Consider the following 72,089-nt stretch of genomic DNA (forward strand, 5'->3'; position numbering starts at 1 on the left):
AACATACAATGGGCCCACAACTTTACGAGCTGGATTACCCCTGGGCCCTTAGTACGAGTCTGGAATGCCTACCGGGCACTCAGCTCGTATCTGGAATGCCATCGAGCCCTCAGTACGAGTCTAGAATGCCTTGCCTGGCCCTCAGCTCATATCTGGAATACTCTAGGGTTTGTTGGCTACCGCACGGAGCAGTACAACCTCAACCCATCCCACATAACATGTAACATATAACATAACTACTGAGCATGCAATAATCATATAACATCATAGGTAGCCCTACAGATCTGGCTAACTAGGATAACCTCTAACATGCAACACTAACTCATACTCAACATCTCACAGCTAGGATAACATATCCAATGGGCCGGCCTTGGTGCCTTAGACCTCTTAGTAGAGTGAGGATAACTCACCTCGCAATTGTCGTCTGAAACTAGAAAGCTCAACTCCCGAATCACCAACACGAACTTCACCACCTATAGTTACCATAAAACCCCTTTTTTCATAAATCTCCAAATTACCAGAATACCCTCATAAGTCAACTGGTCAACTCTAGGTCAAAGTCAAAGTCCATAGTCAAAGTCAACAATCCATGTTGACTCGACTCGTCGAGTGTAGCTTACCAACTCGTCGAGTCCTCCCTGAACTTGAAAAGTCGTGAAATCCTTGATTGGCTCGTCGAGTTCCCCTTTAACTCGCCGAGTTCATACGTGTCCAGGGATTAGGAGAAACCCTAGCCGACTCGCCGAGTCTTCGAACGACTTGTCGAGTTGTTCATCCAACTCGTCGAGTACATGGCCATCTTCATGTGGCTCGCCGAGTCGACCCTGGGACTCGCCGAGTCCCTTCAGTCCATCATCCATACAGACAGTTTTTAAGCCATGCAGTGGCTCCATATTGTAGATCCAAGCTTCTAGGGCATGTTTATCACGTAAAGTTGCAAACTTTACGTGCATGTAAGGCCCTAGGGGCTCTAAATGTCCAATCTAAGTTTCTAATGGAGCTTTACACCTTAGGAGAGTTTCATCCTCGCAAGAGCTGGAAACTTTATGGACTTAGGACTCAAAAGAGGTTCAGATCTGAAGTTTCAGCTTCAGATCTAGTTCCCATAACAAAATTCGTTAATGAATAACCCAAGAAAGCCCTAGCCTCCACATATGAATGATTCTAAAAGAAAAGAGGTTAAGGTAACAACTTATTACCTCCAAAACGTGCCCAAGCTGGAGTGGACTCTGGATCCACACGAAATCCTTGATGCTAGCTTCTCGATCTACAAGTTTCCTTCACAAAAAATCACTTCTCAAAGCTCCAAACACTCTCGAAGCTCACACTCACGGAAATTAGGGTTTCTGGATCTCAAGGGGTGATAGAGGACAGTGGGAGGCGCTAACGGTCAAATATATAGGGTGCAAAAACCCTGAAATTTAAGGGTTTCCACTGCCAACTCCTACTCGTTGAGTCCCCCATGCCGACTCAACGAGTCACTCATTAAATGACATGTCATGGCCCGCTACTACTCAAAGAGTCACAACGTCAACTCATCGAGTAGACCTAAAAAAAGAATTCTAAATGGGATAATAATGATACCTGACGTTTGGGATGTTACATTGTTTATGTATGGTAAAAAGACCCAGGGGTTAGCCCTAGGCAATATGTATGAAAGACCAGGAGATGGCTCCTGGCACACTGTATGTTGTTATGTATGAAAGACCAGGAGGTGGCTCCTGACACACTGTATGCTGAGTAGCCTAGTAGAGTAGTATGTATAGTTGTCTTTGTGATGCTTGCATGGAAGACCAGGGGTGGCCCTTGGCACTTGTCTGTAAGACCCAGGGAGTGGCCCCAGTCTTGACAAGGAAGACCACGTGTGGCCCGTGGCATCACAGCAAGATTATGTTTGGCACATAGCACCTTACTTGATTATGGATATGTTTGTTATGTATGGCTCATGGTTACGTATGGCATGTATGGATCAGTTGATATGTATGGTATGTGGTATCTGGGGAACTCACTAAGCTTCGTGCTTACGGTTTTTAGCTATTTGTTTCAGGTATTAATGTTTTTCCAAGGAAGGAGCTCGGGGCGATCGCAACGCATCACACCATGTTTTCCGCACTAGATGATCTTTGGGATTTAAAACTCTGATAAATGTCTTATTGAGAATGTTATTAAATGATTGAGCAAAATTTATTTAGCGGTTTTTAGTTAATCAAAAACAAAATTTTTTGTCTTGAATTTTGGGATGTTACATTTCCAGTTTTGTAAATCTAAAATGAAGATAACAATTAATTACAACTAAATTTTTTTTCTTCAAGTAGATCAATTATAAAACCAAGAATTTCAGAGTGTATTCTAATTCCATAAAAGAAATTAGAAAGAAACGAAATTAACTTTTAGTAATTTTCAGCTGATCAATTTTTATGCATTATGGGTTTGTAACTTTGTACTGATTTTTGTCCATTATGTGTATGGTACAGGACATGCATAATACAATAGGTTTAGAATTTCAAGTACCTGAGGAGCCATTACAAACATATGCAACTTATGTTGATGCTGATGAGCCATTACAAACAAATGCATCTTATGTTGATATTGATGTTAACCTTTTACATGATGGAGATGAAAGTAATGATGAAGGTATCATGGGAAAGATTTTTGATACGCCTCATGATGCATATACATTTTATAATCAATATTCTTTTTTACATGGATTTGGTATACGTATTCATTAGGCCTATAAAAATAAGATAACAAATGAGGCTTACCGTAAGATGTATGTTTGCAACAAAGAAGGGTTCAAAATATTGAAGGCTAATAGCTCATGTGGATATGCAAAGAGACGCCGTAGAAATTTAAGGGTTGGATGTAAAGCAATGCTTCGGATTTCAAAATGGAAAGATGGAAAATGGTTTGTAGGCATGTTTAATGATACACACAATCATGAGTTGAGTGTTACACCAACAAAAGTAATGAAACATCGTTCTCACGGAAAGTCTCATCGTTCGTTGGCTTGTAAATCTCTTATGGTGGAACTTGGCCAATCATGGTTAAATCCTTCACAAATCAAAAAGGTCGTTAATGCAATGAAATCTCCATCTGTCACACCCTCGAAATAGACGGCGGAAACGTCCGGGGGCGGGTGACTTCATCTTGTAATATCATCACAATGTATATAATTGAATCATAGACAACATCATCACCATAAATGAAATATAACAACCATCATAGTTTTACATCAATGTGTTTGTTCACAATTTACATCACAAAATGTTAAATGTAAGATGAAAACAAAAATACAACAAAAGTCTGCATTTCTTTGACGACCGGCCTGATTAACGAGTCCCTGAGAATACAAGTTATTTTGAAAACGTCAACATATATAATGTTGGTGAGTTCATAAGCATGTTTGTATGAAAAGTTTTGCATCATTTTGTAAACACCAGAAATTCGATATTTCTGTAAAAATGGCTTGAAAGTTTTGTTTCAAATCTTGTATTAAAGCACGCGTGTTCTTATTTGGTACTGTAAAAAGAGTGTTTCCCAGAAAATACGATATTTTCTGTTTGTAAAAGTGAAGTGGTCTTAAAACCCTAAGACCCGAGTAATGAAGTAAATGTATAGTTCGTACAATGTATCATGAGTATAGTATGTGCATTTCGTAAATTTATTTGTTTGTTATTCCCTATGTGTGTCACTATAACCATACTTGATATGACTGATATGCATGTCGTGACATTCTTCAGGCGTCGGTTAGGTAAGACATTTGTCACCCTAGACTGGCCCGTTTAGCTGTAGCGAACAGCTCGGGTGCGGGGGTGTCAACCCCGTATATATCTATACACAAATTCTCGCTCTCCCTCCAGGAGACTCTGGTTATAACTACAGAACTTATGGTGTACACTAGGTAGGTACGAATGAAGGCGTGCCTCACAAGAGCCTTAACTAAGTTTACGCGAATATTGTATCTCATTGCTTAACACTTTAAATAATGTTTCAAGTATGTATTTTGTTTACAATTCATCGATGATAAAAATATATTTATTAATATCAAAATGTCAAATATTTAATTGAAATCGACCCGATAAGCATAAAAGGTGCCGTATAGGCCCATTAAGGAAAACAAATGGGCATTTAAGCCCCAATTAGGATAGAAATATCAAACATGGCCCAATAAGCATGTAGTTGAGTACGTAAAGACATAATAAACATGTAAATGGGTATATAAGGCCCAATTAATATGAACGACACAAATGGTCCGTTTGTCATCAAAATACTTGTTTTAACTCAATTATTACCAAAATGACATAAAATGTCCACTTTTATTAAAAATGACCACTTTGGCCCAACAAGACGAAATTTATAATAAAGGCCCACTTTTGTTAAGAATGACAATTTAAGCCCATTAAGGCCGATAATTTCAACAATGGCCCATTTTTATTACAAATAACATTTTAGACCCCCTTAAAGCCGAGCATTTACAATCAAGGCTCGTTTTTATTAAAAATGGCATTTTTGACCCATTAAGCCAAGAATTTACATTCAAGGTCCATTTATGTTAAAAATGAGATTTTAGACCCATTAAAACCGTGTTTTGTCAAATAAGGCCCATTTTTATAAAAAAAATACATTTTAAGCCCATTAAGGACGAAAATATCATTTTAAGCCCATAAAATCATGAATGACCAAATAAAGCCCATTTTTATGAAAAATTGCACATTTGGTCCATAAAAACCGAGGAGGCCCAATATGAAGCCCATTTTGACAAATGTAACATTTTTGAACCCCATAAAACTGTGAGTGTAACAAAAAGCCCCTTTGTATCCAAAAATGACTCTTTTGACCCCTTAAAACCATGAGTATCATAAAAAGGCTCACTTTTGCTTATTTAGCAAATATGGCCCCTCTTTAGACTTTCTTTAGTTTTATGGTATCCTTCAACATGTTTAATCTTTTCAACATCATAGTGAGTTACATAAAGTAACTTGTTTTCCTAATATCTTCAAGACTTGGAAGATATATCGAGTTTATGAGTGTTTAACATAGTTTCATAACATATTTACACAACATATCATGAAAATACACACAAGCATGCATAAATGCTAGATTTAACACAAAAGTAACTTGTATTCTCCCCTAAAAGTTAGTAAATCACAAAAAAGGAGGGGTATGAAGCTCACCTTGATGTTAGTTGGGTTTTGAAGAGAAGAATGAAGGAGATTTTGGCCTTGAATGCTTCTTAGGAAGAGTTTTCGAAACTTGGATGTTTCTAGGAAGCTAGAACAAGAAATGGAGTGTTTATGAGTGAGAATATTTACATGAAATGGAAACAAATCATTTAAGAGTGACAATAACTTACCTAGTGGTGATCTATGATGAAGAGTTCTTAAACACACCCACAAATCTTTGAAATTTGAAATTTGAAATGATGGATGAAGGAAATCTTCTTGTGTTTGAGAGGGAATAAAAATAAGTGAGAAAATTGAAATGAAGAGTGGTGAAAAAAGAGGTCTTCAACCGAGGGTTTAAGGAGGGAAGAGAGAGGAAATTAAATGGTCGATACATGATGGTTTGAACTTAGAAGTATGGAAAATAATTGCTTGGATTACCACTAAACAACAGTGAGGTGTCAAGTGTACATTTGCCCTTGATAAGTGTTTTTTATCAAAAATCGAAAATTAGGGGAAAGGAGAAAGAAAAAGATATTGGACTTGGAATTTGAATAACAACTGAACATATAAAGCCCAATAAGAAATCCTCTCAGCCCATTAGGGCCCATCAGGAGCTTACAACCCAAAATGGTAAAAGAAAGGGGTTTTCGGCCCAATGTGGTTAATTGAGTGGTTTTCAGCCCAATAAGGCCCATGAAGAGTCTTATGGCCCAAAATACTATTGATTAATGAATGTGGGTCCAACTACGGCCCAAATGAGGATTATTGGCCCAAGAGAACCAAATTGAGGGGTTACTGGCTCATTATAATAAGAGAATCCTGGTCCAATAAGAGTTTAAACCGGGAAGTTAGGGCTTCAAGCCCAAAGTTGAGTGAATGCAGCATATCGAATTAGGTTTAGAGCTTTCACGAGTGAGTTTTTTACTAGAATTGTCATTTGTGAATGTATAACTTGTATAACATCAAAGTTAGGGTTACAAGATACACTAGGAGTATTTATACATGACAAAATTTCCTAGCCCAAAAATGCTAGTTGTGACACCATCTGACATCGATGTTACTTCAAAGCAATGTGTGGATGTCTTATCTGAGCAATGAAGAAACAACAAAAGTAAGGAGTTTTATGGTCTCATCAAACATTTCCAAGATAAAGCATTGATTGATGTTAACTAGTATTTTGTTGTGGGTTTATTTACGGATGGGTCTCCTCAAAATATTTTTTGGGCTGATGGAAGATCAAGGGATTCCTATACCAAATTTGGAGATGTTGTTGTGTTTGATGTTACCTACATGACAAACAAATTTAAGATGTCATTTTCTCCTTTTGTTGGGGTGAACCTGTAACGTCGTGATTTTTACCATAATTTTTTTAAAACATTTATTTAACAGAATACGTTAGCGGAAGACTTAGTTTTTAATTCAAAACATTTTAAAAACCACAACGTTACTTCAAAAATTCAAACATAATTCCAAACCATTTAAATTGGAAACAAAAGTACTTTAAAGTAAATAATCAAAAACGTGTCCAAGAGTGGTATCGTTAATATAAATCTACTACCCATAAGAACCCCTCTCACTAAGGATTATCTTCTAAACTGCTTGCACCAATCATAAGGCACAAAAGAGAAAAGATATAAGTGTCATCCCATGCTGAGTGAGTTCATAAGTTGCACATAAAACATACAAACCCCAAATGGATCAATCATTCATTTTATGATAAAGCATAAAAATGATATACAATTAAAGATAGCAAAACAAACGCATAATATAGTTAACCAGTCATATATTTCACCGCATACATGCATAAACGTTCAACCGCAATTCTACCACATAACATATATGATCAACCAAATACCATATAAACAACCGAATAGCATGTAAACAATCACATTTCATATATAGATAACCTTTACATGTTCAACTTTTTATTAATAACCAACCTTTTTTTTTACATATTCAACCTATTAATATATTCAACCTTTTAATATGCAACCAACCTTTTGTTACATACTCAACCTTTTAATATACGACAAACCTTTGTTATATATTCAACCTTTTATTATATCTATCCAACTGATTGATAGAAAAGTGTCCCTTAGTGCTACCTAACCTAAGAGAAACACCATGTTCACTACTTGTGTGCACGACCAGCCGAATGCTCTAAGTGGCTCATGACTTCCACCGTAAACACCAACACTGTGACTCCACTTTCGCTGCTCCAACTTTAAAAAGTACTAATACCCCGCGGTGTCGTTCAGGATCAGTACAAACGATGTCAATTCTACCGATACACCTCCCGATTCTCACATGATGCTTGATCCGGCCACACCATAAAGCCAACACCACTCCAGTTCTCGTACACTAGGGTGCACGCGAACCATGTGTCACATAACCATCCAGAAAGACCATGTAACTAATCACTGTTATGGCTTAAGCTCTTTCAACCGATTAAACTTGCAAGTTTCTACCCATGACACCATTATACCCCTTAAACAAACAACCATACATCAACGTAGACATGTTACTCATACAACCTTCACGTGAAGCATGTAATAAAATTCATCATGGTATCACCACATTATAGTATATGTCTATCAATTCATCACAACCTTAATTCAAAATGGGTATGATATATGATCAACCATTCACGCAATATAACACATAACAAAATGACATACGAACAATCAAGCATAACATATGACTATTGATTTTATTAGGCATAATCACAGCAAGCAAATTCAACTAGCACATATCAATCATATCATCATATCAAAAAATACCAAGGCATAACCATACACGATGTGAAAACAATAGGATTTACCAAACAAGCATTAGTAATTCTAGCATGGTCTAAATTTACATCAATAATCCACTTATGCAAAGTAGTTTTCAGTTATGCACTAAAGTTAAGAATATTATCGACTCATACCAAAAAAATAATTTTTCATGTGCATCGAATTCACCAAAGTGAAAGCATCATAAATATCATATCAACATCATGCACAAGTAATGACTAGGTTACCCTAATGTGAATCAAATCACCATTTACGGAATGCATGTTTCAATTTTGCACCTTAGTGAGTTAAAACTATGAACTCACCTTTAGCCTTGATGAAATCCTCCTTCTATACCAAGTCTTGAACTTACTTGAAGTTCTCAAGGCCTTACCATCACACATAACATTCAATTAACAAATAAAGTATATGGTTCAAAAATACTACTTTATTCTAACTTTTATATTAATTTTTATAATTTCCCATCCCAACATCTATAGCTCTAATTGGGATGAAATCGGACTTTCTGGAAACTAGACTCGATTTTCTAGAACTTCATGAGAGTGGAGCGTCATCCAATTCTACCCAGATTAGCAGCTATAGCTCTTGCAAGATGGGAAAAAGTTGTTGTGCAGAATTCCAACATTCATCAAAAATCACCATATGCTTTAAGACTTTAGGTAAAGGATTAAATCACTCAATTTTACACACAAGAGGATTGAATGATAGTATTAGGACACCAATTGTGTACTTTATGAGAATATTGAACAGATGACACAAAAATGTTGAGAGTAGAATGCCTAAACATATAGACGAACCTTTAGAACAAAGTTCCAGATTTTGACCCATAATAGCCACTTGTTCAAAGCCATTTTAACACCACCAAGTCCTTTGAAATATACAATATTTTTGTATATTCCAATAGTTTATACTTTTATCTTTTCATAAAGTCCTTTTAAAGGTCCAAACAAGTTTTCTTCAAATTTATATGGATTTTACAAGACAGCTTATCCGTGCAGCTAAATTCTGACCAGCTGGTGAAAAAGGCGATTTTCACCTAAGTTGTAGGCAACAACAGGTCCTGGAAAAATTCATGGGCAAACTAAACTCAAAGTTCAAACTGTGTGACTTTATAGATCACTGATACGACTTCTGATGATTTTTCTATATTTTTTCAAAACAGGGGCAGAATGGGAAATTTTTCAGAATTTCCCAGCAATGCATTTTAAGGGTTATTTGACAACTTAACCCATTAAGCCTTAAATAAAATATACTATATAGGATGAAATTAAGTGCCTAACAATAGCAACATGTCAAGAAGTTAAAATAACATTTCCAACCTCAATCCATGATTCAAAGTACATTGCTTATATGTGAAAACAAAGTACTTTGCTAAAAGAGAAAACACCACTAGGGCTTGAGTTTTCTCCACCATTAAGCCTCACATTAAGACCTTTTAGAGAACTGTTTTGAAGACCTTTTGGATGGTTCAAAACATGATCTTATATAGGAAAATACTCACTAGAATTGAAGATAACAAAAGCATGAACTCCTTGCAACAAAAGAAAACATTTGACTCCAAGACTTGAAGCAATTTATGGACATGAACAATAAAGTTCTTTAGGGTGTTCATAACAAGATTTTGACAGCAATAAGCCATCAAAATACACCCAAATTGATTGGAGTTTGATCACACAAAAAGAACTAGAATTGAGAGTAAGAAGAAGAAGACTAATTAAGCCAAAGGGATGCACTACCACTTCATAATTCATAACAAAGCACCAACAATTGGAGTATAATCACGTAAGGAAGAGCGAAACAAGTCTTACTAGGTGTTATGGAAGATTTTCGCAGCCCTAATTACCCCCCACGAAATATGTCGATCTCACCTTCTTGCGTATGCTTCAAGATTGATGTTGCCTTCGTCCTTAATTCTCTTCACGATCGCTTCTTCTTCTTTTTTTTTTTTTTGATCGATGCTAGTATAGCCCAAGAAAGACTATGAACGTACGTATTAAGCCCCAAGGAAAGCAACGCACGTAGACACCAATCGATCGATGCCTCCCCATGGCTGTTACATTTGATTCTTACAATTAACCTCCTCACACATCTATCCTTGTATTCCACTCACCCTAACCCTAGATACTTGGCAAATTAAGTTTCTTTGTGTGACATTTTAGCCCCTCAACACCATTTTCACCACTTAAATGAACTATATTTACCAATATTAATTTTCTAAATCAATTTCATTAAATTACACACCTTTTAATTTTTATTAGAGTAAATTACACGAATAGTCCTTATGGTTTGCGGTAATTTGTGTACTTGGTCCCTAACTTATTTTTTTAACTCGTAAGGTCCCTACTGTTTGTTTTTGTTACGCGCTTGGTCCCTATTGTTTGTTTTTGTTATACGTTTGGTCTCTGTCTTACCTAAAAAAAAACTATTATTTAAATATGAAAAAATGGTGGGGTAGGTAAGGTAAGATGAGGGGGTAGGTTTGGGGGTGTATTTATTTAATATGAATTAAAAAATCAATGCCAAAATAGTCTTTTTAGGTAAGACAGTGACCAAGCATATAACAAAAACAAACAAAACAAACAATAGGGACCTTTCGAGTTAAAAAAAGAAGTTAGGGATCAAATGCGCAAATTACACTTAACCACAGGGACCATTCGTGTAATTTACTCTTATTAATTCTTTTAGATATTAAATAATATTATTTTTAGTTAATTTTTTCCATTTTAACCTTAATAAGATAAAATACTTTGCATAAATAGTTCTTCGAGTAACGGAACAACTAACGCCGTTTACGATAGGATTCTCGGGTCGTTACAGGACCATCATGGTCAATCCATACTTTTTGGTGGTGCATTGCTAGAGAATGAAAATGAAGAAACTTTTCAATTGTTATTTGAGCATTTTTTTTAAAGTGTATGTTCAACAAATATTCATCTACAATTATAATTGATCAAGATAAATCTATCGGTAATGCGGTAAAAAAGTGTTTCCAAACACTCGACATTGCTACTGTGCATGGCATATTAAAAAGCATGAGCTTGAACATCTTCGATCACTAGTAGCACGTTATAGTAATTTTCAGGAGTCTTATAGACAATGGGTAAAGAGTGATACAATTGAAGAATTTGAATCAGGGTGGGAATTTATGCTTGGTAAGTATAACCTTTAAAATAGTTGTTGGGTCACCAATATGTATAACCAACGAAAACATTAGGTTAAAGCCTACTTGAAAGATGTTTTTTTTTTGCTGGCATGACTACAAATGGATGAAGTGATAGCATCCATTTCTTTATTGATGGGTTTGTTAATTCACAAATTTATGGTCAGACCAAAGTTGGTGACAATCCCAAACAATGGGATCTCACTCTTCGACATGTAGAATTCGTTTACAATCTTTTAATTAACCGTTCTACAGGAAAGGCTCATTTGAGATTATATATGACAAGAACCCAATCACCCCACTTGACATAGCTCATATAACTATTATTGATCAATTTAGTTCATATAACTATTATTGATCAATTTAATGGTAAATGTAACAAGCAATAAAGTCATACTAAGTAGCTTTACCAATCAGTTCGCATGCGAATGGAGAAGTATAATAAAAAGTATGCATCGTGTCAATAAATATTGCAATCTATTTTCTTATCATGAAGGTGATCTTATGTGGATTCATTTGAGGCAAAAGAGGTTTCACAACATATGATTTAGCTCCAACCAAGAGTTGATTGTCCTTTTGGTGTTTTGAAGAAAATCAATGACAATGATTATAGGATTGAGTTGTTGGGTCCTTATAAAGTTTAATCTACGTTTATTGTTGCATATTTGTCACCTTTCATTGGGGATTTTGATGATGAAGAAGACTCAAGCACGAGTTTTCAAGAAGGAGAGGACGATGCAATTGGTACAAGTATTAATGAATGACTTTATAATGGTTGCACGACTAAGAATGGATGTGTGATTACATCAGCAACAAATTTGTCGAAGTGATTTGGCATCTTGGAATACAATGAAATTCGTACACAACATGTAAAATGGGTCGATTAACAAAACTCATAGCTTCATTAAGGTGTGGGGTTTTTGTCGGCCATTTAGGATCGTTTAGGGCCTTAAAACGCTATTATTCTTTTTTTTTTCGAAAACTTTATTTTTCTAAAGTTGATTTAATTAATTGATTAGTAATTTTATCCTAATTAATGCTGACATCTTAAGCTTAATTAAAGAATTTTATCTTTTCTCCATATATGGATTTCGTTTCTTTTGTTTTTGGGATAATTTTTCAATTATCAATTAAGAATCCATTTGAATTTATCTTTTTTATTCTATGAGATATTGTTTAAGGGCATGAAAGATAGCATAAACTTGAAATGCTTTGTAATCTTGGTCATTATTTGTTGCACTGATTTTTTAATTACAACTACAAGGCATCTCTCTGATTTTGAGGACTCTGTATAAAAAATAAAAATTGACACTTAAATATAAATTTTTCTATATATAGGAAAAACTCGTTAATATTACAATATGTCGAAAAAATGTTAAAATAATCAAAAACAAAATAACGATAATATGATATATAACTTACATAGTTACATAGACTGCAAGGCTCTCTTTACATTCTTAGAAGAATAGTTGGTCACCAACTCTTGGTAATCAATATTCTATAATATATCATTCTCAATGACTATCATGATGTAATTTTAACAACAATATGAAAATCATAAGCATTGTTTTGATCAAATAAGTAATTTCCGTAGAATTGTAAAGGAAGTACAACAACTAAAAGGAACTATAAATTAGGGGAATTAGTCAAATCATTCGAAACAGAAATCAAATTTCGCAATGCACTAATAATATAAAACAGAAATCAAATTCATAAATTAAGTCATTTAGAATACGTATATTATAATGTATGTTATGTTTGTTAATCAACGACAACAATCAAAATATAAAAACCAGAGGTAATTAGATTCAGATGTCAGGAAAAATGGAATACTTCTTTAATTATAGTCGACAATCAAAAGGAAAGTGGAAGTGTAATAAAAAATAATAGAGGTAGGCAGAGTTCAGGGGAATCAAAAAACCAAGAACAAAAAAAATCATTTGAGCTTTGCGGTTGTCGTAAATTTGGAGTTTTAGAATTGACACAAAACCTGAGCTCTTGCTTGCCACAAAATTACATTAGCCCATTATTAGCCCAAATGGAAATTTTAATTTTAAGCCAAACTTTTAAAATGCGAGTTATTGTAATTTTTAGTTTTTGGGTGAGCTTTTGGAATTTGAAAAAAACATGAGTTCTTGTCTTTGGATTACCGGAATATCTAGTGAATCATACATAAAATTGCCCCCCCCCCCCCCCCCCATGATATGGGCATGTGCGAGGGCTCACCTCGCAGATCCGGAAAGATACGGGTGACTACAAATACATATACATTCTATTCTACTTCTAAACTAGACTCCCCACACAAAAACTTGAATCCACAATCGTAGCCATTAATTCTCCATTGATGATCAGAGTTCCCGTAGTTTGACAATGTATTTTTCTTCAGTTTTAAAATCCTCCCACTATTCTATTGAAATATAGTTGAAAACTTGAAATAAATTATTAGCTTTTATTTAACAAAAAAGAAGGTAGCACGCATCAGAGTCGGGTGATAGAAATTTGAACATTAATGTCCTTAAACAACTATAAATTTAGCATTCTTGCGTTCCAAATTAAAACAAATACAACACAAACTTAGAATGCCTCAATCAGAAACCTCTTTAACATTTGTAGTCCGGAGACATGTACCGGAACTGATTGCTCCGGCAGTATCCACTCCTCGAGAACTGAAGCCTCTCTCAGACATTGATGATAAGGAAGGGATGCGTCATCAAGTGTCGTCGATTCACATGTATGAAAGGGATCCGAAAATGGGACATATAAATCCGGCGACTATTATCAGGGATGCGTTGGCGAAGGTGCTTGTGTTCTATTACCCATTTGCTGGCCGCCTAAAAGAAGGTCCGACAAGGAAGCTAATGGTAGACTGCACCGGTGAAGGTGTGTTGTTTATTGAGGCGGAGGCAGATGTTACTTTGAAGCAGTTTGGGGAGGCTCTTCATCCGCCATTCCCTTGTTTAGAAGAGCTCCTTTATGATGTTCCTGGCTCTAGTGGCATCATTGACTCGCCATTGCTACTGATTCAGGTGAAGCTTTAAACATATTGCTTGGTTTTTAGTTTCTGTATGAAAAGAAGAAAGTGAAAACAAAACAAATAATAATAATTAGCACTGTTCACTATTTGGATAAAACCGAATTGTCCAATTGGACAATTTGGATCGGACTATTTGGTTCGGATATTCGGATTTTTGGATTGGTTTTTAGCAAAACCGAATTATTATTTTGGATTTCGGATTGGTTTTGGTTTATAAAATAAAAACCGAATAGTCCAAAAAAACCGAATTACAATTTATTATTTTGTTCTTTTCAATATATATCTTTAATAAATTATAAATTTACTAAATTATTCTTTTAATATATTAAAATATTTCATCAATTATAATACTTTAATATGTACTTATTATCAAAAAAAATTGTCTATAAAGTAGTAAACTATAATATATTTTTCTTGATAGTTATTTATAAGTTTTAGTTCACAACTAATTAAACAATATTTTTTAGTTTATATTATAGAGTAAGTTAATACTAAAGTTATATATTTGTTGAAATGTCTTGATTCTTGAAAACCGAATTGTAAAAAACCGATCCAACCGAATTATAATTTGGTTGGATCGGATCGGATTTGAATTTAGTTTGGACTATTTGGATCTACGTTTTGAAAACCGAAAAAAATTTGGATTCACTTGATCGGATCGGATTAAACCGATCCATCCAAATGAACACTCCTAATAATAATAATAATAATAATAATAATAATAATAATAAGAATAATAATAAATGACTCTTGTAGGAAAAGTCCATAATGAACCACGTCTATTAATCAGGTTCTGCATAACCTATATATAAATATTAATTAATAGTGTATAAATATTTATAAATGAGTTTATATATATATATATATATATATATATATATATATATATATATATATATATATATATATCTTTACTAACTTATAAAAGAAATCCTACTATTTCTATAAATAGATCAAATAAAATAATATTATTTTTTTAAAACGTTCAACTCTCTAAGCGTAAAGTACAACTAATCATGAATAAAATAATATTAAATTTAAACTGATTACCTTTGAAATCTTATCTCTTCCAAAAATTTGACCCGATCTGGCGATCTCTTATCAAATTAAAATAAAACAAATAATCCATTATACAGGCCTTTTTATTTGTAATTTTTTTAAGCTTTATTTATTATTTATGCACTCTAATCGAAATTGACCAGTCAGTTGTAAAATCAAATACTTTGTTTAATATTAAGAAAAAATATCTATGTATGATTTATAACTAATAGAAAATTAGTATTCCATTTGTTATTCATGTTCCATGAAATATGGTTGTATTAATTTTATTATTTTTCGGTTTAAAACTTTAGATAGTAAAGTGGATAATAGGATATATATCCGTTTAGACTTATCTGTATCAAGCAAACCGAGTTGTTAAGATTAACTTTGATTCTCCTTTTTATTAACTTTATCAATACCAATAAAGGTATAAGCAAGTCACTTCGTATGGATGTGTCCTGATTTCTAAAATGAAGGACTATAAACGTACACTACACACCAAAATATTTATTTTCTTTTGTATTGCGAGGGTTACATTTATTTGTTGCCGTAAAACCGATCGATAACAATATGCATATGTTTTGTGTTACTTGAAATCTAACATGTTTCCGTATAGAACTTATTGCCGAATGAGAAACTATTTTTCGCCGCCGCTTTGCGCGGGTCTACGGCTAGTATATATATATATATATATATATATATATATATATATATATATATATATATATATATATATATATATATATATATATATATATATATATATTAATTTGTTTAATCTATATATCTTTTATTATAAAGTCGACATGTTTTATTTTAAAATATAAATATGAAAAAATGCTTACTCAATAGCTTGATTATAAACTCAAATAATTGTGCAAAGTAATTAACAATTAATTGATCAAAATACATTTAAAATGTCTAACTTGTTAGCAAATCGATGATAATTTGGGGGTCATGACAATTAAATTCATACAGGAGAATTCAACAACAATTCAAATTTTCTAGTTAAACATGTTAAAAAAAATTCACCCGTTTAATTAAAAAGAAACCTGAACTGTTAATTATGAGTTGAGATTGGGATGGATGGATGAATAGGATGATCTTTTGCTTACAAGAAATTGAACCTATAGCCAAGACAAATTGATATACTCAACAATGACAAGTCCTCTTCTAGATTTCCTCTTTCATATATATATTGTGATGAAGATAAAATGTTGATTAGTTGAGGTTTCAAATTCCATGTTGGGACAATGATGTATTTTACGAAACTGGGGAGGGAGTAGGGGGCTGCCGGGCTATAATGTTGATAAGATAAGCCCAGTGCCTGCTTAGCCCACATCTATTAATTGATAGTGATTTGAGCCCCTCCTATTATTTAAAAATAAATAAATAAATAAATAAAATAAAAAAAGACAATTATTGTTATATACATATAAATACATTGAGTCACTTATGAGAATTATGAAGCTCACTTCTATTCATAACCACCGCCTCCACCCTATCTATTTTCTTGTAATCGGCTGTTAATCAATATTCAGTCAATTTGAGTTTAGCAAGAATACCCCATTTGTTTCTAATTTTTTTTATTAATTGATGATAAGAGATGCGCAACTACGTTTATTCGTATTAGGTGTGAGACCCATGTATTACATGGGTTTATTTAAAATAAATTAAATATGAAATTTTAACAATTTGAGAAATTTGAATTTATAAGAAAAATGAGAAAAAAAAATAAATTATTGAAATTAATGAGATTATAATACATTGAATACATTACATATATAAATTAAATCATTTCTAATAAATACCTTATATATATATTACCTTACATATTAAATGTGAAATTTTAATTTAATAAAATGAAAATTACAATAAAATGACAAGTAGAAAATAGAAAATTCAAAAATTCTAGAAATTGTCATGTGTCCAAATGAAGGAGAAAATGACACGTAACAAAAAAAACTTCATTTATTAAAGGAGGATGTTACTTTTATTTGTATATTCGGTCAACTAGTTGTTAGACCCGTATAATATATGGGTTGATTAAAACAAAATGTTAAATAAATACGATTACATGGGAAGTTTATTTGAATTTGAAATCTAAAATAAGTGATAATTATGAGAAAAAAAACATGTGAAAAATAAATAAATTAAAATTATGTGTTTAGCTGTAAGACTCGTATACTAAACATGTTAATTATAATAATATGTTAAATATAAAGGTTTAAACTGTAAATTTATTGAAATTGAAATTTCAAATTTGAAATTAATAGTCATTATGATAAGTTTAATTTATAAAAACTAAATTAATGATATATTGAAAATAAAAAATTGAAGTAATTGACAAGTGGAAAATAAATATATTCCAAATTATGACAAAATGACATGTGGTCAATTGAATGAGAGAATGACATGTGACAAAATCATTCTTATTTATTATGATAGATTACCAAATTGTTTTCGGCAAGACTTTTACATCAACCAGATTTCAATTTCTCTCATTAAAAAGGTAAATTTTAATTTTTATTTCATACTTTATTTACTGTTAGTTATAATTAGTAATTTAATTATGGTATTATAATTTAGTTTATTTTAATTATAAATTCATAGGATAAATTATGAGTAAAAAAATATCATCAATTTGTGAGACACAATTACATTAGATTAGTGATAATACTAAAAAAGATGTTTATAATACACACCACAACCCGATAAAAACAATGACATTGAAATGTCCAATAATATTGAACATGAAAACAATGATATGTCTAATTTACGAGACATAATTAGATTACTTGTTATCCAGTATTATATATTTTTAATAATTATTTTAAGGGCTAGTTTTAAAATGAGATTTTGTAATAAAAATTATTTAAGCAAATTTTATCAGTTTTACTTCTACGATGATTTAATGTTTTTTTATGTTTAAAACCAAAAGGCTATCTTTGACTTCAAAACTAAATGTTTGCTAATTACATGAAGGTTTGACATATGCAAGACTAATTATGTTATTTTTTTGTTTTGTTTTGTTGGTGTTTTGATTGAAAAAAAAAATTTATTTCAAATTTTGTTTTTACAGATGAAATGGTTATTTTATAGATTTTTATATCTAACATAGTAAAAATCAGAAATTTTGGGTCCGTTTTCTGTTATTTTTCCATTTTTTTAATGTTTTTTGGTAAATTTTTTCTTTAAGCTTCAGTTATATAAGAAAATTATGTATGTTATATTTCCAATATCGATGTACTATGTCTCTTAAGAAAGTTATAAAAAGTTATATTTGCATTATTATTATTTTAGAAACACCATAACATTTATAAATTTCAATCAAACTTCTATAGATTTCGCTAAACTTATTTGAACCCGCGTAAACGACGTGGGAGGATTTTTACTAGATTATATAAATTCAAAAAATCCAAATATCTAGAGCTTTGTGTTTTGAATATATTAATAGTTTAATAGGCTCGTATCCGCTACGAACGAAGTATTATATTATTCCCTCCGTCCCAAATTAATAGTCTATGTTTTCTTTTTGGTTTGTCCCAAAATAATTATCAGCTTCTAAAAATAAATATCATTTTTACAAAAATACAATTCATTATTAGTTAAACAAGAATGGAAGTAAATGCAACTACCATAGAATTAAATGCAACAAAATGATATATAATTGTCATTTCATTTAATAAAGTTACTGGTGATTAATGTTTTCTTAATCTGTATATTTTTTTCCGTGGACAATAATTTTGGGACTGAGGGAGTAATAGTTTTATTGATCATATATAATAGTAATAAATAATTATATTTATCTAACAGATTTTAAAAGTTAAAAATAATTAAAGACGAAATCCATTTTATCTATACTTTAGGAAAATAAATATTCTATCCGTCTCAAAATTATAGTTCATATTTCTTTTTTGATTTGTCCCAAAATAATAGTATATTTCTAAAAATAAATAACATTTTTACCAAAATATCTCTCATTATTACTTAACCAAATAAGCATTTAATAGAATATTAAATGCAAAGTAAGAACAAAACTATCATTTTATTTTATAAACTTAGTGGTAATGAATGTTTTCTTAATGTGTGTTTTTTTGTCTGTGGACAATAATTTTCGGACATAGGGAGTATAGTGTAATGTTGTAAATAAAATCCATGTACAATGTAGAAAATGATTTAATAATATTTTTTACATATATAATATATTACGTCATTGTTCTATAAGATTTTTTCGAGTTTAGTTCTCCGGTGGGGATTTGATACGCGGGGAAGAGATGGGGGTGGAGGCGAGGGAGGGTTTGTCGTATTCTCTTTCCGATGGGGATTTGATAAAAAAAAAATTTTAACAACCGTTAAAAGACAGTAAAATTTGATTTTTTTTTTTTCTTTTTTTATTTCCAACGGCTATATGATTTAAAATGTAATTTTTTTACCCTCTACAACCTCTATAAATACCCATACTCATTTACCTTCAATCAAACCTCAACCTCTATTTTCTTACCCCAACCTCCAAAAGAAGGAAAAAAAAACTCATGTTTCGAGTTTAAGCACCCCTACTCGAAACATTTTTGCTATTGATTCATCATCACAAGGAGTTTATCGTCCCTAACTTGATGCTCTCATTGAATCTTCACTACAATTTCAATACCAAAATGTTAGACAATATTACTCGGTCCAAGTTCCAAATGTTACTTCGCAAATGTTTTCAAACTTTGTTGTTTTTTTCCAATCAACATTCGTCAAATCAACCTCAAACCCAAACTCATACCCAAACCCAACAACAATTCCAACTTGTCGATGAGTTAGATGACTCGGAAAAAGAAGAGATGGTTCCCGAAACTCAACCCACACCACCCCTACAACGACGCAAAGGAAAACAACAAGTGCGCGAGGGTATCGCACAACCGGGAAGACAAAAGTCGATATCATGCTTTCCACAAGAAGAGCTAGTTTTGGTCAAAGCTTGGGTTGACATTTCTGAGGATTCGAAGACGGAAAATGCACAACCGGGAGATCATTTTTGGTTTTGCATTTTAGAACAGTTTTGGGAGGAGCTAAAAAAAGATGGCGACTACCGTACGAAACACCAAATGAATTCGAAGTTTCGAGAAATAGAAAGGGGGTTCAAAAATAAACGGGTTGTACAACAACCTAAAAACCTAACAAAAAAAGCGGCCAAGGCGACGAAGAAATGATTCAAGAAGCTTTGCAATTTTACCTTGAGGAAGTCGGAAAATCATTCAAGTGGCACGATTGTTGGAAATTATTGGTTAAAAGTCCTAGGTGGAAAAAATATGAGCAAGATTTTATTTTTGGAGTACAACAATCAAAGCGAACGAAAACAGACTCTAGTGGTTACACAACTTCCTCTGATGTTCGGGTTGGTCTAGATTTAAATCAGGAGGACGAACTCAAGCTAGAAGAAATTTTCCAACCGATGTGTAGGGACAAAGCAAAGAGGAAGGGAAAAGGGACTTCTTCGGGTGCATCGGATTTCAACATGGACCTTGACGAAATGCAGAAAATAACAGTGTCGTTTGATCGATATAATTTTAATTTCGCTGAACGTTTGACGTTCGACAAAGAAAAAGAAGAAACAAAGAAGAAGGAGCGTGCGGAGAGACAAGAAATTGAGGATATGAAGTTATTGATGGAAAACACCGGCAATCTCTCAGGACCGGCTCTTAAACTCTTGATGAAGAAGAGAAAAAAAAATTATGAAAAAATATGTTTCATAGGTTGTTGTTTGTTTGATTGATTTTTTGTTTGTGTTTTTTTAATATTCTACTTTTTTTTAAATCTTAGGTTTATTGTAATTTTTATTTTAATTATTGAAATGCATTTTCTATTTAATTAAATTTTTTGTTTATTATTAATTTAAAAATTATAAATCATAAAAATGAATTAATTCTATTTAAAAAAGTAAAAAAAAAATAGTAAGGGAAGCTTCTCACCCATTCTTTGGGTTTATGTGAGGGAAAGGAAAGTGAGAGAAATGGTGTGTGACCCACAAAAAATAAGGGAGTTTCTCACTCATACCCTCCGGTCTTAATAAAACTTTTTGTATGTTTTTTTTTTTTTTATTATTAAAACATTGACAATAAATTTGGTCATTCTTTATAAACATATTGATTATAATCCAGAATTTTAAAACATATCATTTTTGTTATTCACTGAATTCTCATCATTAATATTTTGTTCTAGGTGTGAGACTCATGTATTATATGGGTTTATTTATAAGAAAAACTAAATACAAAATTTTAAACATTTGAGAAGTTTAATTTATAAGAAAAGTGAGAAAAGATTGAAATATAAAAATGAAAGTGTTTTTTTTCTTTTAAATTTAAACAAATAATTTAGATAAATAAATAAAGAAAATTAATGAATCTTTAATCTAGTAATTTGAAATTAAAAAGAAAGTTCATTAATGAAAGTGATATGCATTTATTATTGCATTTAAATACTATCTTGAATTTAATAAAATAAAAAGACCATAAAATGACATATGGAATAAAATTAATTTAAAATAACCACAAAATTACATGTGGCAAAATAAATAAAAATGTGACATGTAGCAAAAAGATCTTTATTTATTAGGAAGGAATCAATAAGTTTTGGGGTCTGTTATGCGTACCCCTGATTTTATATGCGTACGCCCTTAATCTTTACTTTATTGGTGCACATTGATCCATTATTTAATTTTTTGCAGCTTTTTTTATTAATTTAACCAATAAATAAAAATTGTTAGTTTCAATTTGTAGCGCTATTTCCAAGAACCAAAAAGTTGGCCAATAATAATAATAACTAGAAAAGGATCCCCATGCTATGCTACGCATGGGTCAAGAGTTTTCCTAAAGATGCTTTGAAAATGATGGTACCAGTTGGTGCAATTATGACCAAAATTACAATTTTTTCCCTTTTGTCCCTTTTGTTGAATTATGGGTATTGGAAAAGAAGATTTCTGCAACTATGAATAATGCTCCGCCAATGAGTCAATGGGATCACCCAACTATGGGGTTTCTTGGTGTATCCAAAGTTTTAAATAGCTAATATTTTTTTATAGAGTTGGTGAACCCACCAAAACTTATCTTGCTGAAGAAATTGAGAAGGCTTAACTATTCAGTTTCTTTCAATAGCTAAATCTTTCAAATCCCGCAATCTTGTTTCATCACCATCGTTTCTACAACTACCAACAACCTGGAGTTTAAGTCTAGGAGTGTCCACATTCAGTTTCTTGATGAAAAATGCAAAGGTCTGAAGCTAAACAACATGCGCCTGACATAAAGTTTTTATTTTAACAAAAAACCAAATATGAGGTATCAAAGATCTTGCAAGTTTTTAATGATTTTAACGCCTTTAATAAAAAAAACCAAGCCTTCTTGGGCCAAAAAAAAATCCAACATTTAAAGATCAAAGTAATTGCTAACCTTACCGTCACAGAATGAAAAAGGTATCAGGCTTTGAAATTTTGTGATAATCGTTTCCCAAGCTGCAAAAAATTAAGAAAAAGTTAGTAAAATATATGATTTTGATTATTTAGCTACTTTTTTTTAAAGAAAGCTAGTTAGTTACTTTTTTGTATTTAAATTATTTTGAATGCCTTAGTAGCTCGTGTTCTTGCTCTGGCCCAACATATAGAATTGGGTATGCTTAGGGTGAAAATGCTATTTCTTTAAATATCAATAAAGAGTATGATTTCACCATAATATATTTAATAGAAGGTAAAAACTATTTTTTACAAAATGAGATTGAATATTAGATCAAAAGCTATTCCTTTAAATATCAATCAACTTGTGAAATATAAGAAATAAATTGTTAGTCACCCCAATCAGGGGCTTCCTTCCGATTACAGGAAAAATGCTACCAGTAATCTTTTTCCCCTACAGACGTGTTTCCAAATATAAATTAAAAAGGACATTAATTGGAGAGTTTTTAGCAGTCAAACGATAAGTGAGATCCCGTAATATGGGGTCGACCTATAACCTACCAAATATACCTACAATATCAACACATATAGTTAGAGAGAGAATTCAACACACACATATCTGAAAATAGATTTATAGCTGATGAATTGTGTTTCACCAGATGATGTAAATAACTCATCCTCAAAAGCTATTGATATAGATTGGGTTAAAATTATATAGATCTTTTTTATATCTGAATTATAATATATGATGGTGCTAATTGCTAAATTAGAGAATAACATGCTCTCATTTGCATTTACATTAACCAAGCATGTCTTGTTATTGAAATTTCTGTCATATGCTTTACATAATTACATAACAGATGATTCAAATTTAAAAGTTAAAGTTGAAACATAAAATTTTCCAAAATATTAGATGTTTTACATAACTAACCATAAGATGTATTAAGTTAAACTCACCTTCTTCGACCGCATTCAAGTCCGTCTCTTGCAATGTCTTGAAATTCCAATAGCTTCAAGTTATCCATATCTTCGTCTGTGGTGATGCGGGAGCACATCACATATCTTCCACAAAATCTGAATTAAACTCACATATCAGTCAAGGGTCTGAAATTGGTAATTCGATTTTCAGTGATAGCAAAAAAGATGATAAAAATGTCAACCAAATGCTGAATAATCATTTTTTAAAGAATTAAGAAAGGAGATACATCGAGATTCCAATTCAACACTCCGAGAGCTGGAAAATGATGTATCAATTCCTAAATAGAAGTTACTGAAAAATAAAAAATAAAAATGTGTAAAGATTACCAATTAAACACAATCAATCTTCGATTAGATGTTTTTACGCATCTGAAGGCAAGAATTGAAATTGGAAGAGGTTACTCTTAAACAAGGTTTATTGGAGATAATCAAATGATGTGAACATTAGGTACAAATGCAACAAAATAATTTTGAAGGGGCCACAAGACTTAAATTTTTTTAATTGGGATGAAATCTGCTTATTTAACCAAACCACATGCTTGATTTTTCTAATTTACTTTATTTATATTGAATCACATGATATTTTACTTTTGTTTATTAAGAAAAATGTTAATTAACAAGGTGATAGAGAGAAAAGTTATATCATTCTAAATTTCCACCTTTAACATGAAAAGGGAGATCTCATTTGATAGAGCCATCATATATTGTTTCCTTTAATTAACTTTTCTAATGTTACCATGAAAAAGGTAAATCATTATTCGGTAATTACTGATATCTATCAATCTATGTGTAACTAACTTTTATTGATAGGTAACACGTCTATTATGTGGAGGTTTTATCATTGCTTCACGATTCAACCACACCATGTGCGATGGAGAAGGATTCCTGCAGTTCTTCACAGCATTGGGTGAAATGGCACAGGGTGAATTTATCCCGTCAACGTTTCCTTTGTGGCAAAGGGAGTTACTTTCTGCAAGGAATCCACCACGAGTCACGTTTACTCATCATGAATACGAAAAACCAAAAAACACCAAGGGCAACGTCTTGACCATGCATGACATGGATACAAAATCATTTTTCTTCGGGTCTACTGAGTTATCAGCCATTCGTGGGTTTGTTCCAGAAAACCTAAAAAACATCTCAACCTTTGAGATGATAGCAGCTACTATCTGGCGTTATCGTACTATCGCTTTACAGCCTGATCCTGAAGCGGAGATGCGTTTCATGTTCCCTGTTAATGCACGAACCAAATTCAACCCTGCTCTTCCTGTTGGATATTATGGAAATTGCTTCGTCCTAGCATGTGCAATTTCAACAGCCAAAGATCTTTCCCATAAGCCCTTATGCTATGCATTAGAGCTTGTGATGAAGGCCAAAGCTCTTGTTTCTGAAGAATATGTGAGATCAATGATCGACCTAATGGATTTGAGAGGACGACCTATGGTTAATCTTGATCATGCCTACATGATGTCTGGCGTAAGTAAGTCTAAATTCGACGATATAGATTTTGGGTGGGGGAAAGCATCCTATAGAGGGATTGCCAAAGAAGGACTTGATTTCTTACCAGGGGTCTTTAATTACTATATACCTTTCAAAAACAACAAAGGTGAATCTGAAATTATGGTTCCTATAAGCTTACCAAGCGCAGCAATGGATATATTTGTTAAAGATCTTAATGACATTTTGATGTCGAATAATGATAAGAAAACTCTTAAAAAACACAAGTTACTCGTTCCTGCTGGTTGCTCTTCTAAACTTTTAACATCCATGCTTTGATTACTCGAGTGACTTCGAAAATTATGTATAATTCATGTAGTTGTGTGACCATATATCTTGCTATTGTATCGTCTTTTGTATTATAATTAAACAATAATGTTTTTCCTTGAGTAACCTATTTTTTCTAAATAATGGCATATGCACATTACCAAGTCCATGAATTATAATTAGTAAGCTTAAGGCCATATGATTGCAGCACTTTTTATTTAGAAATTTTGATTTGGTTCAGTAAACAGCAAGTACTAAATTAGACAAAATTACATAAATAATCCATCTAGTTTACTAAAAGTTACAAAGTTATTATCTTGCTATTTTTTTTTTTTTTTTGACAAACATGATACATATGGTTTTTAAAACTTACAAGGTTGGTTCTTGACATAATAAAATGACTTTTTTGTCTTTTTCAATTTTTTTATATTCCTTTTAACTAATTTTAAACAAAAAAAAAAAGGTTGACCCACCAACCCCTCCCTATATAATATTAGGGATGTTAACGAGATCAAAAGGGCTGAAATAACTGCCTCTACACCTGCCGCCGAATTCATCCTTTTCCCCTGACCTCGATCCCGACCCCCAAATTCCCCCATTTCTCGGCTCCGGAATTTGAAGACCGCCCCGATCCCGCCCTGTTTCCTCGTTTCCCTGAATCCAGTGTTAACCCTGTTTGGCTCGAAATTCTCCTTTTAACCTTATTTACAATATATTTTAGTTTGTTTATTTCTTTTAGCTTTACATATTATACTAATTGTTTAAACACAAAGCATAAATTGTTTATTTCGTTACTACTCTATGTTTAATACTTATTTTTATAAATAAAATAGTTAAATATAGGACAATTATTTCAGGGCCTCGAGGGGTATTCGGAATGGAACTTCCTGCACTCACCCCCAACTCCGAAAACTAAACAAGGAAAAACCTGCCCTGATCCCACCTCCGAAATCTATGAAGTTGACTTGGGGTCCCACGGGATTTTTAACATCACTACTCCCTATACCAAAACCCTAGCCATCATTTTCTTTCTTTCTATCTCTCTTTAGTACTCACCATATTGACAGAGAAAAGATGATGGGTAGAACTAGAGAGATCAAGTTTAACACCTCCATGGGTTTGATCGCATTTCCTGAGTTGGATTCTCTCTCGGTAGTAACAACTAGAGCAGCATGATAAACCCATTATTATTGTCAGTTTATTACCACCACTTCTAATACTCTTTTCATCTGTGTTTAAAGCACCTAAAGATGTCACCCATCTATGTAAAATCAAGAAACCAGAACTAGTTTTTTAAAGATCTTCAAGAGAGATCTTATGGGATCGATGAGCAAGGGGTATGGTAAGTCATATCAGGGAAACCCAATTTTTGTGTTACATGTTTTTATCAAGAAATACAATTGGAAGGGAATCTAAAATCAGATATTGGAAACAAGAAATTTGAACTTGTTCAATCTATGAAGTTAAAGTCTGGAAATCAAAGTTGATCAGAACTTCAACTCAGATTTCAAGAAATGGGTAAATGTCACTGTAGCCCTACAATGCTTTGGGTTTTGGTTGATTCGGTCCCTTAACTTAATTTCTTGTTTTTTAAGGGATTAAAGTTCATAACAACCTGTCTATTTTGCCATCCTAACCGATTGTAGCCGGTTTCACATGTCACGTCAACTAAAATTGCCAAATCATCACCAACATGGACTCACCTAGTAAAATCAACGTCATTTAGAACAGTTGAAGATGGAGATGAATTTTGGTTTTATGGAACTTACTTTGAAAATCAAAATTATCGAAAGCACTTGACGTGTCTAGTATCAAAATAGTCAAATTGGTTCTGATGCGTCACTGAGTAGGTTATCGAACAATTGAAGAACATTCAATGTAAAATTCAAAATTGGTGTTTATTGATGTTTCGGTAGTAATATGGATTGAAATCGTTTCGACAATCACAAGTTCAAGATCGAAGTTTTATGTGTGGTGGTATCGAAGTTCAGATGAATGGTTAGTGAGTTACAAAGAATGGTCAAATCATAGAATTGAAAATTCAAACTTGGAGTTCTTTGGGTTAAATAGAATCGAAGTGAAGTCAGTGAAATCAATTGCAGATTGAAGTGTGAATCGGAAGTAAAAGAAAAAATGTTAGTCAAAGTGGTAATGTTCAATCACTGGTTAAGGATTCAAGATTTCAAAGGTTTCCAACTTCAGAACTTAAACCACCAGTGAGATTGTTGTTGCTTAGATCGAGAATACAAAGAGATTCAAGTTTGAAAAGCGATTGAACAATCATACCCTGGAAATGATTCACACTCACCTTTAATGTTGTCAATTCCGAAGAGAAACCTGTTCAGGTCCTAGTCCACATTCAAGCGAATCCGTGCTCATATCCAAATAACGTAACTTTGTTAATCGGAAAAGTTGGTCGGGAATGGAGTCATTGAAGTTGTTATGCATTATATCAAGATGAACAAGTCCGATGAGGTTACCAAACACATCTTCGGGGATCTCACCCACCAACGAATTCATGGAGATATCGAGGAATCTCAGGGATTGGGTTTTGAAAAGGTGATTCAAGATACTGGAATACACCGGAAACTGGTCAACAAACAGAGGAGTGACAACGTCAAGGCAGAGTTGGGTGCCGACTTTGGTTTTGTTTCTGGATTTGATTATTAAAATGAGTTGAAGATCGAAAGCTTCATTTTTGGTTATGAGTTGATTCAAGCGTGCTGCTTACATTCTATTCACAAGGAAATTTGGGGAAGATAATAACACATGTTATATATTTAGCCTTAAAATTTCAGCATTTTGGCAATTTTAGTTGACATGGCATGTGAAACCGGCTACAATAGATTAGGATAGCTAAATAGACAGGTTGCTATAGACTTTAATCCCTTAAAAAGCAAGAAATTAAGTTAAGGACTGAACCGACTAAAACCCAAAACATTGTAGGGCTACAGTGATATTTACCCTTCAAGGAATAGGTGGTGAGTCTTGATTTTTCTTGAGGCTGAATTGCTTTTGGTTCAGGATTTTTGGAGAGTTTGGCGGGAACCTCTATTTTTTCATAAATGGTCGTGATTTTCCGAGACTTGTGGCTTGACAGCAGGGAAATGTTTGAGATAGAAAGACGAAGGTTAAGCACTGAAGGAGATGGTCAGATGGAAACAGTAACAGATGATCGTACTAGAGAACAAAATAGGAAGGTTTAATTTGATGGAAAACAACCATGGAAAATGAAATCGGAACTTCCATGTGTTTTGTTTCAAAGAGAATGTGTGGTGGGCCACAGATCAAACTTATTTTCTTTTTAATTAAAACTAGAAAAGTGACCCCGTGGATTTCGATTGAACTATTTCCAAAAGGTTTGTGGTGTTTTTAGGTTTTTAGCAACTCAAGTTGTTGCAATAATCGTCTATGGGATTCTCAAATTTGTAAAAGTATCCCCATGCTACAGAAAATGAAAACACGGTGTAATAAAAAATCCAACCATTTGCTCTAGTATACACATGTACTTAGAGAGATAAGTACATCAGGTGTAGGCTTTCTAATTTTTGAACAAACAGCACAATTAATCGAGTAAACAACACCACACAACAGTATCTTGAATTGTTATATGTTCGTTTCAACTGATGTGTTGATCAACATAATTCAACCGTGGGAAAAATTTAGTAGGAAAAGTGTGAAGATAAACAAAACTTACAGATTATTGACATTAGTGCAAGACCTGCTATTAGATAGTTCTACAATCCCTAACTTTGTCCTCTCTTTCCCGATTTTTTCTTCCAACATGAGGAGATGGAACTTCCCAAGGGTCTCTCAGTTATCGACTTTCATTTTCCACCTTTTGGCCTTTATATTCCACTTTTTGTCTACAACATTTTCAATTATTAAAAATTGGGTTTAATGAAGGTATACAATTATAGTTAAGATATGAACTAAAGATGCACATACCTTGTCTTGCATCAGTGTCTTGTCTTTGTTGGGGGCATATTTTGGCAAACTTGAAGGATCACAAGCATGTGGTTTTGTTGTAAAAAAACTACAATAATATTAGAGTCGTAACATTATTCATCACTTCGTCAAATGGGCCTTTTATCTATCACGGAAATAAAAAAAAACTAAAAAGGTCACAAAATTAATGACAGTGCATGAGTCTTAGTCTGTAATATGATATTAGTGGATGTCATCCTACTTTTCTTTTTAATAATGTTGGGTCAATTGTTTTTTACCTCTATATCGAATTTTATACCCAATTTACTTTTATTTTTTAATAGGTTTGGACCAAATATAGAATTACTAAATTTTAATAAAGAGTCGAACCAAATTCATCAAGCTATCAAGTCAGGGTGGGGTTCTAACTCTCTGCAACCTATGCTTGCTTAAGTTATATCAATATCCTCCAACTGTAGCGGATCACTCTGTAGATTTTACTTTTTTGCCCTTAATAGCTTTAGATTGTACTTCAAACAATATCAGTAAATTTCCTTCACAGAAAAACACAAAAACTACATTATAAGTTATTTTTGTACTGAAAAAACATGGGATATTAAACCGACCTGCTCTTATGAAGTCGGATAGACCGAAATCTATAGCCTATAAGTGGGATCCATCTTTCCTTGACTTGAAAGAAAATTCTATAGAAATACAAAATCAACACAAATCACAATGTTAAATTCGTCTTTTTGGAAATTGATATAAGATGGCATGTATGTTTTTTCATACCTTTGTAACTCTGTTTTCTTTTCACTGGAACAATCAATTTCTGAAGTTAATCAAAGAAGTCATCCTAGTTTTAAAAACAATAATGGTTAAATAAATAAGATTTGGTCCAATATCAGGGAAGAAATTAGTGTCCACAAATCCAGGGCAACATATTGATGTTCATCACGAAATCACAGATTTCATACTGTAATCCTTCACTCACTAAAAAATTATCATATTACACATTTAAACTTATATTGTCAGATTGATAAAATATGTGAATACATACAAAAAATGACAAAATATTTATCACACTGCAAATCTATAAAGGAAGCTAATACCTTCTCTTGTAACGCAGGGTACCCTAGAAAACCAAAAAAAAAAATGCATCAACTGATGTTACCATAAAACCCATGTGATCACCTCACTTTTAAGAGAAAATAAAGTGGTTCCTCTTTGTGACGGGTCAATCACAGGTAAGGTAACATCTTCATAAGACTGATTGGTCGACCTACAAAAACAAAAATCATAATTCAAAAGAGTAACAACAGGAAAATTGGATTATTAGATTCAATAAAATCCATGAAACTTTCGTAATTATTACTCTAATATACAAACATGATGTCCCAAGAACTTCCAATCTCTCTATAAGCACCACATGCTAAAGTAAATAATCAATAAGCATCGAATAATTAACTGTTAAATCAACATAAAGATAGTGAATTGAAGGGAACTTCATAAAAAAATCCATAAATCCATCTGGAGTGATCAACAGTTGCTGACCTGTGTGATATTGAATCTTGCAAAGTCACTCAAGCAAATGATCAAACACTTGATGGTGGTTTCGTTTGAAGAACGACGGTCAATCGAGGTCAACAACAACGTTTCTCTTGTTCCCTTCTTCATATGAAATGTCGTTTGAATCACAATTCTTAGATCGTTTGAATCGATACAAAGTTACAATAAGTAAGAAAGAGCGTTGAAGGCTATAATAAAAAAAAAAATTTTAAAAAGTTCATATCTGTTTCTTGCATTTAGCCAATGTTTTAAAAACTGGTTTGAACCGGCCGGTCGAACCGGTTGGACCGGAAATCGGTAGAGGGAGCATTTCAACTATCACCGGTTTTACATTGATTTCTGAACCGGATTGAACCGACCGATTTTTAGAAAAAAACCGGTTGAAACGGTCAAAATAAACCGGTTAAACCGAATAAAAACACATGAAAAAAAAACATTTACATAATAAACTTTGGTGATTTTTTTCAAATCTATTTAGTTTTTTCTAAATAAAAACATATGGTAAATGTTATAAATTCTTTTGATGTGTTTGTAGTCATCAAAAACTATATTTCGTTTCGGTATTATACTTTTTTTTTACGTATATGGATTGATATAAAACACTAAAACTTATGGTTATGTGTTATTTTAATGTATTTGGATTCATCTACAACTTTTTTTTTTGTATTTTTAATGTTTGAACTTGTAAACATCAAATTCAAAATTTCTATATGTATAGAAAATAGAAAAAAACATGAAAAATATAGAAACCGGTTCACCCGATGATCGAACCAGTTGAACCGGAAACCGGTCACCATACCGGTTCAACTAAAAAACCGGTATTTAAAACATTGCATTTAGCCCTTAAGAATTGTGAAAATTCCGTTAACCTATCACACCCATAAGGGTTTATATTTAGCAAGTAAATATTGTAATTTATGAGCTTATGGGTGTGTATTTAGCAAGTAAATATTGTAATTTATGAGCCGTACTTTTAGCAGCAAGAAACCCTAAACAAAAAACAACCCCACTTGCATGGACAATTTGTTTATACAACCTGATGACTTAAGTATCAATTTCGTGCAAAATATTGAAGGTTTACATCACACAGAACACATTAAATTATGGCTAGATGCAAGAAATAGCAGTAAACTTTCGTTAATTAGTTTAATATAGCATCCTACTTTCATTTCTTCCTATTACAATATTGTACTTTCAAAAACCTACCCAATTGAATATTTGTTTTCTCTTAAACCCTAAAACATATCATCGAAGCCAAACCAACCGAGCTGCAACGTGATACCAATTCTATCTGTTTCAAAAAGTTTTTAAAAATATATTTTTTACCTTAAAATGTAAGACAAATAAACAACACGGTACTAATATTGTAATAAGATTGTCATGTAAATCTTCTTCTTCTTCATCCACATTCACAACCCGTCTAGTTCTGTGGTATGTAACCAAACCATTCACCACACCAACTTTCTCAATATTAGTTACCTGAACATGGTAGAAATTCAATTGCTATTACTGACACTAATCAATGTACCAATATTGTCAAAGCAAAAATAAATGAACTTGATGATTTCAGAGAAACAACAAATATGAGAAAGTCAAAGAAAGTTCATACCCATAAGCATTCAAGGTATCGTGTTCATGAAAAATAACCATAAAGGTTGAACATAGAAGCATATCTAGTTTTGGATTAAAAAAATGAATAAAAAAGGTAATGTAGAATCACCAAATCATGTATTATACCAAGTCCAATGACCATACCGTTGTAGGCAAGATGAGTATACGTCCATAGATTAAAGATCAGTAACTTCAATCTTCAATCTCTATTCATGATATGAAACAAATAATTTGATTTTTTTGAAACAATACAGCAAAATGTAGAAACTAACAATATATACGTTCATTCAAATAAATGTTTTGGTGGGTTGAAAAACCCAGTCGGATTAGATTCACAGATTGGATGGCTTAAGATTATATAGGCCAACTATATATTTCTATTGATATTTTACATAATGAAATAGTCAACTGCATTATGGAGTTAAATGTTTTGCTACTCTCCTTCTTGTTTTTCCCTTTTCTACTAAGAAAACTAACATGAAGTTCATAAGAAAATGGGGGTTGTCATCAAAATCACTAACTAAAGTATTCAATTTTGAAGTACCAAATTCCACCAACATAATCGAAGTTTGTAACGATATATCTAGTTTTCTTCATTGTTTTAATTAAGGCTTTATAACTTGAAAAGGGTTAATAGTTATTCTCTAATCATCACTAATGTTGGCATATAACTAATCATTTATTGATAGGTGACACGACTATCATGTGGAGGTTTTATCTTTGCTTCACGACTCAACCACACCATGACTGACGGGCCAAGTTGCTTTTTGCAAGAGACACGCCACGTGTCACATTTGATCATCATGAGTATTGATGAATTTACAAACACAAACTACCCCAACTAAATTTTCTTATTGCTTACGTGGCATACAAGGCATGATGGCTAGGCAATATTAACATCCATACCCGACTGATCTGTACATCATTCGATTGAAAGTATCCCATGAGATCCACATTCCAAGAAGAACAAGAACGATAACTAAAAACTACACAAATTTTCTTCTACAACTTTCCATGGTGCAAGTAATTAGACCACAAAAACCCATAATCCAATGATTAATAATAACTTCACTGGCGTCTTTTCCAGCTGAAAAAATTATGTTTATCTGCATTCTTTAAAAGATATCCATCTGTAGAATCTGAGCCACTCACTTCATTATCTGAGCCATTATCAGGAAGGAGTTTGATTCTGTTGGCGTTCTTGATCACCCAATCAGTGAATTCGGGCGAAGATGCCAGGTCAGCAACTGATTCTCTGGTTGATTCCTCTGTGAATTCCTCCCATTCTTTCTTTGAGAACTTCTTTCTGTTTGGGGTCTTGTGAAACGTTGAGTAAAAGTCATGTTGACTTTCCGTTGACCCTCTACCTCCTGACGTGTTGTTCACCATCCCTTCATCAATTTAACAAATATATCCGTCAAATGTCTAAAATACCCTTATAAATCACAATCAGTACCTTTGACTGGAGAAGCAAATGAATTCATCGGAGCATTCCATGGACTAATCTTTTTTGGCCTTCTAAGAAATTCAGCACGCCCAATCTTTGGTGTGCGTTGACCACTCCTTTCCCATAGCTTTGACTTTTTAGATTTCAACGGACCTCTACATGAAAATAACATCTTCAAGATCTTGTAATTTAAATTAATCAAAAAAAAAAAATTAGAACTTACTGATGATTGTGCCACTTGATAGAAGTGATCATGTAGTATAGTGATATGGAAGAACCAACTGCTACCATTGCCAAAGGAGTGTCAATAGAGCTCTGTAATAAAATAAAAAATTGAATTATATCATATAACATAAAGTATTTATACGATAAAATGATTAAATTAATGAGATAACTGACCAGATAAATACATGTAACTGCAATCACACGCATTGCCCATTTGATGAATTGGGCTATGCCAATGTCCACGTCACCATCTTCTGAGATAACATAAGTGCGCACCAGCCAATAACCAAGTCCCGCTCCTAAAAGTATGATGGCAAGCAGCATAAATACGGAAACCTGTGAGTTTAGAGGGCACAATCGTAATTAGTTTAAAGTCTAGGGTTTAGAGGGCACATATGTAATTAGCTTCATATGTTCTTCACCCACTTGCCCGATTTTGCAAAAGTATAAACTGAAAAACATTTTAGGGTTTAGGCTTTGGAGTAAAACTAATCTCCCAGCTATCTTTTGTTAAATGACCGTTTTGCCCTTGGACTAAACTCGGAAAAGACAGTATATGACAGGGACCAAATTTGTAATTTACTCTAACTATAAGGGATGTTTAATAGTTTTGAATGTGTGGATTTAATCTAGTATATATTTAATGCTTATTAAATTTAAAACAGATTATTGAAAAATTTTCAAATGTAAAATATATATTTTATATAATTAATCAATTTCAGTTCCATTTTTTCTGAGAAAGTACTTACCGGATTCTGCAGCTCTTGACTGAGTCCAAAATTTGCAAGGATTGAATTGACAAACTCAGAGACATAATGAACCAGAAAAGATCCTGCACCAAGCTGAAAAATATAGAAAAAAAAATTAAAAATTAAATTAAAGATACATACACCATGGCCATAAATCATAATAATCATGTTTTATAAAATGCAGTAGAAATGGATGCAAACTGCAGGGCACTTACCAATGTGGAATAAATACTTAAATAAAAGGCGCTTTTTCTGCCAGTAGGCAATAATTTCATCCCCTGTGAATATCAAAGATGATATAGTTAGAAAAATAATTATGTAACACAAAGAATTCTAGTTATAGATTAAAAACTTGATATTGATGTTTTTCTTTATAAAATAAAGTGACAAAAAAACACATGTACCTGATAAAGGATTATGAGAACAACAGCAAAAACTCCAATAGCCATAGAACTGGTATAGTAAAAGGGGACCCACGTGCTAACAATAGGTGCCAAGAATAATAAAGCAAATCCCACTGCAAGTAAGATATACCTCCATCCCTGTGACACTGCAAGAAACAAACATTTAAAACCTAATGTCAACAGGTCAGGTATAGAAATTGCTAAAAAGATAACACTATAATTTTTGAAATAATTACCAATTTTGGATAAATTGCGGAAATATAAAAGGAAATCCAAACAAACACCTGACCTTCATCAAGAGTGACAGTTACAGAGCCAGACACCCCACCAACAAACTTCACATCAACAAACTTTTGCTCAAATGGTGACATAATGGAACTCCATGAACCCTTTTTAATAAATCTCCAATCATCTTTTTCACATTGGCATAATCCTAGTGAAGCATTCCTGCATAATCATGAAATTTCAAAGATAATGAAATGGAAAAAGAAAAAGATCAGGAAAAAATAGAAGACTCTTAGTCTTGCTTACTGGTGGAAACATATTTGAATCTTGTTATGCCATTTATCAGGGATCACAACTGATGGAACCACCATTACTCGATATGCTTTGGCATAACTATGGAGTTTTATTCTTGATATGCCATGTATAGTAACACGTTCACAAAATGCAACATCTTTAGATCCTTGAGAAGAGACATGAATTTGTGTAGGGGTGACATCAACAGCTGGTTGTCCCACATTGATGGCTGAATTTGAAAATGAAGAGAGTAATTAGTATACGAAAGGATGCAAGTTTTTTGATATACATCACAAATTCTTGAACATAAAACTAACATGTTAAAAAATCATCAAGAAAACCCTAAACCTAACATCTTTTGTAAGCAATTTGACTACTTATATCAAAAGCTTTGATCAATCAAGCGTTAAATATAACATGTGACTTGATACAAAAATGTTAGTGTTGGATCAAGTAAATACAAACCCGTTTAAATTATACAGAAGAAGCACTAAATTTTCCTTTATGGAAGTAGATTAACTACTCAGAATCAAAGTTTCATCACCCAACCACCATAATCACATTTGCCTCGATGCAAATTTGCAAGTGTAGGGGCAAGTTGAGAATCATGAAAAATACTATTTATATTTTATCTATTAAGTATTGTTTTCTAATTCTCTTATCATACTGTGAACTTCCTGAAAGACACAAAATTTTCAACAATGAAGACCGGTGGTTGTCGCAAGTGATGGTGCTTTCTATTGAAACTTGCAAAATAAAACAAAAAATACGCATAAAAAATTACATCATGAACACCCTAAAATTGAGCATCTTTATAAGAAAATTTACTTCATAAATTATACTTTAACCAATCACACCCACAACTGATACGTTTCTCGATCCAAACTTATCGATGTAAACCCAATTTACACAAAATACCAGTTCTCAGTGTAAGTTTATTCGTATTGTTCTTCAATTACTTTACTGTAATGATAAAATACCCAACAACGAGGAAAAAGGCGTACCTTTAAGTGGAAGAGGGACGTGATCAGAGCAAAACGAGAGCCAAAAGAATCCGTGCAAAGTGAATAATAGGAAAAGCGTACAAGTGATCGTAGTTGCCATTATCGTCTCTGATTTTCCTTCGAAAACGAAGGGAGCGAGACGCTTTGAATTCGCCCAAATTTATGCATCGAACGAGCGTATGTGTGTGCTCCCTCAAAACTCGAACGATTATTCGCACTAAGCCCCTGGTACTATGAAACTATTTCATAAAAGGACATTCGTTTTTGGTTATTGGCAAAAATTCTTTCACTTGAAATTGCGAAATTGTCCCTAATATGTTTTTATCTAGACAAAAGCCCTATCATTTCAAAAAGTACCTATATAAAAACCAAGTAGTCGCCACATTTTTGCAACATTACGTAAAAAAAAATTAGGAGAAATGGTTTGTCACATTGTTCGCACATTTGTAATTACTAGAAATTAAATTAATAATCAAATTCTCATTTAATGCATTGGGAAAAAATGGCATATCCTAGCATACGAAATACAGTTACGTATTTTTATAAGGGAGTAAAACTTATTATACATTTTGCATATGCAGGTTGTTGGAAATATGAGCATGTTTTCGTGACATCGTTGACTATACACTAAAACAAATGTATGTGCATATGGAACCGTCGTCGAAAAAAATAGTCTTAAAAAATCATGTGCTCATCAAAATAATCGTGCATGAAGCGCTGGTGTAATGACCTAGTTATGATGACGAATGCGGAAATGTAAAGATTAAGTGAATCAATCAACTATGAAGAACACAAAGATGTAAATAATTCGTTTATGCTCTTATAATTCTCTCACTAGACTAATCTCTCATAGAGGTTCTTGCATAAAATGGGAGCTACTCACTTCCTATTTAGGAAATGCTAAACTTATTACACATCCAAATAGGGTAAGCCACGTCTAAGGAGAACTTTACACCCTAACATTATCCCCCCTCAAAGTTAGGATTGGATGTCTCGGCTTCAATATTCAAACGAGCTCCAAGCGATCAAGACCAACTCCCCTTCGAAGTAACACCAGTCTTCAAATCCGATTTGAAAAAGAATATCCAATAATCATCGAATAACTATTTCAACATTCTCCCATTTTTATAATCAACAAATGATTATAAAACCCACAAGAATATGAGAAGCGCTGGAGAAATAAACCATACGAAACTCCCCCTCTATGTGTGACAAAAATGAAACCACGAAAATCTTGCACGAAAAAACAATCACGAAAAGTCGAGGAAAAAATCTTCAAAAGTTGTGACGATTTCGACTTTTGGGTGAGAGTTGCAAGAAATTCGAAAACTTTGTACAATTTGTCATTTTCGCAAATACTGCAGGGACCCATTGTGAAAAATTATTTGAGCTTCCCAGTTTACTCCGGATGCGAAAATACTCTCTAATATCGAAAATGGGTAGAAACTGTCAAAACATTGAAATATGAGGGACCAGATACGAAATAGTGATATCTTTTGTGACATCCCCAAAATCTCGGCCAGAAAAGACCGATTTTCATTTATGCTTTTAAAATAATTTCAGAGTAAATCCTTTTGATTTGAAAGAGAGTTGCGGAATTTGTTCCCAAAAACAAAACATGATAAAACAATGTTTACCAAAGCATTTCATAAAAGAAATGTATTTTCATTATATAATCAAAACTCGGGGTTTCATGTTCCAATACAGACCAATAAGCATAAACGATAACATTACAAGTCATTCAACAAATATATACATATACAGACTTGTAAACGAAACAACTTGATGGTTCGTCCATCTTATGCCCTCGCGCCACTTCCTGTAATACAAATAAAACTGAGTGGGTCAGGCTTGGGAGCCTGGTGAGCATATAGGGTTTTCAACCCACAATAAATAATTATATTTAATTCCACCAACCAACAATAACCTAATTACCCATTCCCGTTATTCTCACTTTATGTCCCTAAGACAACTAACATAAGGGACCTAGTCTAAGAATATTTCATCGGGGCGACAACACATGCTTCGGGGGTTCCTCAGCAATATAAGTCAAATAAGGCAACCATGAGGGGGATGGAGTACTGCGAATGAACACCCAAGTTCATTAACACCTACAGGTGGCTAACCTGCTAATGTTTCCACAAGACTGTCTAGAAAAGTCCGTGGTCGTCATCTAAACTCCGCTAGATGACTAAATCAAACAACAACGAGGCCTCTCATCTGTTTATTACACACCAACTATCTACCCATGTTCTACCCAACATATTAGTAGATAAAATATACATTTTTATACATGGATAAAAACTTGTATAGCATGCTTTGATCAATACATATTCCACATAACAGATGAGGCACACACACATAACACGTATTTCATAGAAAACAAACCAGATCCATGAGATAGAAGAGAGTGAATATACAATCACACATATAACACAAAATATACACATAACACGTATTTCGTATAAAATACTTCATAATTATGCGTTAGAAGAAAGTAACCACACACTCACACCTATAAACAACAATACACTTAATACACTCGAACCATACTTGTATTATTATCGTGTTTATGAAAGTAGTATACACTTACTTGATCAGAAGATGATCGGACAGCACTACGACTTGCAGAAGTAGTAATCCTCAGCAGATCTGGAAGATCTTCACAAAAATCGAACTTCTCGCGAGCAGAGCTTCGGCTCGGGAACCGCACTTCTCGGGATCTTCGGGATCTTGGGACTTGCTTCAGGGCTCGAGAATAATATCGGGGCTTCGGGGTATTTTTGGCACGCAAATCGATGCAAAACGGGAGAGAGAAGAGAGAAAAATAGCAATTGAGTCGGCTGCCCTCGCTTCCTATTTATAGGAGGCTGGAGCCTCGGAGTACGCGGGGCGTACTGCTCCGAAATCGTCACTGCTTACGTATCCGAAGTGCTCAAGTGCGAGTGTCGACATTCCTCGGTGTACGCGGGGCGTACTTCGGATGAGTCCGATGACTCGTCTTCGGATAATACCGGGATTTAATAATTAAATTTAATTATTAATTATTTAATAAACTTCAAAAATTCATATCTTCTTCATACGAACTCCGTTTTCGACGTTCTTTATATCCACGCGAAGGTGAGACTACACTCTACAACTTTCGTTTAGACTCCGTCGGCTAATTTTAACTTTATTTTTATTATTTATTTTTAATAGGCCGGGACAGAAAAACTTCGTTATAAATTCATAACTTCTTCGTTTGACGTCCGTTCTCGCCTAACTTTTCATCGCTTCGATACCAACAACGAGACCTTCGATCCTCGTTTAGATTGCTTCGGCTAAAAACCACTCGATCTCAAATCGAGTATTTCAGGCTGCATACCGCTAAGTCGAAACTTCAATAAATCATAACTTCCTCATACGAAGTCAGATTTGGGCGTTCTTTATATATTCGGAAACCTCGTTTCAACTACTACAACATTATCCAAAGATAACGAGTTTATTTTACACTTAAATTTTGACGCTTATTTTTATTCTTAATTAATCAAACCACATAATTAAGCAAATAAACACATAACTCACATAATTCACAAATAATACATTTTTATTATTTCAACTTGGGGTTACAAAGGTTAACCTAGACTATTACATTGCTAAAAATGGCAAGACCACTAAGGTGGGGAGAATTGTAACGCCCGTGTCTATGGTCTTGCCATTTTTAGCAATGTAATAGTCTAGGTTAACCTTTGTAACCCCAAGTTGAAATAATAAAAATGTATTATTTGTGAATTATGTGAGTTATGTGTTTATTTGCTTAATTATGTGGTTTGATTAATTAAGAATAAAAATAAGCGTCAAAATTTAAGTGTAAAATAAACTCGTTATCTTTGGATAATGTTGTAGTAGTTGAAACGAGGTTTCCGAATATATAAAGAACGCCCAAATCTGACTTCGTATGAGCGAATCATCAAGTTATTTTGTTTACAAGTCTGTATATGTATATATTTGTTGAATGACTTGTAATGTTATCGTTTATGCTTTATGATCTGTATCGGAACATGACATCCCGACTTTTGATTATGAAATGAAATCATATTTCTATATGAAATGTTTTGATAAATATCTATTTTATCATGTTTTGTTTTTGGGAACAAATTCCGCATCTCTTTTAAAATTAAAAGGATTTACTCTGAAAATGTTTAAAAAGCATAAATGAAATCGGTCTTTTCTGGCCGAGATTTTGGGGATGTCACAGTTGGTATCAGAGCATTAGTTTAAATGAACTAGGAATTTGTAGGATTTCTAGACTTAAACTTAGGATGCTAAGTGGAGATTATGAGATGTGTGTCTGATAAATTTTAGACACGAGCACTAGTTTATTTTAGGAAAGTTGCCTAAAATGCTTTTATGTGCTAAATGTTATATGTTGCCATATATGATATTATTTTTTCGGATCTACGGTTTGTTGCCAACCGGATCTGAAGGTTTATGTGTTTAGGATTCTAAGCGTATGTATACGATATTAGAACTAGCATGTAATCGTTTGGAGCAATAAGGTGAAATTATTCGGTGTATAGATAAAAAATGGTGAGAACAAGAAGCGGAGTTGGAAATGCTGATGAAAACAGGAATCAACCACCTGTAAATCAACAAGTACCTGTTGTAGCTGCTGCACCTGATCCGATAACAATGGCTGATGTACAAATGATGATTCAAACGATGTTGGATCGTCAGATGGAAGAAACAAGACGTCTGCTTAGGCAGAATCGTGAAGAACCGTCAATTCAAGTGGAAGAGCCCGAGGAGAATGGAGGGCAGTCTGAAGGAGAAAACTTTAGCGGGATCATTGGTCAAGACAACCCACCAGTGGTTAGACGTAATAACCAGGATGGAGGAAATGATGGGCATGGGTGTAAGTACAAGGATTTCATGGCGTCTAAACCACCATGTCTATCTGGAAGCCCGACACCGGTACAAGTTATAGACTGGGTCTCCGAAGATGCCAGGTCAGCAACTGATTCTCTGGTTGATTCCTCTGTGAATTCCTCCCATTCTTTCTTTGAGAACTTCTTTCTGTTTGGGGTCTTGTGAAACGTTGAGTAAAAGTCATGTTGACTTTCCGTTGACCCTCTACCTCCTGACGTGTTGTTCACCATCCCTTCATCAATTTAACAAATATATCCGTCAAATGTCTAAAATACCCTTATAAATCACAATCAGTACCTTTGACTGGAGAAGCAAATGAATTCATCGGAGCATTCCATGGACTAATCTTTTTTGGCCTTCTAAGAAATTCAGCACGCCCAATCTTTGGTGTGCGTTGACCACTCCTTTCCCATAGCTTTGACTTTTTAGATTTCAACGGACCTCTACATGAAAATAACATCTTCAAGATCTTGTAATTTAAATTAATCAAAAAAAAAAAATTAGAACTTACTGATGATTGTGCCACTTGATAGAAGTGATCATGTAGTATAGTGATATGGAAGAACCAACTGCTACCATTGCCAAAGGAGTGTCAATAGAGCTCTGTAATAAAATAAAAAATTGAATTATATCATATAACATAAAGTATTTATACGATAAAATGATTAAATTAATGAGATAACTGACCAGATAAATACATGTAACTGCAATCACACGCATTGCCCATTTGATGAATTGGGCTATGCCAATGTCCACGTCACCATCTTCTGAGATAACATAAGTGCGCACCAGCCAATAACCAAGTCCCGCTCCTAAAAGTATGATGGCAAGCAGCATAAATACGGAAACCTGTGAGTTTAGAGGGCACAATCGTAATTAGTTTAAAGTCTAGGGTTTAGAGGGCACATATGTAATTAGCTTCATATGTTCTTCACCCACTTGCCCGATTTTGCAAAAGTATAAACTGAAAAACATTTTAGGGTTTAGGCTTTGGAGTAAAACTAATCTCCCAGCTATCTTTTGTTAAATGACCGTTTTGCCCTTGGACTAAACTCGGAAAAGACAGTATATGACAGGGACCAAATTTGTAATTTACTCTAACTATAAGGGATGTTTAATAGTTTTGAATGTGTGGATTTAATCTAGTATATATTTAATGCTTATTAAATTTAAAACAGATTATTGAAAAATTTTCAAATGTAAAATATATATTTTATATAATTAATCAATTTCAGTTCCATTTTTTCTGAGAAAGTACTTACCGGATTCTGCAGCTCTTGACTGAGTCCAAAATTTGCAAGGATTGAATTGACAAACTCAGAGACATAATGAACCAGAAAAGATCCTGCACCAAGCTGAAAAATATAGAAAAAAAAATTAAAAATTAAATTAAAGATACATACACCATGGCCATAAATCATAATAATCATGTTTTATAAAATGCAGTAGAAATGGATGCAAACTGCAGGGCACTTACCAATGTGGAATAAATACTTAAATAAAAGGCGCTTTTTCTGCCAGTAGGCAATAATTTCATCCCCTGTGAATATCAAAGATGATATAGTTAGAAAAATAATTATGTAACACAAAGAATTCTAGTTATAGATTAAAAACTTGATATTGATGTTTTTCTTTATAAAATAAAGTGACAAAAAAACACATGTACCTGATAAAGGATTATGAGAACAACAGCAAAAACTCCAATAGCCATAGAACTGGTATAGTAAAAGGGGACCCACGTGCTAACAATAGGTGCCAAGAATAATAAAGCAAATCCCACTGCAAGTAAGATATACCTCCATCCCTGTGACACTGCAAGAAACAAACATTTAAAACCTAATGTCAACAGGTCAGGTATAGAAATTGCTAAAAAGATAACACTATAATTTTTGAAATAATTACCAATTTTGGATAAATTGCGGAAATATAAAAGGAAATCCAAACAAACACCTGACCTTCATCAAGAGTGACAGTTACAGAGCCAGACACCCCACCAACAAACTTCACATCAACAAACTTTTGCTCAAATGGTGACATAATGGAACTCCATGAACCCTTTTTAATAAATCTCCAATCATCTTTTTCACATTGGCATAATCCTAGTGAAGCATTCCTGCATAATCATGAAATTTCAAAGATAATGAAATGGAAAAAGAAAAAGATCAGGAAAAAATAGAAGACTCTTAGTCTTGCTTACTGGTGGAAACATATTTGAATCTTGTTATGCCATTTATCAGGGATCACAACTGATGGAACCACCATTACTCGATATGCTTTGGCATAACTATGGAGTTTTATTCTTGATATGCCATGTATAGTAACACGTTCACAAAATGCAACATCTTTAGATCCTTGAGAAGAGACATGAATTTGTGTAGGGGTGACATCAACAGCTGGTTGTCCCACATTGATGGCTGAATTTGAAAATGAAGAGAGTAATTAGTATACGAAAGGATGCAAGTTTTTTGATATACATCACAAATTCTTGAACATAAAACTAACATGTTAAAAAATCATCAAGAAAACCCTAAACCTAACATCTTTTGTAAGCAATTTGACTACTTATATCAAAAGCTTTGATCAATCAAGCGTTAAATATAACATGTGACTTGATACAAAAATGTTAGTGTTGGATCAAGTAAATACAAACCCGTTTAAATTATACAGAAGAAGCACTAAATTTTCCTTTATGGAAGTAGATTAACTACTCAGAATCAAAGTTTCATCACCCAACCACCATAATCACATTTGCCTCGATGCAAATTTGCAAGTGTAGGGGCAAGTTGAGAATCATGAAAAATACTATTTATATTTTATCTATTAAGTATTGTTTTCTAATTCTCTTATCATACTGTGAACTTCCTGAAAGACACAAAATTTTCAACAATGAAGACCGGTGGTTGTCGCAAGTGATGGTGCTTTCTATTGAAACTTGCAAAATAAAACAAAAAATACGCATAAAAAATTACATCATGAACACCCTAAAATTGAGCATCTTTATAAGAAAATTTACTTCATAAATTATACTTTAACCAATCACACCCACAACTGATACGTTTCTCGATCCAAACTTATCGATGTAAACCCAATTTACACAAAATACCAGTTCTCAGTGTAAGTTTATTCGTATTGTTCTTCAATTACTTTACTGTAATGATAAAATACCCAACAACGAGGAAAAAGGCGTACCTTTAAGTGGAAGAGGGACGTGATCAGAGCAAAACGAGAGCCAAAAGAATCCGTGCAAAGTGAATAATAGGAAAAGCGTACAAGTGATCGTAGTTGCCATTATCGTCTCTGATTTTCCTTCGAAAACGAAGGGAGCGAGACGCTTTGAATTCGCCCAAATTTATGCATCGAACGAGCGTATGTGTGTGCTCCCTCAAAACTCGAACGATTATTCGCACTAAGCCCCTGGTACTATGAAACTATTTCATAAAAGGACATTCGTTTTTGGTTATTGGCAAAAATTCTTTCACTTGAAATTGCGAAATTGTCCCTAATATGTTTTTATCTAGACAAAAGCCCTATCATTTCAAAAAGTACCTATATAAAAACCAAGTAGTCGCCACATTTTTGCAACATTACGTAAAAAAAAATTAGGAGAAATGGTTTGTCACATTGTTCGCACATTTGTAATTACTAGAAATTAAATTAATAATCAAATTCTCATTTAATGCATTGGGAAAAAATGGCATATCCTAGCATACGAAATACAGTTACGTATTTTTATAAGGGAGTAAAACTTATTATACATTTTGCATATGCAGGTTGTTGGAAATATGAGCATGTTTTCGTGACATCGTTGACTATACACTAAAACAAATGTATGTGCATATGGAACCGTCGTCGAAAAAAATAGTCTTAAAAAATCATGTGCTCATCAAAATAATCGTGCATGAAGCGCTGGTGTAATGACCTAGTTATGATGACGAATGCGGAAATGTAAAGATTAAGTGAATCAATCAACTATGAAGAACACAAAGATGTAAATAATTCGTTTATGCTCTTATAATTCTCTCACTAGACTAATCTCTCATAGAGGTTCTTGCATAAAATGGGAGCTACTCACTTCCTATTTAGGAAATGCTAAACTTATTACACATCCAAATAGGGTAAGCCACGTCTAAGGAGAACTTTACACCCTAACATTATCCCCCCTCAAAGTTAGGATTGGATGTCTCGGCTTCAATATTCAAACGAGCTCCAAGCGATCAAGACCAACTCCCCTTCGAAGTAACACCAGTCTTCAAATCCGATTTGAAAAAGAATATCCAATAATCATCGAATAACTATTTCAACATTCTCCCATTTTTATAATCAACAAATGATTATAAAACCCACAAGAATATGAGAAGCGCTGGAGAAATAAACCATACGAAACTCCCCCTCTATGTGTGACAAAAATGAAACCACGAAAATCTTGCACGAAAAAACAATCACGAAAAGTCGAGGAAAAAATCTTCAAAAGTTGTGACGATTTCGACTTTTGGGTGAGAGTTGCAAGAAATTCGAAAACTTTGTACAATTTGTCATTTTCGCAAATACTGCAGGGACCCATTGTGAAAAATTATTTGAGCTTCCCAGTTTACTCCGGATGCGAAAATACTCTCTAATATCGAAAATGGGTAGAAACTGTCAAAACATTGAAATATGAGGGACCAGATACGAAATAGTGATATCTTTTGTGACATCCCCAAAATCTCGGCCAGAAAAGACCGATTTTCATTTATGCTTTTAAAATAATTTCAGAGTAAATCCTTTTGATTTGAAAGAGAGTTGCGGAATTTGTTCCCAAAAACAAAACATGATAAAACAATGTTTACCAAAGCATTTCATAAAAGAAATGTATTTTCATTATATAATCAAAACTCGGGGTTTCATGTTCCAATACAGACCAATAAGCATAAACGATAACATTACAAGTCATTCAACAAATATATACATATACAGACTTGTAAACGAAACAACTTGATGGTTCGTCCATCTTATGCCCTCGCGCCACTTCCTGTAATACAAATAAAACTGAGTGGGTCAGGCTTGGGAGCCTGGTGAGCATATAGGGTTTTCAACCCACAATAAATAATTATATTTAATTCCACCAACCAACAATAACCTAATTACCCATTCCCGTTATTCTCACTTTATGTCCCTAAGACAACTAACATAAGGGACCTAGTCTAAGAATATTTCATCGGGGCGACAACACATGCTTCGGGGGTTCCTCAGCAATATAAGTCAAATAAGGCAACCATGAGGGGGATGGAGTACTGCGAATGAACACCCAAGTTCATTAACACCTACAGGTGGCTAACCTGCTAATGTTTCCACAAGACTGTCTAGAAAAGTCCGTGGTCGTCATCTAAACTCCGCTAGATGACTAAATCAAACAACAACGAGGCCTCTCATCTGTTTATTACACACCAACTATCTACCCATGTTCTACCCAACATATTAGTAGATAAAATATACATTTTTATACATGGATAAAAACTTGTATAGCATGCTTTGATCAATACATATTCCACATAACAGATGAGGCACACACACATAACACGTATTTCATAGAAAACAAACCAGATCCATGAGATAGAAGAGAGTGAATATACAATCACACATATAACACAAAATATACACATAACACGTATTTCGTATAAAATACTTCATAATTATGCGTTAGAAGAAAGTAACCACACACTCACACCTATAAACAACAATACACTTAATACACTCGAACCATACTTGTATTATTATCGTGTTTATGAAAGTAGTATACACTTACTTGATCAGAAGATGATCGGACAGCACTACGACTTGCAGAAGTAGTAATCCTCAGCAGATCTGGAAGATCTTCACAAAAATCGAACTTCTCGCGAGCAGAGCTTCGGCTCGGGAACCGCACTTCTCGGGATCTTCGGGATCTTGGGACTTGCTTCAGGGCTCGAGAATAATATCGGGGCTTCGGGGTATTTTTGGCACGCAAATCGATGCAAAACGGGAGAGAGAAGAGAGAAAAATAGCAATTGAGTCGGCTGCCCTCGCTTCCTATTTATAGGAGGCTGGAGCCTCGGAGTACGCGGGGCGTACTGCTCCGAAATCGTCACTGCTTACGTATCCGAAGTGCTCAAGTGCGAGTGTCGACATTCCTCGGTGTACGCGGGGCGTACTTCGGATGAGTCCGATGACTCGTCTTCGGATAATACCGGGATTTAATAATTAAATTTAATTATTAATTATTTAATAAACTTCAAAAATTCATATCTTCTTCATACGAACTCCGTTTTCGACGTTCTTTATATCCACGCGAAGGTGAGACTACACTCTACAACTTTCGTTTAGACTCCGTCGGCTAATTTTAACTTTATTTTTATTATTTATTTTTAATAGGCCGGGACAGAAAAACTTCGTTATAAATTCATAACTTCTTCGTTTGACGTCCGTTCTCGCCTAACTTTTCATCGCTTCGATACCAACAACGAGACCTTCGATCCTCGTTTAGATTGCTTCGGCTAAAAACCACTCGATCTCAAATCGAGTATTTCAGGCTGCATACCGCTAAGTCGAAACTTCAATAAATCATAACTTCCTCATACGAAGTCAGATTTGGGCGTTCTTTATATATTCGGAAACCTCGTTTCAACTACTACAACATTATCCAAAGATAACGAGTTTATTTTACACTTAAATTTTGACGCTTATTTTTATTCTTAATTAATCAAACCACATAATTAAGCAAATAAACACATAACTCACATAATTCACAAATAATACATTTTTATTATTTCAACTTGGGGTTACAAAGGTTAACCTAGACTATTACATTGCTAAAAATGGCAAGACCACTAAGGTGGGGAGAATTGTAACGCCCGTGTCTATGGTCTTGCCATTTTTAGCAATGTAATAGTCTAGGTTAACCTTTGTAACCCCAAGTTGAAATAATAAAAATGTATTATTTGTGAATTATGTGAGTTATGTGTTTATTTGCTTAATTATGTGGTTTGATTAATTAAGAATAAAAATAAGCGTCAAAATTTAAGTGTAAAATAAACTCGTTATCTTTGGATAATGTTGTAGTAGTTGAAACGAGGTTTCCGAATATATAAAGAACGCCCAAATCTGACTTCGTATGAGCGAATCATCAAGTTATTTTGTTTACAAGTCTGTATATGTATATATTTGTTGAATGACTTGTAATGTTATCGTTTATGCTTTATGATCTGTATCGGAACATGACATCCCGACTTTTGATTATGAAATGAAATCATATTTCTATATGAAATGTTTTGATAAATATCTATTTTATCATGTTTTGTTTTTGGGAACAAATTCCGCATCTCTTTTAAAATTAAAAGGATTTACTCTGAAAATGTTTAAAAAGCATAAATGAAATCGGTCTTTTCTGGCCGAGATTTTGGGGATGTCACAGTTGGTATCAGAGCATTAGTTTAAATGAACTAGGAATTTGTAGGATTTCTAGACTTAAACTTAGGATGCTAAGTGGAGATTATGAGATGTGTGTCTGATAAATTTTAGACACGAGCACTAGTTTATTTTAGGAAAGTTGCCTAAAATGCTTTTATGTGCTAAATGTTATATGTTGCCATATATGATATTATTTTTTCGGATCTACGGTTTGTTGCCAACCGGATCTGAAGGTTTATGTGTTTAGGATTCTAAGCGTATGTATACGATATTAGAACTAGCATGTAATCGTTTGGAGCAATAAGGTGAAATTATTCGGTGTATAGATAAAAAATGGTGAGAACAAGAAGCGGAGTTGGAAATGCTGATGAAAACAGGAATCAACCACCTGTAAATCAACAAGTACCTGTTGTAGCTGCTGCACCTGATCCGATAACAATGGCTGATGTACAAATGATGATTCAAACGATGTTGGATCGTCAGATGGAAGAAACAAGACGTCTGCTTAGGCAGAATCGTGAAGAACCGTCAATTCAAGTGGAAGAGCCCGAGGAGAATGGAGGGCAGTCTGAAGGAGAAAACTTTAGCGGGATCATTGGTCAAGACAACCCACCAGTGGTTAGACGTAATAACCAGGATGGAGGAAATGATGGGCATGGGTGTAAGTACAAGGATTTCATGGCGTCTAAACCACCATGTCTATCTGGAAGCCCGACACCGGTACAAGTTATAGACTGGGTCTCCGAAATGGAGACTATGTTTGAAAGTTGCGAATGCAGCAACAGGCAGAAGACCGCTCTTGCGATCCCTCTGCTAAAATCTGGCGTGTTGAGTTGGTGGAAGCTGTTAGCTGACTCTATGCCCAAGGGAGAAGCAAGCAAAATGTCTTGGGAAGACTTTGTGGAACAACTAAAACTGCAATACTGCTCCGAGCAGGACCTTCTGGAAATCAGTAATCAGAATTTGAAGAAAGGGAAATTGAGCGTTACTGAATACGCTGCAAGTTTCACAGAAAAGATGAAGTTTATCCCATATTTGGTGCCTACAGAACTCTCTAAGGTCAACAAGTTTGCCCTTGGACTACCAGCGGACTATGGTCCAATGGTTAAGCAGGCAACCACATTGAAAGTCGCCATCTGGGCTGCTAGAAATGTTGAGACCCAGATCAGGGAAAAAGGTCTGGAAAGGTCAGAGGTTGGTGAGAAGAGGAAAATCGATGGATTTTCAGGGTGCAGCAAGAAAAGTAAATTCTCGAAGTGTAGTTCGAAGGGAAGTGGAAGAAAGGTAGAGGCGAAATGGTGCAACAAGTGCAAGAAGAAGCATCATGGGAAGTGTGGCGGGGAAACCACATACTTCAAATGTGGAAAGCTAGGGCATTATGCCAACGACTGCACCTTCACCAAGAATGTTTGTTATGGTGTAACGTCCCAAAATTCAAGACTAAAAATTTCTTTTAATAAAATATTAATTAACGTAAAATCAGCATTTCAGAACATAAACAGAGTATTAGTTTTCAAAACACATGTTCATTATCAGAGTAAAACATTCCCAGGCTGACTAATCTATGGTGTCTGCCATGCGATCATCCCGAGCTCCATCATCCGCTACTGGAAGTACCTGAAACCAAAACTGAAAACCGTAAGCACGAAGCTTAGTGAGTTCCCCAGATACCACATACCATATAACCCATTCATAGCCAAGAACCATACATAACCGACTTATCCATAATCATGTAAGGTGCTATGTGCCAAACATAGTCTTGCCATTATGCCACGGGCCGTGCGTGGTCTTCCTGGTCAAGCCTGGGCCGCTCCCTAGGTCTTACAGACAAGTGCCAAGGGTCACCCCCTGGTCTTACAGACATGTGCCAAGGGCCACCCCCTGGTCTTTTATGCAAGTATCACAAAGACAACTGTACATACTACTCTACTTAGCTAAACAGCATACAGTGTGCCAGAAGCCACCTCCTGGTCTTTCATATATAATAGCATACAATGCGCCAGGAGCCACCTCCTGGTCTTTCATACATAATGCCTAGGGCTAACCCCCGGGTCTTCCTGCCATCTATAATAACATACTGTGTGCCAGGAGCCACCCGTTGGTCTTTCATGCATATTGCCTAGGGCTAACCCCCGGGTCTTCCTATCATCCATAATAACATACTGTGTGCCAGGAGCCACCCCCTGGTCTTTCATGCATATAGTAAATGGGCCGGCACTGGTGCCTTAGACCCATACAAACAGTGAGGAGACTCACCTCGCACTGCTGAACTCTGTTGATAATCCTCTGGCTGTTGACCGACAACTCTCCGAACCCCTACTCCACTCGCTCCCCGAGCTACCAATGCCAAAGCAACACTGAGTCTAACTGACCCCCGAAAGACAACCAAGTCAACTCTGGTCAAAGTCAAAGTCCTGGTCAAAGTCATCCTTCCAGGTCAACCCTACTCGCCGAGTCACCCTATTGACTCGCCGAGTTCATATGTTCAGAGTCCTTCTCTTAGTGACTCGACTCGCCGAGTCAGTCCATGACTCGCCGAGTCTACCGATTACCGAGTCCTGACCCGTCCAACTCACCGAGTCTCCATTCGACTCACTGATTCGAGTCTCAACTCGAAGGGTTTGGGGTTTCACGAACCGACTCGCCGAGTCCAAGAACAGACTCGCCGAGTCCAGGACAACCTTCAACAGACTCGCCGAGTTGTTCATCCAACTCGCCGAGTTCCTGCCCAACATCATCTGACTCGACGAGCTGTTCATCCCACTCGTCGAGTTCCTCCTCGTCTTCATGCTACTCGCCGAGTCCACTCAAAGGACTCTCCGAGTCCATTCCGATCTACATACATGCAGAGGACTTTTGAGTCATGCATGGACTCCAAACTGCAGATCCACCCTTCCCATGCCTATTCCTCACGTAAAGTTGCAAACTTTACGTGTAGAGATGGAGATCTAGGCAAAATACACCATAAACTAGGGTTTAAGGCCAAGGGGCTTCAAAATTGACTCAAGGGCTGATACTTTATGCTTCACTAGTCCATAACACACTTGGATCTGAAGTAGCAACTCCAGATCCGACTTCTAACTCAAATGGGTGACAAACCATGGCTTAAAAGCCCCAAATCTCACAACCATGGACGATCTAAAGGAGAGAAACGACTTATTACCTTCAATATCTCAGAAAGGCTCCACAAACTCCAGATCTGAAGCCAATCCTTGAAGCTTCACTGATTCCCCTCTTTATTCTTCCTTCAAATCACCCAAAAATGGCTTGGAAGCTTGAATACACAACAATAGAGGCTTAGGGTTCGCTTTCTGAATGAGGGAGGCTCTAAGGAACCCTAATGGAGAGAATAAGGAGCTTAAATAGCGCCCAAAGTCCCGGATTTAGGGTTTTCCTCGCACAGACCAGACTCGCCGAGTCCACTTGGCCGACTCGCCGAGTTGGTCACTTACACTTCGACCCGGATCCCGCTCGGACTCGCCGAGTCGCCCCTAAAAATTAGGGTTTTCTTTCCTTTCTTGGCCTCCAAAACTTTGGGTGTTACAACTCTACCCCACTTAAACTAAACTTCGTCCTCGAAGTTTTCCATGGTCCACTGTCTGCGATCTGCTTTCAAAACCCTCCAATAATCCCAACATCAGCTACCTACCTTCACTGGTCTTCCACCTGGTTATTCTGACTAACACCAATCCTTGCGTATAATCATTTCGGGTCAACTCTGACCCTGATTATTTTGGAAACAGAACTTACTCATCCGACAACCTTCTGGTACTCTCCGAGTACTGCAACTGGACCCATAGGGATTCACCCCTTCTTTCCTCACGCGATTCCCTGGCCTTCCCAAGGCGATGCCCCAAAACAACTATCTCCCCTGCCACTGTGAAGATCCTATCTTCACCAAATCCATTACTCCCGCTACTTCCAGTACGGGTCATTATCGCCAGTATCCACTGGGCATTCTTTCTACTATAATTGGTGTCGAGCACCCCACGACCAACTATCTGAATTTCACCATAGACTGCTTGCCAGCACTGCTACTGGCTGGAAATTTCTGCTATTCCTTATCTGCCATCCGGATGAACTGAGACCACCCTAGTCCCTACCAATCTACCAATATCTGGATGACCGGCCCCCACCGGTCGCTAGCCCCAACTCAACTCCTAGTCGCTCCCAGCGACTTTCGAAGAAACTTCACCAATAACCTCTCAATCCACTCTGCCACTAAATCATACACCTGATACATTCTCTCTAACGAATAGGGACCGATGAATGCTACGGGCCACCCCGTAGTCTTACAACACTTCTACGCTGCCAGCCAACCAAAGCTACGGGCCGCCCCGCAGTCTTGCTAAACCAGTGCTACGGGCCACACCGTAGCCTAACCATACTCACATACGATTGTTGCGGGCCACACCGTAGTCTTGCTAATCTAATGCTACGGACCACACCGCATTCTTACTAATCTAATGTTATGGGCCACACCGCAGTCTTACTAATTATCCTCACGTACGGTTGCTACGGACCACACCGCAGTCTTAATATACTTCTCTTACTATCTAGCCACTGGTGAATGCTACGGCCATCCGGTAGTCTGACAACACCTTTCCACACTGACTAGCTGCTAGTGGATGCTACGACTAACCCATAGTCGATCATACAACACAATCGAGTACCCCCAAGTGGTATTCATGTCCCAAATGGAACTCCCAACCGATTCCTATGTAATCCGCGACCAGAAATTTCGAGAATGAGGTCTCACAATTGACAAGTTTTCCCAACTTCCAATTTACACTATCCTCCAATCATACAGTCACCTGAGCCGTCTTTCTTCCTAACAGGAGAGCGAAACTTATCCTAGTTTCAAAACCCCTTCTACTCCCATAACCTGATTGTTTCTCCCCCACTTAGCCTCAGCTAAGTCTTTACTACCTGCGAAAACTCGAAGATTTCCATTCCTTCCTTCCTTACACGATAGGCATGATAACCACCATCGCCCTATCCCTACTAGCGATCCGTCTCTAGCCCACTCCAACTACCGTATGGTTACCGAATACTAGATGAACACCTCCCGCATCCCTGATGCTAAAAAAAATCCTCTAAGCTCTGACTACTATCCTTATAGTCCGAATAACTGGGCACAGACTCCTTGGTGATAAGCCACTTTCCTTGATGCTTCCGAAAGCCATCCCGATCGCCCAGATTAGAACCATCAAACCCTGATGATGGTGGTTGACCACTCCCCGAACCATTTTCAACCGTAACCGAGATGATACTGGACACTTTGAACCCGAAGTGAAAGATGTACTACACTAGCTACTAATGACTCATGGTATGCAATTGGCATATGACAATTCCAAAATACAATCCAAATACAAGCAGAGAGACAAATCATACATAAAATCGCCTGAGTCCAGGGTAAAAACTTCCCTAATTCACATAGGAATGAAAATAGCCATATATACGTACCTGCAACATTCCTTGCTGTAATCCAGATCTTCCGCATCTGTCACTGCAAGGCAATACCCTCTCGCCCATCCGTAATCCTCATAGTCGTTGGGGGCAGGCGCACTCCCTGCTCCTCCCCTCATCGTTGGGCAGTCGGTCCTCTTGTGGCCCACCTGATTGCAGTGAAAACATAATGGGCTTCCCCCCCCCCCCCCCCCGTGGGCAGTCCCTGCTGACGTGACCATCACTGCCACACTTGTAGCAGCCAGAACCCCTGCAACGACACACTCCCTCGTGCGGTTTCCCGCACGTGCTGCACTGACTTCGGCCCTGCCGACCCACTAATCGCTGATTTGAAGTCTTGGGTCTCTTCCCGGGACCCTCCAAAGTGAATGTCTGATCTGACTTCCTCTTCGTAATGTGCTCCAGATCGATCTCCCTCTCCCTAGCTCTGGCAATCATAGAGTCCAAGTTCGGGCATGCCGAGAAGCTGACATGCTCCCGAATCTCCGCTCTCAACATGTCATGATAGCGTGTCCTCTGCATCTCATCATCCCCTGCATACTGAGGAACTAATAGGGCCCTCTCCCGAAACTTGGCGGTAATCTCCGCCACCGACTCTGTCGTCTGTCTCATGTCTAGGAATTCTCTGGCCAGCTGCCGGTGCAAACTCCACCCTAAACCTGGTCACGAAGTCTGACCAGGTCATAGCCTCGACGATCGAGGCTCCCAATGAGTCTCCAACTGACTCCCACCAATCTCTAGCTCTGTCTCTCAAACATGCCGCCGCAAAGCGGACCTTCGACCCATCCGGGCAGAAGCTCGTCAACTGTGCAGACTTAATTTCTGCGATCCATCTCCTAGCAGCAATGGGGTTCTTCACCCCGTGAAAATCCGGCGCACCACACCCTCTGAAGTCCTTGAAGGACAGCGTGCGCGTACGTGCCTGGCCAGACGCCAAATTACTCCTGAAAGCTCGGAGGCGATCCTTCATCAGCTCAATGATCCCTTCCTTGATCGACCCGAAAATGACCGGGGTCGCCTCAAGGATGCCTCTCGTAATCTCAGATGCGATAAACTCGCGCAACCCATCATCAACTGGTTCGGATCCCGCGCCCGAACCTGATCCTGAACCGCCCACTGGTCTCTCTCGCAACGTCACCATGCTGAAAATATAACACAACCACTATCAGAATACTGATCACTGCTGCGAGACCAAACACACGCACTACCAGGTTCCCGGTCTTGTCTCGGCCCTTCCCGAATCGAGTACGGATCCTCTGCTTTCAGTAGTACGGGCCCATACTACCTTCCACATCTATCCGTACTTTCCTCAAGAACTGCCTTGACTCCATCAGGTCCCTTTCTACTACTTCTGCTTCCAGCACTACCTCATCCTAGGCTGACCCTAGGGAAACCTCTGACCCAACTCAAACCAGTCCTCAGCTGCTGAAGGCTTCCTCGCGATGCCAATTAGCCATCACCTGGATACCATCACATGTGACGAGGCTCAGATAATCCTTCGAGTAAAAGACTCATCCCTACAACAGTTAGACTCAAACGAGAGCTGCGCAATAGGGCCAAGTCCAGCACTCTGAGATTATTCAACCCTGATCACATGTGACGTGGCGTATCCACTTAATGGCTAACTCCCATCACTCAAAATCCCACAATGCACAAAGAAAGCAGCATTCAGACAAGGGGAAAATCTAACCACAACATACTCAAGCAATCATACACACATAGCAAAAATCTGAACTAGCATGCAACACAAACTCATAACTCAGGCATAACCTAAACAGGCTATCCTACTATTGTCTAATCAGCACTACTATGCAGCTCAAAAGCACAAATAACAGGCACATAAGACATCATCCCTAGATCCTTAGTCCTATTCTAGCATGTTGTCCTATTAACTGATAATCAAAACATAGACTTGTATGGGTATTTTAGGGTACTTACTTGAGCTCGGTTGATTGCATGCACCACACCCTTTTTCTCTTTTCAAAGTTCTTTTCTTTCTGAATTATTTTTTTGCCTTTCTAAAACTGTTTTCTTTCCCAAAACTCTCTTTTTACAAAACTGTCTTTTCATTTTGAAAACTTCTATACCAATTCCTCAGTTTGAGTTCAGACACACCCGAGAGCATGTCTGAATCCCTCAAACCAAGGCTTTGATACCAACTTGTAACGTCCCAAAATTCAAGACTAAAAATTTCTTTTAATAAAATATTAATTAACGTAAAATCAGCATTTCAGAACATAAACAGAGTATTAGTTTTCAAAACACATGTTCATTATCAGAGTAAAACATTCCCAGGCTGACTAATCTATGGTGTGTGCCATGCGATAATCCCGAGCTCCATCATCCGCTACTGGAAGTACCTGAAACCAAAACTGAAAACCGTAAGCACGAAGCTTAGTGAGTTCCCCAGATACCACATACCATATAACCCATTCATAGCCAAGAACCATACATAACCGACTTATCCATAATCATGTAAGGTGCTATGTGCCAAACATAGTCTTGCCATTATGCCACGGGCCGTGCGTGGTCTTCCTGGTCAAGCCTGGGCCGCTCCCTAGGTCTTACAGACAAGTGCCAAGGGTCACCCCCTGGTCTTACAGACATGTGCCAAGGGCCACCCCCTGGTCTTTTATGCAAGTATCACAAAGACAACCGTACATACTACTCTACTTAGCTAAACAGCATACAGTGTGCCAGAAGCCACCTCCTGGTCTTTCATATATAATAGCATACAATGCGCCAGGAGCCACCTCCTGGTCTTTCATACATAATGCCTAGGGCTAACCCCCGGGTCTTCCTGCCATCCATAATAACATACTGTGTGCCAGGAGCCACCCGTTGGTCTTTCATGCATATTGCCTAGGGCTAACCCCCGGGTCTTCCTATCATCCATAATAACATACTGTGTGCCAGGAGCCACCCCCTGGTCTTTCATGCATATACTAAATGGGCCGGCACTGGTGCCTTAGACCCATACAAACAGTGAGGAGACTCACCTCGCACTGCTGAACTCTGTTGATAATCCTCTGGCTGTTGACCGACAACTCTCCGAACCCCTACTCCACTCGCTCCCCGAGCTACCAATGCCAAAGCAACACTGAGTCTAATTGACCCCCGAAAGACAACCAAGTCAACTCTGGTCAAAGTCATCCTTCCAGGTCAACCCTACTCGCCGAGTCACCCTATTGACTTGTCGAGTTCATATGTTCAGAGTCCTTCTCTTAGTGACTCGACTCGCCGAGTCAGTCCATGACTCGCCGAGTCTACCGATTACCGAGTCCTTACCCGTCCAACTCACCGAGTCTCCATTCGACTCACTGATTCGAGTCTCAACTCGAAGGGTTTGGGGTTTCGTGAACCGACTCGCCGAGTTGTTCATCCAACTCGCCGAGTTCCTGCCCAACATCATCTGACTCGACGAGCTGTTCATCCCACTCGTCGAGTTCCTCCTCGTCTTCATGCTACTCGCCGAGTCCACTCAAAGGACTCGCCGAGTCCATTCCGATCTACATACATGCAGAGGACTTTTGAGTCATGCATGGACTCCAAACTGCAGATCCACCCTTCCCATGCCTATTCCTCACGTAAAGTTGCAAACTTTACGTGTAGAGATGGAGATCTAGGCAAAATACACCATAAACTAGGGTTTAAGGCCAAGGGGCTTCAAAATTGACTCAAGGGCTGATACTTTATGCTTCACTAGTCCATAACACACTTGGATCTGAAGTAGCAACTCCAGATCCGACTTCTAACTCAAATGGGTGACAAACCATGGCTTAAAAGCCCCAAATCTCACATCCATGGAAGATCTAAAGGAGAGAAACGACTTATTACCTTCAATATCTCAGAAAGGCTCCACAAACTCCAGATCTGAAGCCAATCCTTGAAGCTTCACTGATTCCCCTCTTTATTCTTCCTTCAAATCACCCAAAAATGGCTTGGAAGCTTGAATACACAACAATAGAGGCTTAGGGTTCGCTTTCTGAATGAGGGAGGCTCTAAGGAACCCTAATGGAGAGAATAAAGAGCTTAAATAGCACCAAAAGTCCCGGATTTAGGGTTTTCTTCGCACAGACCAGACTCGTCGAGTCCACTTGCCGACTCGCCGAGTTGGTCACTTACACCTCGACCTGGATCCCGCTCGGACTCGCCGAGTTCCTCCTTGGACTCGCCGAGTCGCCCATAAAAATTAGGGTTTTCTTTCCTTTCTTGGCCTCCAAAACTTTGGGTGTTACATATGGTTGTGGTGAGGAAGGGCACATCTCAAGAGATTGTCCGAAGAAGAAGGAGGCAGCAAGACCCAACATTCCGCCAAAGCCAAAGGCGAGAGCATTCCAGATGACACTGGAAGCTGCTAAAGATGAAGCTGATGTCGCTTCAAGTATCTTTCTCGTTAACGAATTGCCTGCCCAAATTTTATTTGATTATGGAGCCAACTACTCCTTTATATCGCATGAATTTGGTAGAAAACTAGCTTTGCCTGTTGATAGACTATATAATGCCTTATTAGTCGAAGTTGCTAGTGGCAAGTTTGTACCTGTTAGCCATCGTATGAAAAACATCTTAATTGATCTGAATGGAAATAAGTTCCACGAGGAATTATTTCCTATCGAACTTAACGGTTTCGACATCGTTTTGGGAATGGATTGGCTTAGCGCTAATGATGCCGAAATTTTATGCAAGAAGAAAATAGTGAAAGTGAACCCGCCTGGGAAGGAATCGTTTATGGTGTACGGAGATAAACGCAGAGTAAATTCTGGAATCATTTCTCTAATGAAAGCCAGAAAATGTTTGACCAAGGGGTGTACATCATACTTAGCATTCGTGATCGACGCTAGGAAGGAAAAGAATGTGATGCAAAATATTCCTGTTGTGTGTGATTATCCGGAAGTATTTCCCGAAGATCTTCCTGGATTACCACCCAATCGGCAAGTAGAATTTCGTATCGACTTGTTGCCCGGAACAACGCCAATTGCAAAAGCACCTTATCGATTAGCACCGACGGAGATGAAGGAGCTGATGATGCAACTTCAGGAGTTATTGGACAAAGGTTTCATAAGACCTAGTTCATCACCCTGGGGAGCTCCGGTGTTATTCGTAAAGAAGAAAGATGGAAGCATGAGGATGTGTATTGATTACCGAGAGCTGAATAAGGCAACAATAAAGAATAGATATCCGTTGCCGAGGATTGATGACCTATTCGATCAACTACAAGGTTCAAGTTATTTTTCAAAGATCGACCTGAGGTCAGGATATCATCAACTGAAAGTAAGAGAGCAGGATATAGAAAAGACTGCATTCAGAACGCGATATGGACACTTTTGGTTATGTCGTTTGGACTAACCAATGCTCCAGCAGCATTCATGGATTTAATGAACAGAGTTTGTAATCCGTTCCTTGATAAATCTGTGATAGATGACATTCTGATTTATTTAAAAAGCCAAGAAGAGCATCGCAGACACTTGCGAGAAGTGTTGGAAGTCTTGAAAAAGGAGAAGTTGTATGCGAAGTTCTCCAAATGTGATTTTTGGATTCGTGAAGTCCAATTCTTGGGTCACGTGGTCAACCAAGAAGGGATAATGGTTGATCCAGCGAAGATCGAAGCTATGATGAAGTGGGAACAACCGAAAAGTCCCACGGAGATCCGAAGCTTTTTAGGATTAGCCGGATATTACCGAAGGTTTATCCAAGGCTTTTCTTCAATCGCTTGTCCATTAACAACTTTGACCCACAAAGGAGCTACTTATGCTTGGAGCGATAAGCATAAAGAAGCATTTGAGAGACTAAAGAAGAAACTATGTGAGGCACCGATACTTTCTCTACCCGATGGAGTTGAAGACTTCGCTGTTTATAGCGATGCGTCTGGGGTTGGATTGGGTTGCGTTTTGACCCAAAGGGATAAGGTGATCGCATATGCGTCTCGACAGCTGAAAGAGCATGAAAAGAACTACCCAAATCATGATTTGGAGTTGGCAGCGGTAGTTTTCGCACTGAAAATAGGAGGCATTACCTCTATGGCACGAAGTGCAAACTTTTCACTGATCATAAGAGTCTCCAATATCTCTTTAGACAAAAGGAATTGAATATGAGACAACGACGCTGGCTAGAATTACTTAAAGACTACGACTGTGAGATACTTTACCACCCCGGTAAAGCCAATGTTGTTGCTGATGCTCTCAGTCGGAAAGTCAATCTTGAAAGGAAAAGGCCAAGAGCGTTCAGAATTGAAGTTGTCTCGACTATTTTGGAAAGTATAAAGAAAGCTCAAAGCGAAGCTTCTGAGAAGAATGACCGAAAGGAGGAACGTTTGGGCAAAACGTTGGTGTTCGGTATAAACAGTCATGGACTGAAGGTGTTCCAAGATCGGATTTGGATACCTAAGACAGGAGGAGTCAGAGATCTTCTTATGGAAGAAGCTCACAAAACCATGTACTCGATTCATCCCGGTAGCACTAAAATGTATAGAGACCTGAAACCCTACTATTGGTGGCCGACGATGAAGCTTGATGTTGCAAAGTACGTGGCTGAGTGTGTGACTTGTGCGAGAGTAAAGACACAACATCAGAAACCGTACGAGAGTTTAGAACCATTGTCTGCGCCGATGGGTAAGTGGGAAGACATTGCTATGGATTTTGTCAATAAACTGCCCAGAACAAAGAATGGTCACGACATGATTTGGGTGGTCGTTGATCGATTCACTAAGAGTGCGCATTTCATAGCAGCCAATGAGAAATGGTCTATGGAAAAGCTTGCGAATTCTTACGTAAAGGAAATTGTGAGGCTTCACGGTGTTCCGCTAACGATTGTGTCGGATCATGATAGCCGTTTCACCTCGAGGTTTTGGAAAAGTCTACAAGAGGAATTGGGTACCAAGTTGTGTTTAAGTACAGCTTACCATCCGCAGACTGATGGTCAGAACGAACGGACGATACAAACACTTGAAGATATGCTGAGAGCATGTACCTTGGAATTCCTAGGTAACTGGGATGAACATTTACCTTTGGTAGAATTTTCCTACAATAATAGTTTCCACTCGAGCATAAAGATGACACCTTATTAAGCTTTGTACGGACATAAGTGTCGTACGCCGTCTTGTTGGCTTGAGGCTAGGGAAAAGCAGTTTATGGGTCCCGAGATGGTCCATCAAACCACTGAAAAGTTGAAAATAATTAGGGAAAGAATGTTAGCAGCTCAAGATCGTCAAAAGAGCTATGCTGACAAGAAGCGAAGACCGATGACTTTTGAGGTTGGAGATTCGGTTTTGCTTAAAGTCTCGTCGTGGAAGGGACTTATAAGATTTGGAAAAAGAGGAAAGTTGAGTCCAAGGTTTATTGGACCGTTTAAAGTTCTTCAAAGAGTTGGGAACCAAGCTTACAAGCTCGAACTACCAGAAGAACTGAATGGAATTCATAACACTTTTCATGTGTGTTACTTGAGGAAGTTCACGGGAGAAGTTCCCGAAATAATTCCACTTTCGGAGTTGAGGATCGATGAGAACAAAAGGTTGATTGAGGAACCGGAGGCAATCGTTGACCGAAAGACTAAGAAATTGCGATGTAAGATGGTTGAGTTAGTGCTTGTCCGATCGAAACACACGAATGGGCCGAATCTCACCTGGGAGACGGAGAGTGACATGATGAGTCGCTATCCGCATTTGTTTGTTGGTGTGTGATTCCGGGGACGGAATCATTCTAAGGTGGGGAGAATTATAACGCCCGTGTCTATGGTCTTGCCATTTTTAGCAATGTAATAGTCTAGGTTAACCTTTGTAACCCCAAGTTGAAATAATAAAAATGTATTATTTGTGAATTATGTGAGTTATGTGTTTATTTGCTTAATTATGTGGTTTGATTAATTAAGAATAAAAATAAGCGTCAAAATTTAAGTGTAAAATAAACTCGTTATCTTTGGATAATGTTGTAGTAGTTGAAACGAGGTTTCCGAATATATAAAGAACGCCCAAATCTGACTTCGTATGAGCGAATCATCAAGTTATTTTGTTTACAAGTCTGTATATGTATATATTTGTTGAATGACTTGTAATGTTATCGTTTATGCTTTATGATCTGTATCGGAACATGACATCCCGACTTTTGATTATGAAATGAAATCATATTTCTATATGAAATGTTTTGATAAATATCTATTTTATCATGTTTTGTTTTTGGGAACAAATTCCGCATCTCTTTTAAAATTAAAAGGATTTACTCTGAAAATGTTTAAAAAGCATAAATGAAATCGGTCTTTTCTGGCCGAGATTTTGGGGATGTCACAGTTGGTATCAGAGCATTAGTTTAAATGAACTAGGAATTTGTAGGATTTCTAGACTTAAACTTAGGATGCTAAGTGGAGATTATGAGATGTGTGTCTGATAAATTTTAGACACGAGCACTAGTTTATTTTAGGAAAGTTGCCTAAAATGCTTTTATGTGCTAAATGTTATATGTTGCCATATATGATATTATTTTTTCGGATCTACGGTTTGTTGCCAACCGGATCTGAAGGTTTATGTGTTTAGGATTCTAAGCGTATGTATACGATATTAGAACTAGCATGTAATCGTTTGGAGCAATAAGGTGAAATTATTCGGTGTATAGATAAAAAATGGTGAGAACAAGAAGCGGAGTTGGAAATGCTGATGAAAACAGGAATCAACCACCTGTAAATCAACAAGTACCTGTTGTAGCTGTTGTACCTGAGCCGATAACAATGGTTGATGTACAAATGATGATTCAAACGATGTTGGATCGTCAGATGGAAGAAACAAGACGTCTGCTTAGGCAGAATCGTGAAGAACCGTCAATTCAAGTGGAAGAGCCCGAGGAGAATGGAGGGCAGTCTGAAGGAGAAAACTTTAGTGGGATCATTGGTCAAGACAACCCACCAGTGGTTAGACGTAATAACCAGGATGGAGGAAATGATGGGCATGGGTGTAAGTACAAGGATTTCATGGCGTCTAAACCACCATGTCTATCCGGAAGCCCGACACCGGTACAAGTTATGGACTGGGTCTCCGAAATGGAGACTATGTTTGAAAGTTGCGAATGCAGCAACAGGCAGAAGACCGCTCTTGCGATCCCTCTGCTAAAATCTGGCGTGTTGAGTTGGTGGAAGCTGTTAGCTGACTCTATGCCCAAGGGAGAAGCAAGCAAAATGTCTTGGGAAGACTTTGTGGAACAACTAAAACTGCAATACTGCTCCGAGCAGGACCTTCTGGAAATCAGTAATCAGAATTTGAAGAAAGGGAAATTGAGCGTTACTGAATACGCTGCAAGTTTCACAGAAAAGATGAAGTTTATCCCATATTTGGTGCCTACAGAACTCTCTAAGGTCAACAAGTTTGCCCTTGGACTACCAGCGGACTATGGTCCAATGGTTAAGCAGGCAACCACATTGAAAGTCGCCATCTGGGCTGCTAGAAATGTTGAGACCCAGATCAGGGAAAAAGGTCTGGAAAGGTCAGAGGTTGGTGAGAAGAGGAAAATCGATGGATTTTCAGGGTCCAGCAAGAAAAGTAAATTCTCGAAGTCTAGTTCGAAGGGAAGTGGAGGAAAGGTAGAGGCGAAATGGTGTGACAAGTACAAGAAGAAGCATCATGGGAAGTGTGGCGGGGAAACCACATACTTAAAATGTGGAAAGCTAGGGCATTATGCCAACGACTGCACCTTCACCAAGAATGTTTGTTATGGTTGTGGTGAGGAAGGGCACATCTCAAGAGATTGTCCGAAGAAGAAGGAGGCAGCAAGACCCAACATTCCGCCAAAGCCAAAGGCGAGAGCATTCCAGATGACACTGGAAGGTGCTAAAGATGAAGCTGATGTCGATTCTGGTATCTTTCTCGTTAACAAATTGCCTGCCCAAATTTTATTTGATTCTGGAGCCAACTACTCCTTTATATCGCATGAATTTGGTAGAAAACTAGCTTTGCCTGTTGATAGACTAGATAATGCCTTATTAGTCGAAGTTGCTAGTGGCAAGTTTGTACCTATTAGCCATCATATGAAAAACATCTTAATTGATCTGAATGGGAATAAGTTCCACGAGGAATTATTGCCTATCGAACTTAACAGTTTCGACATCGTTTTGGGAATGGATTGGCTTAGCGCCAATGATGCCGAAATTTTATGCAAGAAGAAAATTATGAAAGTGAACCCGCCATCCTTTCGCCGGCAAAACGCCTCGGCAGCTTCCTTGTCAGAGCCGTCGCGTGCATCGGAGGATCGCCTAGGCTACCGGAAACGATGTATGGCGGTGTTGTTGATATTATCGGACGTTCCTCTCCCTTCTTCTTCTTCTTCTTCTGTTCCACGTTCGGGTGGCTGCCTCAGCCTACGACCGCCGTTGTAGCGTTGTGGAGTCGCAGCGTTGCCATCAAGCCACCATTCCCGTGACTTTTGGCTGTTAAGGATGTCGTGAACGAAGATTGAAAGGGGTCATCTTTAGTTGTTGCTGCTGCTGCCATTAGCGAAGTCTCAACCCTTCTTCTCCATTTCTCGGTGTGGCACCGTAGTCACGACTGCCACCTCCCGTAGGGCTTGTTCTTGTTGCTCTGGCCAACAGCCACCGCCCCGAGGAAGGTTGTAGTGGACTTTTCAATTTATGGGTCGCATGTATGTGTGTAATTTGATGTTGTTGTTCGTTTTTTTAGTGTTTTGCGTGGCTAGAAAACCTAGAGGGCCACCACCACCACCATGAGGTGGTGGCTGCCGCCACAAGCTACCGCCGGCCACCACTAGGTTGGCTATGTGTGTGATTGTGTGATGGAGTAGTTAGTGGGTGTGTTTATTTGTGGATTAAAACTGTAACTGTAATTAGCAAATTGAATAATAAAAGAAACGCAAAACCACCACAGTAAGGTGGTGGCAGCCGTCGTGAACCGCCATTGACCACCATTACCCGAGGTGGTAGTGGGTGGTGCCACACAAGCAAAACCCTAATGGGCTTAAAGATTAGTTTTGGGCCTATTAGGCCATGTTTGGGTGGTAACTGTTAGTATTTGGGCCTTGGACTTATTTGGATCTACTTTTGGGCCATTGGGATTGGATTATGTATTAAGCCCAATCACTCCATATCATGTATATAGTAGAGTAAAGGACTTAATGGATTAAGTCCTTAATGTGTTAAGTAAGAAACACTTAACCCTAATCGTTCTGTTGTGTGAAACCCTAATTTCACTCGGGCCTTGAGTTGGGCCTTTCCATTGGGCTTTGGTATTTGGTTTATTAATAGGCCATCCAAGAATAATCAAATGGACTAGAGTAATTAGTTGGGCTTTAGGGTAAGGCCCATATGAAAGATTGGGCCAAAATTCGAAAATTAGGCCATATATGGGCCATAGTTTGGGCCTAGATGGTTGTATGATATTGGGCCCTTAGAATGAGACATGTTGGACTAGATGTAACATTTGGGTCTTAAGACAAGACCATGTAGAGGTTGGTCCCCAATTTGGAAAATTGGGCCATAGTTGGGCTTTGGTCCATTATTAGACCTTTGGGCCTTTAGATTAGGCCTTGGGCTTGAGTCGATCTAAGATCGAGGTAAGATAGTCTCTTACCCAAGCATGGACTTATGACTATGAGTTGGAACCCAATTATTAATTGGGTGTTATTTTGATATTGACAGATCGGGAATCTGTCATCCAACAGCTATGGGTTTGTCAGCGGGACTTCAGCATGTGAGGTGAGTTTTCCTCCAGTAGGAACGGGTCTAAAAGGCACCAATGTCGGCTTGTTTATATATTGGTAGTATACCGGGGTTAGCCCGATGCAGTCTATATGTTTCCGGACTTCGGTCTGATGCCGAGGTGGTCCCAAGAAGTAGTTATGTATGCTTGATGTCTTTGTGATTCATGCATGTGTATGTTATGTGTTATATGCTCCGGATTTCGATCCGATGTCGAGCAAGCCCGATGCAGTATATGTAATTATGTTATATGTTTATGTTCATGTTTATGTTATGTTCAGTTTATTCCGGACTTCGGTACGATGCAGTGGGCGAGGCCCAAGTTATTCCGGACTTCGGTCCGATGCGGTGGGCGAGACCCAAGTTATTCCGAACTATGGTCTGATGCTGTAGGCGAGGCCCAAGTTATTCCGGACTTCGGTCCGATGCAGTGGGTGAGGCCCAAGTTATTCTGGACTTCGGTCCGATGCAGTGGGCAAGGCCCAACCTATTCTGGGCTTCGGTCTGATTCAGTGGGCAAGGCCTAGTATTTCCTTTATGTGTTATTGTATGGTATGTGGTAGTATGGGGGACCTCCCTAAGCTTCGTGCTTACAGTTTCAATTTTGGTTTCAGGTGCTTTGTTTTCAAAAGAGGAGCTCAGGAAGATTACAGTGCACACACCATCTGTTCTGCCTGGGATGTTTATACTCTGATATTTTGACAATTGTTACGATATTTTGAGTTACAATGTTTATGATTTTTATATGATGTTCGATGACTATGGTTTTATTATTAAATTAAAATGAAAATTTTAGATTGTATTGTTGGGATGTTACAAGTTGGTATCAGAGCCTTGGTTTGAGGGATTCGGGCGCACTTCCGACTGTGTCTGAACTTAAACAAAGGAAGTGGTATAAAGTTTTCAAAAGAAAAGAGTTTTATAAAAACGAAAAGAAATTTTTTTTGAAAGAAAATAACTTTGAAAAGAAAAAAAGGGTGTGGTGCATGCAATCAGCCGAGCTCAAGTAAGTACATCCCAAATTACCCATACAAGTTTATGCTATGTTATGATTATTAGCTTATTTAGAATAACATGCTAGATTAGGACTAAGGATCTAGGAAGGATGCCTTATGTGTCTGTTATATGTGTTCCAGCTTTATGAGAACTGCATGCTAGTACAGAATTGTCAGTATGATAGCCAGAGTAGTAGATGCTTGATTATGTGTACTCGATGCTCGAATGTTGCTTGCTTTGTGCTCTTAGGAGTCTTAGCTATCTTTTACTAACTAGTAAATGAATATTTTACGTTACATATTGTGAGGATTAAATAATTTCAGAAGGTTAGGTCTAGCTCTATTTCCCAGCTCTTGTTTGAATCCAACCGTTGTAGGGTAGGATCTCTTATTCGAAGAATTATCTAGTCTTAGTGATATGTAATAGTATTTGCGAGCTAATTAGGGGAAGAAAGCAGGGACTTCTTATGCAGCTGATGGCGAAGAGTGGAATGGTGATTACCCTAGGGCAAGCCTAGGATGAGAGTAGCAGAGAGTAGTAGCAGTAGAAGGGACTTGGTGGAGTTAAGACCGTTCTTGAGGAAAGTACGGATAGATATGGAAGGTAGTATGGGCCCGTAATACTAAAAACAGAGGATTCGTACTCGAATCAAGGAAGGCTGAGATAAGCCAGGGAACTTGTAGTGTGTGAGATCCCTTGAGTATGATGAGTATTATGATGATCGTGATGGTATATTTCCATGTATAGTGACACTTAGAGGTAGACCAGATGGCAGTTCTGGTGTTGACACGGGATCAGGCTCAGACTATGTAGCCGGACAGCTCAATCATCATATGAGGGAGTTCATTCCATCTGAGAGTACGCGCACCGCATCACTTACCATACTCCTACGATCTTCATTATGATCGGGGAGGGCAGCTTAGAGATTTGTGATGAGAGGCTGAGTGCATTCCACACTAAGATGGCAGTCATGATAGGGACACATACGTTGATGCTTCAGGAGTTCAGAGCTTGTGAAGCTCCAGATTATCATGGGCTAGGGACCCCATTGCTAGCCGCAGATGGTTGACAGATGTCGCCAACACTTTTATTACCAGTCATTGTCTCGAAAGGAGACAAGATCCGACTTACTTCCTGCCTCCTGAAGGACAGAGCACGAGATCAATAGGAAGAGACTGGTAGAAGGTTGAGTGATGATGCAGTTGCTGCACTGTCATGGGATGACTTTTATACCAGATTATGGGCAGAGTGTGCCCATGAGATTGAGGCGCAACAGTTGGCATAAGAAGTTATTAGATCTTCATCCGACGATTGAGACCATGGCAGAGATCACTGCCAAGTCTCGGGAAAGAGCTTATATGGTACCATAGTATGCATCAAATGAGGAAATGAAGAAGGTAAGTTATCAGAACATACTGTAGAATGATAGCAGGGAGATCGTGAGTATCTCGGGGTGCAAGACCCTGAATATATTGAGAACGGGATATGGACTTGGAGCACATTGGTAAGAGGGAACCCGATTAGTTGCTTATATTAAAAGGTCTAGGTAGGAGACCCTAGATTTAGGATTTGCTTTCAAGAGATTAGCAGGACCAGATTCGGTGCAGTACTTGCGGGAAACTGCACAATGGAGCCTTTCGTTCCAAGGTTTGAGTAAGTGTGACTCTGGGTTATCATCTGATTGTGTTTGATTTATACTTCCAAGAAATGGCATATGCCAACTGCATATCGAGAATTATTAGCGGATAGCGAAAGATCATTTCCTAAATTGCGGGAATGGGAGAGTACATCGTCATATTCGTTTATTCCAAGACTAAGGAGCAGCGTAAGAAGCACCTGGGGGAGGTACTAGAGACTTTGAGGAGGGATAGACTTTTTGCAGGGTACTCCAAATGTGAGTTCTGGTTATGCAAGGTGCAATTTCTTGGGCACCTTGTCAATCAGAAGGGTATTCTAGTCAATCCCGCCAAGATAGAGGCCGTGATGCAGTGGAAGATTCTGAGGTCTCCAATTGAGATCCGGAGCTTCCTGGGTCTAGCGGATTATTAGTTCTTGGAGGTGGTGTGATCTTTTGGACTGGCTAGTATTGAAACACTAGCAATGGTAAACGTGGTTTTCAACAGATTGGGCATAGAATGGTAAGAAGGATTGAGAATCCTTCCAGTAATGTGTGATGTAAGACGTTAGTTGAATTAAATTGGGGGAGAATCATCCAAGGATTCAGAAGTAGGAGCAGTTTTGAAACTGGGACAAGTTTTGCATCCTTGTCTGGAAGGAAGACAGCCTAAGCGGCTGTATGGTTTGAGGACAGTGTGAGATGGAAGTTCGGAAAAACTTGCCAATAAGGAGATCACGTTATTGGAATGTTTGCTAGCAAACCTTAGGGAATCAGTTTGGGGATTCCAGTCAAGACATGGGTTTAGTTTGGATGTTAGGTCATGTGTATGCTCGACGTCAGATGTGTTCAGATCAGTAACCAGTGAATGAGATAGTGTTAGAGTGTTGTAAGTCTGCGGATGTAGCTGTAGCATTCAGCCATTCACTATCAGTCAGGTAGTGCTAGAGTGTTGTGAGAATGAGGGCGTAGCCGTAGAATACACTTGGCCGGTAGACAGCATGAGCGCGTTGTTAGGACGCAGAAGGAACAATAGTACCCACCAGTTCGGTTGTAGCAGTAAGGATATGGAAATCCACGGATTGGATTTTGGAATTATCTGGATTGGATTAGATCTAGTTGAGCCAGTGATAAGACTGAAGGAACACCACTGCAGTTTTGAGATCGAGGAAGCAATAGACTGCTTCAGGTTGCTTGTTATACAAGGCTACAATTGGTCATGTAGCAATCACGTTCATCCGTGGTTTGGTAACATCAGGATTCGACGCACGGACCCGACTGGTTGGATCAGGAGGTTGTTAGAGCCTCAGTGACATGATAACTACAGGAAACTAGTTCCAAAGAAGGATTTCGTTCAGAATTCTTGTGAGGCGACTAAGTAGGGAGTCATTTGGCTCCACAGCCGGGTTGGAATGTAACGCCCGTAGATCAGGGCTAGTCAATTCAGAGACGATAAGCGTCAAAAATGACTTTTTGATAGAAGATTATTTAGAATGAATAATCTTAACTAAGTTTTAGTATATGTTACAAGGATTCCGTACATATAAAGAACGCCGAAATCCGAGTTATAATGAAGAAGTTATGATCTGTCGAAGTCTCGCGACAAAACCGGCACGACACAGCGCGACGTAAATAGTGAATTTACGATAGAGCGATATTTTGCCTTATCGATCTAAACGAAAGTCGTAGAATACGTTAAACCGAGAGCGTGCATAAAAAGAACGTCCAAATCTGACTTCGTATGAGGAAGTTATGATTTTTCTAAGTTTCAACTTAGCAGTATGCAGCCCGAAGTTCGATTTTAAGATCGCGTGAGTTCTAGCCAAACAATCTAAACAAGAATCGAAGGTCTCGTTTATAGTAGTGCAACGGTGAAAAGACAGACGAAAACGGACGTCGGATGAAGAAGTTATGGATTTATAACGGAGTTTTCCTGTCTCGGCCTACTAAAAATAATATATTAACAATATATTAAAAATAGAATCAAAATTATCCGACGAAGTCTAAACGAGAGTTGTAGAGCATAATCTCACCTACGCGTGGATATAAAGAACGTAAAAAACAGAGCTCATATGCAAAAGTTATGAATTTGTGAAGTTCGGAATGCGAACCCCAAAGCGGTGTTAGAGTTCACGACGTGAATACAGTGTTCACAACGTGAACTCAGTATTAATGACTTCTGGAGCTTGAAAGAACAAGTTGTGATGACGAACGCAATGACCTACTGAACTCACGACGTGAATATTTGAGATTCACGACGTGAATCCAGAAAAATGGCCCTATAAATAGAAGTTGAAGGCCAGCCGAGTTTGGTTGTTCATCTCTTATTCTCTCACTCCCGATACTCTCTCTAAGCCCTATTTTAACCCCCTGAAGCCCCGGTAACATCCCGAGACCCGAAGCCAGTCCCAAAGCCCAAAGATCCCGAGAAGAAAAGAGTTTCTGAGCCTAAGCTCTGCTCGCGAGAAACCCGGCGTGTGAAGATGTCCCGGTTTCACCGAAGAGTTACTACTTGGAGAGTCGTAGTGTTGTACGAGCATCGTCTAATCAAGTGAGTGTATAGTCCCTTTTATAAACACGAGTATAATACAAGTATTGTTTGAATGTATTAGATATATGTTTAGTGTGAGTGTATAGTCCCTTTCATAAACACGAGTATAATACAAGTATTGTTTGAATGTATTAGATATATGTTTTGTGTGAATGTGTGGTCACTTTCTTCTAACACATAAATATGAAGTATTTGTTATGAAATACGTGCTATGTGTTTATATATTGTTGTTTATTTGAGATGAGTGTGGGATGGATGTTTCATATAGGTTTTAAATGAGTTAAACTGTATATGTATTTTATATCTACAAATATGTTGGGGGTAAAACATGGGCAGACGAATTAGTTGGTGTGTGATGAAATAATGTGATGAGAGATAGGTGATGATAATTAGGTGATGAAAGATAGGTGATGATGGTAATGTGATGATAATTAGGTGATGATAAATAGGTGATGTAATATGAGAGGAGCTTTCATAACCTTGATCGGCGATGTGGCAATGTAGTCATCTACCAGAGTATAGATGGTGACCACGGACTATTCTAGATGACCCCGTGGAAACATCAATAGGCTCATAACCTGTAGGTGATGAATTACGAGTTCAGACGATGTTGTAACTACGT

The 72,089-nt window shown here is 36.8% G+C and overlaps 3 protein-coding genes and 1 long non-coding RNA gene across 5 annotated transcripts; 1 reads left to right on the forward strand and 3 right to left on the reverse strand.

Annotated features, from left to right (window-relative positions):
- The first annotated feature begins 13,689 nt into the window (after nucleotides 1–13,689).
- Nucleotides 13,690–25,533, forward strand: LOC145091354 (benzyl alcohol O-benzoyltransferase-like). Its single transcript, XM_079029054.1, has 2 exons — nucleotides 13,690–14,146; nucleotides 24,413–25,533. Exons 1-2 carry the CDS (start codon nucleotides 13,700–13,702, stop codon nucleotides 25,376–25,378), a joined length of 1,413 nt encoding a protein of 470 aa, XP_078885180.1. The 5' UTR covers nucleotides 13,690–13,699; the 3' UTR covers nucleotides 25,379–25,533.
- A 7,820-nt stretch (nucleotides 25,534–33,353) lies between these two features.
- LOC145091357 (uncharacterized) lies at nucleotides 33,354–37,035 on the reverse strand. Its single transcript, XM_079029059.1, has 10 exons — nucleotides 36,822–37,035; nucleotides 35,830–36,046; nucleotides 35,588–35,745; nucleotides 35,299–35,444; nucleotides 35,110–35,172; nucleotides 34,895–34,987; nucleotides 34,320–34,481; nucleotides 34,144–34,235; nucleotides 33,930–34,075; nucleotides 33,354–33,864 (listed from the first exon to the last, which is right to left on the reverse strand). Exons 1-10 carry the CDS (start codon nucleotides 36,919–36,921, stop codon nucleotides 33,542–33,544), a joined length of 1,500 nt encoding a protein of 499 aa, XP_078885185.1. The 5' UTR covers nucleotides 36,922–37,035; the 3' UTR covers nucleotides 33,354–33,541.
- A 1,418-nt stretch (nucleotides 37,036–38,453) lies between these two features.
- Nucleotides 38,454–45,133, reverse strand: LOC145091367 (uncharacterized). 2 transcript variants are annotated; one of them, XM_079029075.1, is made up of 11 exons: nucleotides 44,919–45,133; nucleotides 43,927–44,143; nucleotides 43,685–43,842; nucleotides 43,396–43,541; nucleotides 43,207–43,269; nucleotides 42,992–43,084; nucleotides 42,417–42,578; nucleotides 42,241–42,332; nucleotides 42,027–42,172; nucleotides 41,461–41,961; nucleotides 38,454–38,640 (listed from the first exon to the last, which is right to left on the reverse strand). In XM_079029075.1, exons 1-10 carry the CDS (start codon nucleotides 45,016–45,018, stop codon nucleotides 41,654–41,656), a joined length of 1,485 nt encoding a protein of 494 aa, XP_078885201.1. In that variant the 5' UTR covers nucleotides 45,019–45,133; the 3' UTR covers nucleotides 38,454–38,640; nucleotides 41,461–41,653. The 2 variants fall into 2 exon arrangements, with proteins under 2 accessions (XP_078885201.1, XP_078885195.1); XM_079029069.1 differs by having other exon boundaries at nucleotides 39,415–41,961.
- Nucleotides 45,134–46,550: 1,417 nt separating this feature from the next.
- On the reverse strand, nucleotides 46,551–49,891 carry LOC145091385 (uncharacterized). The gene is made up of 2 exons (XR_013702148.1): nucleotides 47,512–49,891; nucleotides 46,551–46,737 (listed from the first exon to the last, which is right to left on the reverse strand). It is a non-coding gene; the product is annotated as an uncharacterized LOC145091385 (long non-coding RNA).
- Nucleotides 49,892–72,089: the final 22,198 nt, after the last annotated feature.

The sequence above is a fragment of the Lactuca serriola genome, chromosome 1, assembly GCF_051521515.1.
Source record: "Lactuca serriola cultivar US96UC23 chromosome 1, Lser_US96UC23_V15, whole genome shotgun sequence".
NCBI classification, from domain to species: Eukaryota; Viridiplantae; Streptophyta; class Magnoliopsida; order Asterales; family Asteraceae; genus Lactuca; species Lactuca serriola.

Excerpts from the sequence above, each read along its gene's own strand:
- LOC145091354 (XM_079029054.1), top strand. The coding sequence starts at position 13,700 with ATGCCTCAATCAGAAACCTCTTTAACATTTGTAGTCCGGAGACATGTA. Across the intron at positions 14,147-24,412 it reads CGCCATTGCTACTGATTCAG|GTAACACGTCTATTATGTGG; the intron begins GTGAAGCTTTAA and ends TTTTATTGATAG.
- LOC145091357 (XM_079029059.1), bottom strand. The coding sequence starts at position 36,921 with ATGGCAACTACGATCACTTGTACGCTTTTCCTATTATTCACTTTGCAC. Across the intron at positions 35,173-35,298 it reads TTCTCATAATCCTTTATCAG|GGGATGAAATTATTGCCTAC; the intron begins GTACATGTGTTT and ends TGATATTCACAG. Across the intron at positions 34,482-34,894 it reads GTCAAGAGCTGCAGAATCCG|GTTTCCGTATTTATGCTGCT; the intron begins GTAAGTACTTTC and ends CTAAACTCACAG.
- LOC145091367 (XM_079029075.1), bottom strand. The coding sequence starts at position 45,018 with ATGGCAACTACGATCACTTGTACGCTTTTCCTATTATTCACTTTGCAC. Across the intron at positions 44,144-44,918 it reads CGTCCCTCTTCCACTTAAAG|CCATCAATGTGGGACAACCA; the intron begins GTACGCCTTTTT and ends TTTCAAATTCAG. Across the intron at positions 43,270-43,395 it reads TTCTCATAATCCTTTATCAG|GGGATGAAATTATTGCCTAC; the intron begins GTACATGTGTTT and ends TGATATTCACAG.